This window comes from Cetorhinus maximus, chromosome 9, assembly GCF_964194155.1.
Source record: "Cetorhinus maximus chromosome 9, sCetMax3.hap1.1, whole genome shotgun sequence".
NCBI classification, from domain to species: Eukaryota; Metazoa; Chordata; class Chondrichthyes; order Lamniformes; family Cetorhinidae; genus Cetorhinus; species Cetorhinus maximus.
This window is the reverse complement of record NC_135887.1, coordinates 23,865,461-23,935,854: the sequence shown is the minus strand read 5'-3', so window position 1 is coordinate 23,935,854 and position 70,394 is coordinate 23,865,461. Positions and strand designations below refer to the sequence as shown.

General features: G+C 44.4%; 1 protein-coding gene across 2 annotated transcripts; it reads right to left on the bottom strand.

Moving 5' to 3' along the window:
- Window positions 1–9,655: 9,655 nt before the first annotated feature.
- LOC144684466 (solute carrier family 13 member 2-like) lies at window positions 9,656–49,210 on the bottom strand. Of its 2 annotated transcripts, XM_078548272.1 has the most exons (12): window positions 49,053–49,210; window positions 36,703–36,831; window positions 30,124–30,260; window positions 28,239–28,567; window positions 24,338–24,524; window positions 20,386–20,508; window positions 19,325–19,537; window positions 18,658–18,779; window positions 17,124–17,245; window positions 16,855–17,016; window positions 15,108–15,245; window positions 9,657–10,356 (listed from the first exon to the last, which is right to left on the bottom strand). In XM_078548272.1, exons 1-12 carry the CDS (start codon window positions 49,152–49,154, stop codon window positions 10,222–10,224), a joined length of 1,899 nt encoding a protein of 632 aa, XP_078404398.1. In that variant the 5' UTR covers window positions 49,155–49,210; the 3' UTR covers window positions 9,657–10,221. The 2 variants fall into 2 exon arrangements, with proteins under 2 accessions (XP_078404399.1, XP_078404398.1); XM_078548273.1 differs by lacking the exons at window positions 30,124–30,260; window positions 49,053–49,210 and having other exon boundaries at window positions 9,656–10,356; window positions 36,703–36,801.
- Window positions 49,211–70,394: the final 21,184 nt, after the last annotated feature.

Sequence of the window (70,394 nt, the reverse complement as noted above, 5' to 3'; positions counted from 1 at the left end):
CCTTACTGTTTAACATCTCAAAACTACTATACACCAAAGCATCCAGACTAGCTGGCTTTAATCCAATTAAGGCCCACACACTCACATCCACAGCTATAGACCCTACCACAAGTCCAATTTAAAATAATTTCCAATAACATTATACACATTAATATCTTCATGACAATATCCCTCTGTAGACTCTTTGTATCATCCTCACCACTTGCCTTCCCACCTATTTTTGTGTCATCTGCAAACTTGGCAATAGTACATTCATTTCCCTCATCCAAGCCATGAATGTATATTGTAAATAATTGTGGCCCCAGCACTAATCCCTGTGGCACCCCACTAGTTACAGGTTGCCACCCTGAAAATGCCCTCCTTATTCCAACTCTCTATCTCCTATTAGTTAGCCAATCCTCTATCCATGCTAATATACTACCCCGACACCATAGGCTCTTATCTTATTAAGTAGCCTTATGTGCGGTACCTTATCAAACACCTTTTGGAAATCCAGATATATTACATCTACTGGTTCCCCTTTATCTATCCTGCCTGTTACCTCCTCAAAGAATTCTAATAAATTTGTCAGGCATGATTTCCCCTTCATGAAGCCATGCTGACTCTGCTTAATTATACTATACATTTCTAAATGCTCTGCTGTTACATCCTTTATAATAGACTCTAACATTAGCTTCCCTAATGTTAGGGAATTAGGGAGTTCTCTATTTCCCTAAAAATAGAAATTTTTCTGTAGTGATAGTTATTGTATTTATTTCCTCCCACCCTTTTGCCCCTTGATTATTTAGTATTTTTAGAATGCTAGTCATGTCTTCTACCATGATGACTGATGCAAAGTATTTATTCAACTCCTCTGCCATTTCCTGGTTCCCCATTATTATTTCTCCAGCCTCATTCTCTAAGGGCCTATGTTCACTTTGGCCTCTTGCTTCCTTTTTATATATTTAAAGAAGCTCTTACTGTCCATTTTTATATTACTTGCTAGTTTACCCTCAAAATTTATTTTCTCCCTCTTTATTATTATTTTTGATATCTTCTAGTTTTTAAAGTTTTTAAAACTTTCCAAATCCTCTGGCTTATCACTAATTTTTGCCACATTGTATGTTTTTTCTTTCAGTTTGATAGTATCCTTAACTTCCTTGGTTAACCATGGTTGGTTTATCCTCTTCCTAGAATCCTTCTTCCTGACTGGGATATATCTTTGTTGTGAGTCATGAATTATTTTCTTAAATGTCGGCCATTGTTCATCAACCGTCTTTTCTGATAAACTCCATTCCCAGTCCACCCCAGCCAACTCTTCCCTCATTCCTTTGTAATTACCCTTATTGAAGTTTAGCTCAGTTGTTTCCGACCCAAGTTTCTCACACTCACACTGAATGCTAAATTCTACCATGTTATGACCACTGTTTCCTCGGGGACCATTTACTCTGAGATAATTTATTAAACCTGCCTCATTACACATCATCAGATCCAAAATAGCCTGACCCCTGGTTGGATCACATGCCTAGTCGGCCCAATCTCTCCTCATACGACAATCCTGCCACCCCAGGGATCAGTCTGGTGAACCTTCGCTGCACTCCCTCTATGGCAAGTATATCCTTTCCTGGGTAAGGAGACCAAAACTGCACACAATACTCCAGGTGTGGTCTCACCAAGGCCCTATACAGCTGCAGTAAGACACCCTTGTTCCTGTACTCAAGTCCTCTCGCAATGAAGGCCAACTTACCATTGCCTTCTTAACTGCTTGCTGCACCTGCATGCTTTCTCTCAGTGACTGGTGTACAAGGACACCCAGGTCCCTTTGTACATTAACATTTCCCAATCTATCACCATTTAAATAATGCTCTGCCATTCTGTTTTTCCTACCAAAGTGGATAACTTCACATTTATCCATGTTATACTGCATCTGCCATTTATTTGCCCACTCACTCAACCTGTCTAAATCACCTTGAAGCCTCATAACACCCTCCTCATCGCTCACATTCCCACCAAGTTTTGTGGCGTCAGCAAACTTGGAAATATTACATTTGGTTCCCTCATCCAAATCATTGATCTATATTGTGAATAGCTGGGGCCCAATCACTGATCCCTGCGGTACCCCACTAGTCACCAACTGCCACTCCGAAAAATACCCATTTATTCCTACTCTCTGTTTCCTGTTTGCTGACCAATTCTCAATCCATGCCAATATATTACCCCCAATCCCACGTGCTTTAATTTTACACTGTAACCTCTCACGTGGGACTTTATCAAAAGCTTTCTGAAAATCCAAATACACCACATCCTCTGGTTCTCGCTTATCTATCCTGGTAGTTACGTACTCAAAGAACTCCAGTAGGTTTGTCAAACATGATTTTCCTTTCATAAACCCATGTTGACTTTGTCTAATCCTATTGATATTTTCTAAGTGTTCTGTTATCACATCCTTTATAATAGACTTGAGCATTTTCCCTACTACTGAAGTTAGGCTAACCGGCCTGTAATTCACTGTTTTCTCCCTCCCTCCTTTTTTAAATAGCGGGGTTACATTTGCCACCCTCCAATCTGCCAGGACTGTTCCAGAATCTACAGAATTTTGGAAGATGACAACTAACACATCCACTATTTCCATGGCCACTTCTTTAGCACCCTGGGATGTAGATTATCAGGCCCTATGGATTTATCAGCTTTCAGTTCAATTAATTTCTCCAGCATTATTGTTTTAGTAATACTAATATCCCTCAATTCCTCCTTCTCACTCAACCTTCGGTTCTCTAGTATTTCTGGGAAGTTATTTGTGTCTTCCTCCATGAAGACAGAACTAAAGTAATTGTTTAATTGCTCGGCCATTTCCTTCTTCTCTCTTATAAATTCTCGCGTTTCAGACTGTGAGGGACCTACATTTGTCTTCACTAATCTTTTTATTTTTGCATACTTATAATAGAAGCTTTTACAGTCTGCTTTTATGCTGCTTGCAACTTTACTCTCATACTCTATCTTTCCCCTCTTAATCAATCTCTTGGTCCTCCTGTGCTGAATTCTAAACTGCTCCCAGTTCTTAGGCTTGCTATTTTTTCCAGCAACTTTATATGACTCCTCTTTGGATCTAATACTATCCTTAATTTCTTTTGTTAGCCATGGTTGGGCCACTTTTCCTGTTGTGTTTTTGCGCCAAAAAGGAACGTATAACTGTTGTAATGCATACAGCCGTTCCTTAAATATTAGGTATTGCCTTTAAATTAGCCATTCACCAACCTATCTTAGCCACTCATGGCTCATAGCTTCGTAGTTTCCTTTGTTAAGATTTAGGACCCTAGATTCAAATCGGACTACTTCACTTTCCATCCTAATGAAGAATTCTATCGTGTTATGGTCACTGTTTCCTAAAGGACCCTGTGCAACAAAATTATTTATTAACTCCTTCTCATTGCACAATACAAAATCTAGGATAGCCTGTACCCTAGTCGGTTCCTCAACATACTGGTCTAAAAAAAAATCTTATACACACACCAGGAATTCATTTGCCACAGTATTATTGCTAATTTGGTTTTCCCAGTCTATATGTAGTTTAAAGTCACCCATGATTACTGTAGCACCGTTGTTACACGCATCTCTAATTTCCTGTTTAATGCCATCCCCTACCTTATCATTACTGTTTGAAGACCTATAGACAACTCACATTAATGTTATCTGCCCTTTGTTGCTTCTTAGCTCCACCCAGATTGATTCTACATCTAGATTTCCTGAGCCAATATCCTCTCTCATTATCGCACTGATTTCATCCTTAACTAACAACGCCACGGCAACTCCTTTTCCTTTTCGTCTGTCCATCCTATATATATCGAGCACCCTTGGATATTCAGTTGCCAGCCTTGGTCACCCAGCAGCCATGTCTCCAGAAGCACAATCATACCGTACCCATTTACATCTATTTACACTGCTAACTCATCCACCTTGTTGCAAATGTTCCATGCATTCAGACACAGTGTCTTTAGACTTGTCTTTTTAACATTTTTACACATTTTTTTTGTACCATGGCCCTATTTTCTGCTAACCCTTGTTTCTTCTGCCTTACCACACAATGGTATTCGGGAAGTATAACTATCTATCTCTTCCTAAAGAATTCTCCCAGCACACACAAAGACAAACAAAAGATAAACAGATAGAGTCTCTCTGCAGAGATGGGCTTTGGAGGATGGGCATTATAAAATAAAGGATAAAGTCCGCAGTGTCTCGATGCATTCGATTTGGAGACCAGTGCCGGTGGATGCCGGGAAGTTCTCACCAACTCTCAGCTTGCAGGTCCAGATGCAGACTAGTTACACTCAGATGAGGATTCTCTGGCTACAGGTTGATATCCACACATAATTTTAGGCAAGGTAGAGAGAGGGAGCCAGTCAAGGTAGCCTTCTTTCCTCAGCTTATTAACAAGACAGCCTTCCAAACAAGCAGGTTCACAATTTAAGTTTTTATCCTCTGCCATGTGATTGCCTTTTTGCCTCCCAGTTTTTCATTAATGAAACTGCTTTGCAGTTCAACAAACAAACAACTCCTTCTCAAGTACCATAGAGGTCAGGTGATTTCTTGGAAGAGGCCTGCTTGTTGACAGTTCCAAGCTGAATTTATGACCTTTTTTTAAAAAATCCCAGGTTAACATCCAGATCATGCCATGCCCTTCCATTTTGTAAAAGAAATCTTCAATCTTGAGAGATATGAATCTAACACCTCCCTTATAGCACCAGTGGCTGCTTGGATATTTTACAGATTAGGAATCTATTAGGACTGTTGCCTGAAAATGGTGTTTATCTGTGAGTAGAAATCTATTGGGAAATGTTGTAAGACTAAATTTAACTGTGTAACTGTAATCTTGTGTGTTTAAGTTTTCTTTTCTTAGTAATGTTTTAATTTAATATTTATAATCTCCAAAAGTGGTAGTGGAATTTTTACTTCTGACTTCAGTGCACATAGCTTCTCTTAATAAAATGTGAGGTTATCCATTTTGGTAGCAAAAACAGGAAGGCAGATTATTATCAGAATAGCTATAAATTGAGAGAGGGGAATGTGCAATGAGACCTGGGTGTCCTTGTACACCAGTTGCTGAAGATAAGCAAACAGGTGCAGCAGGCAGTAAAGAAGGCAAATGGTGTGTTGGCCTTCATAGTGAGAAGATTCGAGTACAGGAACAGGGATGTCTTGCTGCAATTACACAGGGCCTTGGTGAGACCATACCTGGAAATTGTGTGCAGTTTTGGTCTCCTTATCTGAGGAAGGATGTTCTTGCTATAGAGGGAGTGCAGCGAAGGTTTACCAGACCGATTCCTGGGATGGTGGGACTGACATATGAGGAGAGATTGAGTCAGTTAGGATTGTATTCGCTGTAGTTCAGAAGAATGAGGGGGATCTCATAGAAACCTATAAAATTCTAACAGGACTAGACAGGGTAGATGCAGGAGGGATGTTCCCTATGGTGGGGGAGTCCAGAACCAGGGGTCACAGTCTGAGGATACGGGGTAGACCATTTAGGACTGAGATGAGGAGAAATTTCTTCACCCAGAGAGTGGTGAGCCTGTGGGAATCCCTACCACAGAAAGTAGTTGAGGCCAAAACATTGTATGTTTTCAAGAAGGAGTTAGATATAGCTCTTGGGGCTAAAGGGATCAAAGGATATGGGGAGAAAGCGGGAGCAGGCTATTGAGTTGGATGATCAGCCATGATCATAATGAATGGTGGAGCAGGCTCGAAGGGCCGAATGGCCTACTCATGCTCCTATTTTCTATTTCTAAATTGCAAATCATTGTGATAGCTTGACCAAGTTTCCCTTTATGATTTGGTCAGCCCGGCAATTACCACCTGCCATATCATAACAAGATCCAAACCACTTGTTACATAAAGAAGTTTTTCCTCATGTCACCTCTGGCACTATTGTGAATTACCTTAGAGTTCTCGATCTTCTGCTGATGGGAACAGTTCCTCCCATTTACTCTGTCCAGCCATCTCATGATTTTGAACACCTCTAACAAGTCTTCTTTCACCCTCCTCTTCTCCAGGAAGAACAGCCCCACCTTAGCCAATTTAGCCACATAATGGAAGTCTCTCATCCTCGGAACCAATCTCGTAAATCTTTTCTGCACCCTTTCTATAACTTTCACATTCTCCCTGTTGAGGCTGAACCAGTGTTTTATGAAGGTTCATAACTTACTTGCTTTTGTACTCTATGCCCCTATTTATAAAACCCAGGATTCAGTATAATTTATTAACTGCTTTCTCAACCTGCCCTGCCACCTTCAATGATTTATTCACATATACACCCAGGTCCCTCTGCTCCTGCGTTTTCTTTAGAATTGTACCCTTTATTTTGTGTCACCTCTGGCCAAAATGTAACACTTCGCACTTTTCTACGTCTAATTTACTCTGCCACGTGTCTGCCCAATCCACCAGCCAGTCTATACCCTCTTGAAGTCTATCACTATCCCCCTCATGGTTCATTACACTTCCAAGTCTTGCATCATCTTCAAATTTTGAAATTATGCCCTGTACATCCAGGACTAGGTTATAAATATAAATCAAGAAAAGCAGTGTCCCCTCTATATACTACCCCTCAGTCAGAAGTAAGTAAAGTTTTCTGTAATTCATGTTTTTAATAGGTTTGAATTAAATAATTAAACTGTTGCATAATGAAATTCTAGCTATGCTAAAGACAATTGATTCAAAATACACATGGTTCAAAATAAAATGCCTACCAGCACTAATATTTTTCACTTAAAAAGCATAGTTTTACTGATATTTGGGTTCTCAAATGATTAATACATAGGAAACAACACAATTGTAAATTTAGAAATGATATGGCCAGCACATTTTCTTGGAGCTACTGCACCTCAAAATTTGGCACTACACCACTAAACATGGATAAGATCCAGAGTAAAGCTCCCTTTACACTGCCCCTATCAAACACTCCCAGGACAGATACAGCACGGGGTTAGTTAGATACGGAGTAAAGCTGGCATTATGCTAACTATAATGAGTTCTGGATCTCTTTCAAGTTGCCTATTCTGTTTGTTAGATGAACACGCCCAGTTGATTCTTTTAAGAAAGGATTTGGATCAGTACCTATGGAGGAAGGAGGGCTCGAGGTTTGTTGATGTGTTCATGGTTGGGTTTGACTCACATGAGCAAAGTTCAGTGACTCTGGGAGTTTCAGGTGGTGCAGAGATTGGAGATGGAGTCAGCTGTCTTCCAACTTTGTGACCCTCCTCTGGTAAATTGTATGAAGGAACAATTACAAACATAGGAACAGGAAGAGGCCATTTAGCTCCTCAAGCCTGTTCTGTTGCCATTCAATGAGGTCATGGCTGCACTGTGTCCTGTGGTGTGGGACTAATTGGAAAGTTCTTTCAAAGAGCCAGCAGAGACATGAATGGCGGAGTGCTCTCTTGTGCTGTATCATTCTCGACCTTCTGGATCGAGCATTTCTTCCCCCTGACAGCCATGTGTTGGGGGCCTGGGTGTGGGGAGGGATAGGCCATTGAGGTTCTGATTCAGCAACAATAAACATAAAAAGTCTTGTAACTTTATTTTCACATTTCTACAAAAAGTGCAATCCTCTGCAAACAATAAATATTTTGCAGCAGTCTGATTTCTCCGGGTTCCTGACGTTGGGTGGTGAGGGTGGAAATATTCAATTAGACGGGAGTGATAGTCAGATGTTTGTACCTCACTCCTGGAGTCAGACTCCCCGACATTCTCTCTCACGCTGTCAGAAGCATTTTCTTTCTTATTTGTTTCTGTTTTGGTATGAATCTCTCCAAATATCTTCCCTAGTTGCTATGAGTTAAGCCCCAGTCCTGTCCGGTCTCTGCGTATCCCTAGGGTGAGACACCAGGAGTATAATGGGACTGAAAGGGTCAGATCAGAGAAAGTCCATATGGGATCTAATTGGATAGCTCTTTCAAAGATCCTGCACAGGCTGAATGGGCTGAATGGCCTCATTCTGTACTGTATGATATTCTGCTGTTGAAGTTTGAAGACTGCAATAGGAATGCCTGCGATAGGTGAGGAAATACCTCCTGAACTGTCAGCTGGTCCAGCGGCAGCTCTTCGGAAGCTGGGGGCCAGAACACTGGCTTAGATCTCTCTGGAGAAAAGGAAGCCACATCAGGCAACTGGAGGTAACCAAAAACCACATGGAGAGCAGGCAGATATATCTGCTGGAGGCAAAGGATGCACACACCCACACCCACTCCCACACTCACACACACACACACACACACACACCCCCAATCCCACACACAAACACACCCACCCACTCCCACACACAAACACATCCACCCACTCCTGCACACACCCACACCCACTCCCACCCGCTCCCACACCCACACCCACCCACACCAACCCACTTCCACACGCTACCACCACACCCACCACCCACTCCCACAGACATTCCCAATCCCACACACACCCACACGCTGACAAATACCCCACACTGTCCGACACCCATACCCCTACACCCCCCTGACACCCTCACTCCTACACCCCTAACACCCAGACCCCTACACCCCCTGACACCCACACCCTTACACCCCCCCAACACCCACACCCCTACACCCCCTGATACCTACACCCCTACATCCCCGATGCGCACACCCCTACACCCACCAAAACCGACACCCCTACACCCACCCAACACCCACACCTTTACACCCCCCCACACCCACATCCCTACACCCCCCCCCCGACACCCTCATTCCTACACACCCCGACCCCTACACCCCTCTGACACCCACACCCCTACACCCCATGACATCCACACCCTTACACGCCCCCAACACCCACACACCTACACCCCCTGACACCCACACCCCTACACCCCCTGACACCCACAGCCTTACACCCCTCTGACACCCACACCCCTACACCCCCTGACACCCAGACCCATACACCCCCTGACACCCAGACCCCTACACCCCCTGACACCCAGACCCCTACACCCCCTGACACCTACACCCCTACACCCCCAACACCTACACCCCTACACCACCGATGCGGACACCCCTACACCCACCAAAACCGACACCCCTACACCCACCCACCACCCACACCTTTACACCCCCTGACACCCACACCCATATGCCCCACTGACACCTACACCTCTCTGCCCCCCTGAAACCCACACCCCCTCTGCCCCCCGATACCCACACCCCTACACGCCCTGACACTCCCAGCCACATGCCTACGCACTCTCCTACACACCCTCTCCACAAAATCACACATACTGACACACACCAAACACATGTAGACTCACTCTGAAACACACATTCTCACCAAAACCCATGTTGACTCTCACATGCCAACACACAAAAACACAACCCAATACACACACCGACACACACTCCCACCGTGACCTCACACAGACACCTGAACACATCACCGACACACAAACACACCCTCACACACACTGACACACTGTTCATTCTCTTCAACATCATTCAGAAACTCAGGATGAACTCCAGAATGGGGACAATCATTCATTTGAACGGTACATGTAACAATGACACAGATTCACTTCCTAGTTCCCCTGTAATATGAAGAAACATGGCAATCACCCAGGCATACACACACACATACACACGTACAAAGATGTATACCAGACAGATGCACATGTGCATCTACACAGCCACACACATATACAGACACACACACACACACACACACACACAGAAACACCCACACACACCCCTGCCCCCAGACACACAGGTACAAATATATATACAGATACAGACAAGTACAGAGACATATACCAAACAGATGCACAGGTGCATCCACACAGCCACACACATATACAGACACACACAGACAGACACAAGCACAGACAACTACACACACACATACACACACACACAAAGACACACACACATACACAGACACACACACACACAGAGACACACACACTTTGCTGCAGTAGTTTCTGGGCAACTTGAGTTTGTAGAATTAACTTGAATATCACGGCCACAAACACCTGCACCATCATTCAGTCAGCAAGTGCTCTCACTGTCCGGTCACAGCACATAGTCCAGAATGTATACATTGACTCTCTTCATATTAAAATCTGTGAGCAAATGATGCAACTGGGTAGCACCATTTCAATAATTAAAATGCAATTAACAGTTTTATCGCAGATTCTGTGCAGTGGCGGTGGTTTGATTGATATTTCCATGTGCATGTGGTTTTCCATGTCCCTCGTTCAGTTCATGGTGAGAGTGTAGAATTAGAAGTTGCCCAGGTAGGAAAGGTTCCCAGGTCAAACATCACCATACCCCAAGTGTTCACAGCCAGTGTGATTACCATGATACCAATCAGATTGACGACAATTCCTGTTTTCGCCTATGAAATACCAGAAAAAAGTGTGAGAATAGTGATAAAAATCACAGCTGAGATCAAGAGTCTGAGAGGCTAGTGCAGTCATACCACGGGGTTAAAAGGACAGGTACGGGGTTAGACACAGACTAAAGCTCCCTCTACTCTTATCTTATTGAAACGTACAACATTCTGAGGGGGCTTGACAGGGTAGCTGTTGAGAAGATGTTTCCACCAGTGGGGACATAGTTACAGAATAAGGGGACACTCATTTAAAACTGAGTTGCAAAGGAGTTTCCTCTCTCAGAGGATAGTGAGTGTCTGCAATTCTCTACCCCAGAGAGTTGTGGAGTCTAGATCACTGAAAGTACTAAAGAGGAGGTAGATAGATTTTTGAAATATCGAGGAGTTGAGGGCTATGAGGAGCTGGCATGAAAGAGGAGTTGAGGTCTGGGGCAGATCAGCCATGATCTTATTGAATGGCGGGACAGGCTTGAGGGGCCAAATGGCCTACTCCTGCTCCCATTTCTTATGTTCCCATCAAACACTCCCAGTACAGGTACAACACGGGCTCAGGTATAGAGAAAAGCTCCCTCTACACTGTCCCAATCAAACACTCCCAGGGCAGGTACAGCATGGGGTTAGATACAGAGTAAAACTCCCTCTACACTGTCCCCATCAAACACTCCCAGTACAGTTACAGCACTGGGTTAGATACAGCGCAAATCTCCCTCTACACTGTCCCCATCAAACACTCCCAGGGCAAGTACAGTAAAATTTTGACTGTTGGATCTTTTATAGCCATCTGGAAGAGCAGACAGAGTCTTGCTTTAACTTCTCCTCCAAGTGACAGTACCTCTGACAAAGCAGCACTCTGTCGGGTACTGCACTGGGTAAGTCAGCCCAAATTATGGAGTGGCATTTGATCCCACTACCTTCTAACTCAGAGGTGAGAGTGCTTTCCACAGACCCTTTAAGAGTCATGCACTGTGCTGAACTCCCAGGGCAGCTGAGTGATGTTCATAAACTGCTGCTGGAATGTGACTTATTGCCCTCCTACTCTCTCTGCTCCCTGTAATTCGGTCACAGCAGAAACTGGGCCAGAAACCTTCGCCATTGCTAAGTCAAATCCTGGATCTCCCTCCCTAACAGCACTGTGGGTGTACCCACACCAGACAGACTGCAGTGGCTCAAAAATTTGACTAATCACTACCTTCCCAAGGAGTATTTAAGGAACAATAAATGTTGGCCTTGCCACCAATGCCCATAGTGCAAGGGTGAAGAATAATTCTCAAGAACACTAGAATTAGGAGCAGGAGTAGGTCATTCAGCCCCTTGAGCCTGCTCCACCATTCAATAAGATCATGGCTGATTTGATTGTGGTCTCAACTCCACTTTCCTGTCTGCACCCCCCATAACCCTTAACTCCCTTGTCTATCAAAAATCTATCTAACTTGCCCTTGCATAGATCCAATGACCCAACCTCCACTGCTTTCTGGGGAAGAGAATTCCACAGACTAACAACCTTCTGAGAGAAAAATTCTCCTCATCTCCATCCTAAATGGGAGACCCCTTATTTTTAAATTGTGTCCCCTAATTCTAGTCTCTCCCACAAGGGGAAACATCCTTTCAGCACCCACCCTGTCAAGTCCCCTCAGGATCTTTTATGATGCAATAAGATCGCCTCTCACTCTTCTAAACTCCAATAGTTACAGACACAATCTGCCCAAACTTGGGGAGATGGTGGGAAGTGGTAATATCACTGGGCTAGTAATCCAGAGGCCCAGATGAATGGTCATGGTGATACGGGTTCAAATCCCACCATGGCAGCTGGTGGAATTTAAATTCAATTAATAAATCTGGAATACAAAACTAATCTTAGTAATGGTGACCATGAATCTACCACTGATTGTAGTAAAAACCCATTTGGTTCACTAATGTCCTATAGAGAATCTGCCGTCCTTGCCTGGTCTGGCCTACATGTGACTCCAAATTCACAGCAATGTGGCTGACTCTTAACTGCCCTCTGAAATAGCCTAGCAAGACACTCAGTTCAAGGACAATTAGGCAACAAATGCTGGCCTTGCCAGTTGACGCCCACATCCCATTGAAAGAAAAAGAAACTTTTCCTCATAATATCACCCCTTTACCCAGGAATGAGTTGAGTGAACCTTCTCTGAACTGCTTCTAATGCAATTATATTCTTTCTTAAGTAAGGAAACCAAAACTGTGTTCAAGATGCAGTCTAACTGACACCGGGTACAGCTGTTGGACACTGTTCTACTTTTAAATTCCATTCCATCTACAATAAACACCAACATTCCATTTGCTTTCCTAATCACTTGCTATATCTGCATACTAACTTTTTGTGATTCATGTACCAGGACACCCAGATCCCTCTGCACTGCAGAGTTCTGCAATCTCTCACTATTTAAACAGTATGCTGCTTTTTATTCGTTCTGCCAAAGTGGACAAGTTCACATTTTTCCACATTATACTCCATCTGCAAAATTTTTGCCCACTCACTTAACCTGTCTAAGTCTCTTTGTAAACTCTTCATGTCCTCTTGACAACTTACTTTCCTACTTATCTTTGTGTCATCAGCAAATTTATTTACCATCCATTCGGTCCCTTCATCCAAACCATTGATGTAGACTGTCTACCGTTGAGATCCCAGCACTGATCCCTATGACACTCTACTAGTAACAGCTTGTCAACCCAAAAATAACCCATTTATTCCTACTCTCTGCTCCCTGTTAGCTAACCAATCCTCTATCTGTGCTAATATGTTACCCTTTACATCCATGATGTGATTGTGAGAAATGGATGTTTTTAAAAATATTTTTGGGGAATATTGTTATTCTATGGAAAAGTCTGTGTATGTGTGTGTGAGTATGTGTGTGTGTGTGTATGATTTAATTAAGCTGGGCAGAGATTAATAGGAGACAAGGTGTCTGGGGAGGTTGAAATATGAATAGGATAGAGGTGTTAGCTTTGAGGTACAAATAAATAGGTTAGATCCAACATTTGCATTTTCAGGTAAGTTGAGAGTTTGTTGGAATATCAAAGGGGAGTTAGAGGTGTCATCAAACATATTTGCATCTTGCAGGAGTCCCATAGGTAAATAGAAGGGGGGCATATTATATTGTATTGACCTGAAAGCAAAGACAAGATAGAGACACGAAAGATTTTATATTTGGAAGGATTTCAGTTTCTATATTTGGAAGGTTTTCAGTTTCAAAGAGGTGTGAGAACAATGGAGCTTGAGATGAAAGAGGAAAAAAGGTATTTTAGAGTTGCTGTTTGATCTGTTGAGGTAGCAGCTGGAGCTGGGTTAGGAGCTGTTAGCTCTGGGCTGGGAGGAGATGCAGTTTGAATCAAACATCCAGTCAAACTAGTAAAGTCTTGGGCTGCAAAAAGCAATTTTATTCAGAAATTTGGTTTTCCACAGCAGAGTGGAAGCGAGTTACACATCATGTGGCATGCCTTTATTGAAGCTGCTGCAATTTGCCTCGGGTAATGTTACTGAATTTTGTATAGTTAAATATCTATAAGGGAGTGTTGCCTAGAAGGTGTTTACTTGTGGGTCTGACCAAGTGGAGAGTTTTTTGGGGAAACATTTGTAAGGCTAACCTTAATTGTGTAACTGTAATCTTGTGTGCTTAAGTTTTCTTTTATTCTTGTTCATAAAACTTTTACTCTTAATTTTTTAAATCCCAAAAGTATTACTTGACCTCTTACTACTGAGGTCACTACGCCTTCTTCTTGTTCTCAGAATACACCTAAAATGGTATGGCCCAAAAGCCAAGTTTCCCTCTGTGATTTGGTTTGCGCAGCAATTAAGATTGGCTGTGTTCATAACAGTGCCACCTAATTGAATGCCTTTTGGAAATCTAAGTACACCACATCTACAGATTCCCTATTATCCACTGTGCTTGCTGCTTCCTCAAAGAACTCTAATAAATTGGTCAAACATTACTTCCCTTTCACAAAGCCATGTTGACCCTGCCTGGTTGTATTATGATTTTCTAAATGCCCTGCTATTACCTCTTTAATAATAGATTCTAGCTTACTGAGGATCATCTTCTTTATAAGACTATCACTTCAACTAAAGCATCAATTTTACCTAAGAAACTACAGTCCTGCCATGAAAGACTGAGATAACTATAAGTCGTAACCACAAGTTTTTACCTTCATCCTTATCTAATCTTTGGGTGTATGATAGTGTGAGTGAGATATCATGTTTTAAACATTTGGTATAAGTGAGTGATAATAAAGAACCTTCTTTATTTTTAAACTCACAAAATGCTTGCTGCTGGTATAATTTAATTAGGACAATCACTCTGAAGGTAAGAAAACACATGCCTCTTACACAAACATACTGATCATGAATCACCTACATAAATTGTGTCCATGGCACTATGACAGACATTAGGGTAACTGGTCTATGGTTTCCTGCTTTCTGTCTACCTCCTTCCTTGAATAAAGGTGTTACATTAGCAACTTTTCTCTGCTGTCGCTTCTCTACTGTCCTACCCTTTAATCTAATTTCCCAATTCACTTTAGCTAACAATGTCGTCATACCCTTGTAATTGCCTTTATTTATGTTTAAGACACTAGTCTTAGGCCCACAATTCTCACCCTCAAAATGAATGTGAATTCTGGGGAGCAAAAGTGAGACACGTGGCCCTAGGTGAGAGGGATTCCAATCCTTCAAAGTCACCAGAATGTTCTCTAACTCTGATGAGCAGTGATGTTTTGACCTTTTGAACACCTACCATATCAGACACCTTCAGGTACCCATAGGAAAAGACAATGGAGTTTGGAGGAGTTGCCACTGGCAGCATGAAAGCGAACGAAGCGCAGAGAGTGCAGGGAAGCATGACGTAGAGCGGGTGGAGGTGGATACGTTTTGCCTGCGAATGTAAAACAAAAACAGTCACTAAAAACTCAGCAAAACCACCCACACACGGTACTTTCACACCGAGCCCTGCATCTACTCACTGCAGAATTGTTGCATGTAAAGCCATGTCGGACATATTGCTAATAATCAATGATATTGATCATGTCCCTGTGTATTCACACAGTTCAATCTAAGTCTGAGCTCTATGTTTATCAAGTTCTCTCTCTCACTTATCCCATCTATCTTGCTTTCTCTCTCGACCTGTTCCTTTTTCTTTCTATCTTTGTGTCTATCACATTCTCCTTTTCTCTCTATCTATTGATTACTATCTCAATGGGGCCAAATTTCCTTGGGTTAATACCCCAGCTGTAACCTTGATGGAATGCCAGGCACACTCTGGATCACTGACCTTTCGCCAAAGTCACAACAGCAATGTGGAGATTCTCCCACTCAATTGTATTCTCGCTATCGGCATACTCGATGGGCTGAATGGCTTCCTTCTGTGCTGTAAATGACTCCCTAACCATCTGTTTTTAATCTATAGATCTGTCTGCCTGTTGACCTGTCCATACCTATTAATCCATCTTCACACATCTACCCATTATCTATCGATTTTAAAATTCTCATCCTTGTTTTCATATCCCTTCATTGCCTTGCCCCTCCCCTATCTCTAATCTCGTCTAGCCCCACCACCCTTTGAGATCTCTGTGCTCCTCCAATTCTGGCCTTTTGCACATCCCAGATTTTAATCGCTGCACCATTGGTGGCTGTGCCTTCAGCTGCCTACGTCCTAAGTTCTGGAATTCCCTCCCTAAACCTCTCCACCTCTCTCTCTCTCTCCTCCTTAAGGAGATCTTTAAAACCAACCTTTTTGACCGAGCTTCTGGTCACTTGTCCCTAAAATCTCCTTGTGTGGCTCGATGTCAAATGTTGTTTGATAATCGTTCCTGTGAAGCACTTTGGGATGTTTTACTGTGTTAAAGGTGTTTTATAAAGCAATTGTTGTTGCTAACAGAACTTGATCTCAGAAGATGGAATGAGTGTGGACAGTCCATGATGGTGGAGAGTGTGGATGGCCTGTGGCAGGAAATCGAATGGTTGGGTAGAGTCTATATGAGGGTAGGGCTTATCTTGTAGCGAACGAAATAAAGGGAACTGAACAGACAAGTGTTCAGCAGCACAGTGGATGTGTTACAAGGCCAGTAATCCAGAGGCCTGGACTAATGATCGGGAGACACAAGTGCATATCCCACCTTGGCAACTGGGAGAATTTAATTAAATTAATCGAAAAGCTAGCCTTAGTCATGGTGACCATGAAGCCACTGGATTGTGATAAAAACCCACCTGGTTCACTCAGGTTTTTGAAGAAAGGGAATCTGCCGTCCTTACCCGGTCTGGCCTACATGTGACCCCAAACCTACAGCAATGTGGTTAACTCTTAACAGGCAAGGCCACCCTTGCTCACCACCACCTTCTCAAGCAGAATGAGTGATGGGTAATAAAACAGGGCTTGCCAGAAGTGCTCACATCCCAAGAATGATTTCCTAAAGGTTCCACAGGCAGGAGAGGGTGAAAACATGATGATAGTTAACGTAAGGTTTCGAGGCAGTGACTGGACTCACCATCGCAGCCAGTATCGGAAGGAAGAGTGATGTTGTTGCAACATTGCTGGCACATTCCGTGAAGGTAGCAATCATCAGGCAGAGGATGATGACGATGGCCCATGGGGGAATGGCCTCAAGTGGGGTGAGTTGATTCCCAAGCCACTGGGAAAGACCAGATACCTAGAGGGAAAAATAACATACTCCTGTTCCTACTTGTTATATTCTTATGACCGCACCCATTCCCCAGTCTCTGAGAGTGTGTCTCCAATAGTAACAGACAGAATTACCTCACTGCCTTTAGCCAGTGCAAAACCTCCTCCCAATAGTATGACTACATTCCAGGCCAAGTTCTGTTGGACAACTTTCCAGTTCAGTAAGGCAGGAGCAGGACCATACTTGCGTTTGTGACCTGGAAGAACAAAACATCTGTCACTAGTTGCACCAGGGACTTTTTATCCAGGCCAAAAACAGTTGAATTGGTTGCATAACCTGGTGCCTCTCCTCTCGTCGGCCTCCCTCTCTGTGCAGTAACCCATGTCACAGTGCGCCAGTGCAACAAAGCCATAGCCAAAATGTATCCCTGTGGAGTCAGTAACTCCCCAGTGGAGAGCACAGGCGGCCATTGGTCCCATTGTGTCTGTGCTGGGGCTGTGAAAGAGTTATCCGATTAGTCCCAGATCTCCCACCCCACCCCACCCTCGCTAGCCCTATAAATTTCTCCCTTTCAAGTATTTATTTAATTATCTTTTGAAAGTTCCTATTGAATCTGCTTCCAGGCAGTGTGTTCCAGATCACAATAACTCACTGTGTAAAAACAATTCTCATCTTCCCCTCTGGTTCTTTTGCCAATTATTTTAAATCTGTGTTCCCCTGGTTATTGACCATCCTCCACGGAAGCACTGAGATAGTGGCCATTGGCACTGGTGGGGGGGTACAGGAGTCTTGTGGTTGTATTACTGGATGAAAAATCCAGAGAGCTCAAATCCCATCGTGGCAGCTTGAGAATCTGAATTCAGTTTGAGAAATGTGGGAATGAAAAGCTGGAATCATTAAAAATGACCATGCAGCTGCCAGGTTGTAGTTTAAAACCCTTCTGGTTCACTAATGTCCTTTAGGGGGAAGAAAATCTGTTGTCCTTACCTGGTCTGGCCTACATGTGACTCCAGACCCACAGCAATGTGGTTGACTCTTAACTGCCCTCTGAAATGGCCGAGCAAGCCCACTCAGTTTATGAAAATCACAATCAGTGGAACTTGAACACTTCACCTAGACTGACGCACCAAGTGCAGTACTGAGGGAGTGCTGCACTGCTGCAAATGCCACCTTTCCAATGAGACGTTAAACTGAGGCCCTTCTCAGGCAAGCCGAAAAGATTCCTGGCCACTGTTTTGAAGAAGATCAGGAGGGGGAATCCTCCCAATATCCTGGGGCCAATTTATCCCTGAAGTAACATCACCAAAAACAGAATATCTGGTCATCATCACATTGCTGTTTGTGGGATCTTGCTCTGCATAAAGTGGCGACCGAGTTTCCTGTATTAACACAGTGATCACATTTCAAATCAAAACGGACTGATTTCATTGGCTGTAAGGCGCTTTGAGACATCCTGAGGTCATGAAAGGTGCTATATAAATGCAAGTCTTTCTTTCATTCAAGACAGTGGCTGTTCTCCACCATTTCCTGAAGATAATTGGTGAGGGAGCAATAAATGTTGGCGACCAAATCCCGAGACTGAATGTAAACCAAAACCAGATGGTAATGAAGCCGATCCTCAGGCCGGGATCAGACTGGAAACACTCCCTGATCCCAAGTGGTCGGTACCTGCACCGCTGCTCTCCGAGTCCCCGCTGCCGCTGTTGAAACACGGGAGCCGCGGCTTGTCCGACGGGACTATAAACATTATCACCGCGATGAACATCACCACAGTAGCATCGGTGACAGCACTGAGGAGAGACAAAGGAACAGAGTTTTAGATGAGTCACCACACAGAAGGGGATGCACATCATAAGAGAGAGAGAGAGGGGGGGTGGAGAGAGAGGGAAGGAGAGAAAGACAGAGAGAGGAAGAGAAAATGGGGGAGAGGGAGAGAGAGAGAAGGGATGGAAATCATAACAAGAAAGAGATGGAGAGAGAAATGGGGGAGAGAGAGGAGGAAAGAGAGAAAACAGAGAGAGGGACAGAGAGGGGATGGAAATCATAACAAGAGAGACGGAGACACATGGAGAGTGACAGACAGACAGAGGGAGAGGGAGAGATCCAGAAGGAGATAACAGTCGGACCAGTACTCTTACTTCCCAGTTTTTACTGTTTTTTCCTTCTGGGGAGGTAAAGGGAGAGAGGGGGAGAATGAGAGGGGGAGAGTGAGGGAGAGACAGAGAGGGACAGCGAGAGAAGGGGAAAGAGGGAGGAAGAGATAGGGAAATAGAGAGAGGGTAAGAGAGATAGAGCAAGGGAAAGATAGAGAGAGAAAGAGCAAAGTTTCACTTACTTTCCATCTTTGTTAAAGAGGACGGTTGCCCAGCCGGGTATGAAGCCAGGGTCCCTGGTGAACCACAGTAAGACTAACAGGACAAAGAGGGTCAGAACCCCAATCTCTGCAAATGTCATTTTCCCCAAGTTCTTATACTCATCCTTCATCACCTCGTAAGCAGAAATATCCTTCTTTGATTTTGCAATCCCACAACCGAAATTCTCCTTCATGCTAAGAGGACATTGGGGAGAGGAAGGGAAGAATCAACACCAGCATTAATGTGAGAACATAAGAAATAGGAGAAGGCATTCAGCCCCTCAAGTCTGCTCTGATATTCAATAAGAACATGGCAGATCTTCTACCTCAACACCCACCTTCCCACATTATCCCCACATTCCTCAATTCCCTTAGTGTCTAAAAATGCATCGACCTCTGTCTTGAATATACTTAATGACTGAGAATCCTCAACTCTCTGGAATCGAGAATTCCAAAGATTCGCAACCCTCAGAAGAAATTTCTCCTCATCTTAGTCCTAAATGATTCTCCCCTTATCCTAATAATAAGGTGTCTGGAGTCAGTCTTTCCTTAACATAGTTTTATTCACAAAACCTGGAGAACAGACACAGACTCCCTTTTCCTCTCCACCAGCCAGTCACTACTCTTTGTCTCCTGCCACTCAGCCAATTTTGGATCCATGCTGCTACTATCCCTTTTATTCCATGAGCTCTAATTTTGATCAGAAGCCTGCTGTGTGGCACTTTATCAAATTAACCAATCAGACGATTCTTGATTGAGAGTCAAACAGCAATTTCTTCCCACAATCTCCAATAATTTTACAATCCTGAAAAAGGGCACCAAGAAAATCAATCAAAAAATACTCACAATTTTTAACACTCTTTATGATTTACCTCCTGTGTGTTGCTCACAGCAGATTAATCCCTAACTACTGGAAACACTAGAACAATTCTGGAGCGTTGATAACCCATTAAAAGTAAAAAATTGCCCTAACGCGTCCAGTTTGTCCCAGGACTCCCGTGGAATTGCAGATGTGTGAGGACAAGAGGAACAATGGCACTTACTTAAATCCCAGAAACAAAATCTGTAGCCAAATCCACGTCAGTATCAATGTGATGAACATACAAGGGAAGGAAAAACCGAACCAGGTTGCAAAATTTACAATGTCTCCATTGTCTGGGAAGATACTGAAACCAAAGAAACATCAGTGTAAAATATTTACTGATTTCTGTAGACTGAATTGACCAAAATAAACTAAAGTGATCCCAGTTAACCTGAAATAACTTACATACATAGGAACAAAGGACTCAGAAGCAGGAGTAGGCCATTCAGCCCCTCGAGCCTGCTCTGCCATTCAATAAGATCATGGCTGATCTAGTTGTGGTCTCAACTCCACTTTCCTGTCAGCCCCCCTTAGCCCTTGACTCGTTTGTCAATCAAAATTCTGTCTAACTCAGCCTTGAATAAATTCAATGACCCAGCCTCCACTGCTCTCTGGGAAAAGGAGTTCCACAGACTAACTACTCTCTGAGTGAAAACATTTATCCTCATCTCTGAATAAAAGGGAGATCTCTTATTCTTAAACTCCTTAGATCTCCCCTGGTTCTGGTCTCTCCCACAAGTGGAAACATCCTCCCGGTATCTACCCTATCAAATCCCCTCAGGATCTTATTGGCCATAACTTCTGAGCTCCCCAACGTCGGATTAGAGGCTACCCCAAAGATACGCTGGTGAATCCCCTTCAGAAGTTCCCAGGCAAGGGTTTGCATGGCAATTGCCTAGAAGATCAGACTTCCTCTGGGCAATTGCCCTGCACTGGGAACCGTCCGAAAATGCGATTTAAATCGCAAACTTCAGATGGTTCTGATTGGGTTATACCAATAGTTACCCAGAGAAAGTTAGAAGAATTAAAAACTCTTCTAACTTCTTGGTAACTATTGTACAGACTCACACCAACCCCTCATGGAACTACCCCCGCCCCCTGACTAACTAGCCCCCCACGGTATTCTCCACCTCTCACCACCCCCCCCCCCCCCCCCCCCCCCCCCCCCCCAACCGCCCCTGGAATTCCCCCCATCTGCACAAGGCACCTCCCCCACACCCATGAGGGCCCGACTCTCACCCCCACACCTGCCTGACCCTATACCGCTCCCCACCCCCCCAACACCCTGCAGGCCTGACCTAACCCTCACAAAGGCCAGACACAACCTGACCTGATACCCCCAATGACTCGACATGACCAACCCCCCACCCCTGCAGGTCTGACCCCCCTCAACCCCCAGTCCACCCCACAAGGTCCAACCTCCCCACACCCTCTGGTGTGAAGCGGACACACACATCCTGACCCTTTCACACTCTGGGCCATTTTTATTAATTTCCCTTTTGTTTAATGTAACAATTTATTGTTATGACATTGTTTCATTTTTGCTTAGCAATTCTTTCTTTTCTTTATACTTTTTTTGACATTCAGTTTGATGTTCTGCTAAATTTTATCTTTCTAAAATTTGTTCAGTGGCCCCGTGAGTGAAAAAAAAATGGAAATATGCTCCCCCCCCCACCATCGTGGGAAAAGCTTGGATAAAGCTGCTTTACCTCCTCTTGACAAGCTACTTTCCTACCTATCTTGGTGTTATTGGTAAATTTATCTACCATACATTCGGTGCCTTCATCCAAGTTATTGATATAGATTGTAAATAGTTGAGGCCCGAGAACTGATCCCTGTAACACCCCACTTGTTACAGCTTGCCAATCCAAAAAACATCGTTTTATCCCTACTCTCTGCTTCCTGTTATCTAACCAAACCTTTAACCATATTAATCTGTTACCCACTGCGCCATGTGCAGTCCCAGGGCAGGCATAGAACGGGCTTAGATACAGAGTATATCTCCCTCTACACTGTCCCCAAGAAACACTCCCAGGGCAGGTACAGCACAGGGTTAGATACAGAGTAAAGTTCCCTCAAACTGTCCCCATCAAACACTCCCAGGACAGGTACAGCACGGGGTTAGATACAGAGTAAAGCTCCCTCTACACTGTCCCCATCAAACACTCCCAGGACAGGGACAGCACGGGGTTAGATACAGAGTAAAGCTCCCTCTACACTGTCCCCATCAAACACTCCCAGGACAGGTACAGCACGGGGTTAGATACAGAGTAAAGCTCCCTCTACACTGTCCCCATCAAACACTCCCAGGACAGGGACAGCAGGGGTTAGATACAGATTAAATCTCCCTCTACAGGATGCTGATAGAAGTTCCAGGATTTTGACCCAGTGAAGGTGTAGGTACAGCGATTTGTTTTTCCAAGTCAGGATGGTGAGTGCCTTGGAGCGTGGTGGTGTCCCCCTGTATTTGCTGCCCTTGCCCTCCTAGATGGCAGTGGTCGTGAGTTTGGAAGGTGTTTTTGAAGGAGCCTTGGTGAGTTTCTGCAGTGCTTCTTGTAGATGGTACACACTGCTGCTACTGTGCATCAGTGGTGGAGGCAGTGATGTTTGTGGATGGGGTGCTAATCAAGCGGGCTGCTTTGTCCTGGATGGTGTCAAGCTTCTTGAGTGTTATTGGAGCTGCACTCATCCAGGCAGGTGGGGAGTATTCCATCACACTCCTGACTTGTGCCTTGTAGATGATGGACAGGCTTTGGGGAGTCAGGAGGTGAGTTACTTGCTGAATGATTCCTAGCCTTTGACCTGCTCTTGTAGCCACAGTATTTATATGGCTAGTCCAGTTCAGTTTCTGGTCAATGGTAACCCCCCAGGATGTTGATAGTGGGGGATTCAGTGATGGTAATGCCATTGAATGTCAAGGGCGATGGTTAGGTTCTCTCTTGTTGGAGATGGTCATTGCCACTTGTGTGGCGCGAATGTTACTTGCCACTTGACAGCCCAAGCCTGGATATTGTCCAGGTCTTGCTGCATTTGGACATGGACTGCTTCAGTATCTGTTGCAAATGGTGCTAAACATTGTGCAATCATCAGCGACCATCCCCACTTCTGACCTTATGATGGAAGGAAGGTCATTGATGAAGTAGCTGAAAAGCTGCTTATAGCTGTGATCTGGAACGCACTGCCTAAAAAAGAATTGTATAAATACTTGAAAAGCAAAAAATGATTGGGCAATGAAGGAGCAGGAAAATGGGACTAATTGAATAGCTCTGTCAAAGAGCCAGCACAGGCTCAGTGAGCCAAATGCCCTCCTTCTGTGCTGCATGATTCAATGATTCTAAGGTGTGTAGATACAGAACGTTCCTTCTTGAGGTTAAATTGTGGAGTAGAAGCCATGATAGGGTATCGTGTATATGGGCTGTGGAAGAAGTTTAGATGGGTGGGTAGATTCTATAATAGGTAGGTGTTAGGGTGGGAGGAGTTTTTGTATTTATCCTTAAGAGGACAAATATTCAAAGTTGGAATCTGTATCTTAAAAAACAGACCAAAAATTGGTTGAGGATTCCATATAGCTAGGGAACCAAGAGAACATCTCTGCTCTTCTTCAAATAACGCCTTGGTATCTTTTAATCTATCTGAACAGACAGACAAGGCCCCAGTTAAACAATTCATCTGAAAGACAGCACCCCTGACAGTGTAGCACTCCTGTGGTAATGCACTGAGGCATCAGCCTAGATTGTGAGTTCAGGTCTTTCATGGGACAGGTAACCACGATGGTCGAATTCAGAGGTGTGATTGCTACCAACAGTACCAACCTGACATGACATGTCGCCAGTTCCATTCAAAGAGCCCTTTCATATCACAAAACAGCCTGGAACTAGATCCCCGTCTCCAAGCAACAAGAACTGATGGGAGACAAGGCAGCAGGATGAACTCAATCTGCAGACAAGGACAAGGGTTTTGAATCTGATGCATTAGGGGATGGAACGCTGATTAAAGTTAGTAAGATCAGGGGTGAAGTGGTGGGGACTTGACCAAATGAAGGTGGTGGTTGGTTGATTGGTTGACTCCATGGCTTGGACAATGGAGTCACTGTTACAGCAACAGGTCACCTGGGATGCTGAGCACATACTCACTCAGTTAACTGCCCAGTCAGGATGAGATTTGGACTGGTACCAGTGAGAGTGGCAGTGCCCCCAATGCTTGCTGCGTAGCACACACTCAGACTCATTCCCTTGGATAGATTCAAATGTTTCTGTAATGGACTGTCTTTTTCCTTCTCTATCTCGGCCGTGTCCTCTGCTGGATGCAGCTGTCCATTACCTTGAAAAGACACAAAGTCAGAATTTCAACTTTGAAGGACAATAGTTATCATATTCATTCATGAACTGGTTCTGGAGAAAGAAAACCTCAAACACTCCCAGGACAGGTACAGCACGAGGTTAGATACGGAGTAAAGCTCCTCTACACTGTCCCCATCAAACACTCCCAGGGCAGGTACAGCACGGGGTTAGATACAGAGTAAAGCTCCCTCTACACTGTCCCCATCAAACACTCCCAGGGCAGGTACAGCACGGGGTTAGATACAGTGTAACGCTCCCTCTACAGAATGCTGATAGAAGTACTGCAGGATTCCTGAACTGTTCCCAGTCTCATTCCTGAACTCGAGAGTATGAGGAAAATTTTTCACCCTGGTTCTTTATCCTCTGCAGAAAGGGAAATGGATCATGGTTTTAGAGGTTCCATATGTCCTGCTGTTGAGCTCAGGCTCTCAAAACTAGGGCACATCATTTATAACTCAGGGTGTGTAAGAAAAATAGAAAATGTGATCACCATTTCCTTTATATGAGTTTGATTGAATTCTGGAGCAGATTATCAATGGGAATAGGGTGGAAGAGAAATCTATGGTAGAATTGAAAAAAGGATGGGATGGATTCTTGTCTTGAAATGAGGGCATTGGCTGCCACAATATGGACCAAACTCCTTCCCATCCATTCCCTTTGGACATGATCCCAATCCACCCAACCCCTTCCCATTCACTCCCTCTGGACACGATCCCAATTGACCCAACCCCTTCCCATTCACTCCCAATCCCAAAGGACGAAACCCCTTCCCATTCGCTCCAATTGGACACAATCCCAATGTATCAAACCCTTCCCCATTCACTCCCATTGGACACAATCCCAATCCACCGAACCCCTTCCCTTTCACTCCCATTGGACACAACCCCAATGGACCCAACCCCTTCCCATTGACTTCTATTGGACACAATCCCAATCCAACCAACCCCTTCCCTTTCACTTCTATTGGAAAAATTCCCAAAGGATGAAACCCCTTACCATACAATCCCATTGGACACAATCCCAATGGACCCAACCCCTTCCTATTCAGTCCCATTGAACACAATCCCAATGGATCAAATCTCTTCCTATTCACTCCCACTGGACACAATCCCAATGGACACAACCCCTTCCCATTGACTTCCATTGGACACAATCCCAATGGACCTAACCCCTTCCCATTCACTCTCATTGGACATAATCCCAATTGGTCAAACCCCTTCCTATTCACTCCCATTGGACACAATCTCAATGGGTCAAACCCCTTCCCATTCGCTCCCACTGGACACATTTGCAGTGATTTCTGAGTCATGAGGAGGTGAGTACTGATTGGAGTTTTCAAAAAGTCATTTAGGTAGGTCAATGGTCATCTTTGAAAAATACTAAGGTCTGGAGACCACAACTTTAGTTTGAAAAAAAAGGTGCCTCCCATGTCAGACAGAGATGAGAAGAAGTTTCTTATCTTAAAGGATTGTTTCAGTATTTTTTACCCAGAGTGCTTTTGAGGTTGGACCATTGAATATATTTAAGGCTAAGTTAGATTAATTTTTGATCTACATGGGAGTCAAGGGCAGGCAGGCAGGAAAGTGCAGTCAAGGCCACAATCAGATCAGCTATGATCTTTTTGAATGAGGGAGCAAGCTCGAGGGGTCGAATGGCCTACTCCTCCTATTTCTTATGTTCTTCTGTTCACATTGTAAATACTTGGTGAAATTTTGTATGTTTTGGCCAATGGGAGTGAATGGGCTGTGGTTGGATCCATTAGGATTGTGTACGGTTTTACAAACAGAGTTTATAAATTTGTCATGTTTTGGTACTGTCTGTTTAATTTAAGGTAAAATGATGTAGTGAAGCAGGTCACGTGACCTGCAGCAAATCCTGCTTGACAACAACCCTGGGGGTTTGGTTGCTATGGAAAAAGACAAAGCATAGGTTGTTTTGCTGGGAAGAAGGTGCAAGATGTTCACACCTATAGATGGTGGCAAGAGCATCTGTGCTGACACTGAGTAGACTGACAGTCTCCAGGTTTCACAGGGAAGTGTTAGGAAAGGCAGATTCTGTAAATGGTTGCACTTATAGCTTTCTATTTAGTTTCAAGGTGGAATTGAGCTGGGGGGTGGTCTAAAGGGTAGCTAATTAGCATTTCTACCTGGATAAAAGGCCCATGTGATTCATGTTGCCATAGAGATGGGCGTTGGGGAGGGAGAAGTCCATAGAAAGGCATTGTTGGATTGGGTTGCTGGTTTCCCTAAGAGACCTCTGAACCTCAAACATGGTCAGTCTGCAAGAATCTGAGGGATAGAGAGAGAGAGGCAGTCAGACTCAATTGTTCACTATGCAGAAAGCGGATGGGAGCTTACACTCAAATTGAAGAGATAAGTTCATGAGAACTTAAACAAGGCTGGGAGATTCGCTAACAGAGGGGAAACTCCAGGGTAACCCTCACCATGAAAGTCAGTTCAAAGATTAGATGTACTCCAACTGGAAAATGAAAAAGGAAGCATGGCATTGGGAGCTGAGAATAGCTTTGGACTGGTCGCTGGAGAATAAAGCATCCACTTAGGAGTTAGGGGACAGAGTAAAATATAAACATAGAGGGAGAGTTTTGGTCATTTTAAATGTTAAATGGGGAAATTTTTCTGTAGTTTTGTAGTTGTTTACAAAACAGTGTTTACTGAATATTGCTTTTATTTTGTTGTTACAGTAAAAGTCTTAAAACTTGAAATCTTGTCATGTGATCCTTCCAATCAGTCACTGGAAATTCAAAGATCTTTTTAGAAGTTATCGGTCTCTACGATGATCATTACAACAAAGGGAGTGAATGGGAAGCAGTTTTGTCCTCTTGGATTGTGCCCATTGGGAATGAATGGCAACTGGTTTGGGTCATTGGGATTTGACCAATGGGAGTGAATGGGAAGAGGATGGGTCCATTGGAATTATCTCCTGAAATCGATTAGGAGCTCCTCCAGTGTGAGTTGGATGTTGTTATTTTATTAATTAGATGTACAGAGCATATACAACACAGAAAGAGACCATTCAGCCCAACCATTCTGTGCTGGTGTTTATATTCTGCACAACCCTCGTCCCATTCCATCCAGCTCATCCTAGCCTTTCAGCATACCTTTCGATTGCCTTTGCTTTCCTGTACTCACCTGGTCTCCTTTTCAAAGTATTTAAACTATATTTCCCAGCCTGTCCCTGTCCTAGCGAGTTCCACCTTCTAACCACTCTCTGGGTAAAGACGTTTCTCTTCAACTTTCGATTGGATTTATGAGTGACTATCTTGTATTAATGGCCCCTTGTTTACAATTCCCCCACAAATGGAAACATTCTCATGGCATCCAGTTTGTCCAATCCATTCAGAATTTTCTAGAACTTTATCAGGTCACCTCTAAGACTTCTCTTTTTCAAAGATAAAAGCTCCAAACTGTTCAACCTTCCCCGATAATTGTTACCCCTCCATTCTGGCACCATCCATGTAAATCTTTTTTGTACTTTATCCTCTCTCTATTGTACAGAGAACAGAACTGCAACTGTCACTCTAAATCTGGCCTGAGCAAGTCCCTATACAAGTTTAACATAATGTTACAAATTTTAAATTTTATACCTCTAGAATAAATACCATTGTTTTGTTAGCATTTTTAATGTGGAAAGCAAAAGAAAATATTTTAAAGCTGGTTAAACTGATGACTCTTACATTTGTCGGCACTTGCATCCTTGTTCTGTTCTGAGCTATTTCCTTGCTTGAGATTCTCTGTGTCAATGCTGGTGCTGTAAATGTTCTCAGGCACCATTTCAATAGCATGGGAATTGATGATGACTTTATCTTCAGGCTCCACTGGGACCTTCTCTTGCAGTTCCAGTTCCTCATCTTTGCCGACGTGATCGTGCTCCTCACAGCCGCCTTCTGCTTTGTTCAGCTGGTCCAGCACGGCCTGTGCGATAGGGACCATCATGGCAGTGGTGGCTGTGTTACTGATCCACATCGAGAGAAAGGCCGTCACAGCCATGAACCCCGCCATTAACCTGGAAAGAAAGGGCCCATCAGAACACACATTGGCTCTCAGTCATGGCTACACCTCAATTTTAAAAATTCTCATTTTTGTTTTCAAATCCTGGCATGGTTTCGCCCCTCCCTATCTCTCTAACATTTTCCAACCCCTTGAGCACTCCAATATATGCTCTCCTCCAATTCCAGCTTCTTGAGCATCCCTGATTCCCTTTGCTCCACCATTGCTGATTGGCTGCCTGGATCCCAAGCTCTGGAATTCCCTCCCTAAACCTCTCTGCCTCTCCTCCTTTAAGATGTTTCTTAAACCCTATCTCTTTGACCAATCCTGTCCAAGCATCTCCTTGTATGGCTCAAAGTTAAATTTAATCTGATAATGTTCCAGTGAAATGTTTTGGGACTTTTTACAATGTCGAGAGTTCTATATTAACATTGTTGTTGAGTTTGATTGAATGTATGTCCAACATAGGAGCTCCTTGAAGAAGATTGAAAGTCTATTCTTTGGATCGGATCCAATATTTCTACCTTGGCTTTGGACCATCAAGTCCCAAATCAATTCTTCACTAACTCAAAACATGGGCCAGGATTTTACAGCTCCTCCCGCCCAGCGGGATATTACAGTCCCACCGAACCCCGAATGGGAATTTAAATGGCTCGCCTCATCCGTTATAAGGGGGAGACACGCCGTGGTGGGGCTGTAAAATTCTGGCTATGAGTTCATCAGGCAGATTTCTAGCTGTTAGATGTTACGAAAGGAGAAAGAAAGACTTGCATTTCTATAGCGAGTTTCATGGCCACCGAGTGTCCCAAAGCCCTTCCCAGTCAATGGGGAATTATTGAAATGTAATCACGGCTGTTATGTAGGAGACACATGGCAGTTAATTTGCACGCGGCCAGATCGCACAAACAGCAATGTGATAATGGCCAAATAATCTGTTTTGGTGATGTTGATTGAGGGGTAAATATTGGCCCTGGGACACTGGGGAGAACTCCCCCACTCCTCTTCAAAACGATGCCATGGGATCTTTTACATCTCTCAGAAACAGCAGACAGGGCCTTGGTTTAACATCTCATCCAAAAAACAGCACCATTGACAGTGCTGCATTCCCACAGCAGTGCACTGGAGTGTCAGCTTTGATTTTTGTGCTCAAGTTCTGGAGTGGGCCTTCAACCCACAACCTTCTGACTTCAGCAAGAGTACAACCAACTGAGACATGGCTGACAGACTTTGGGATGTGAGAAGGCATTAAATAAATGCAAGACTTTTCTTACTTTGCAAGATGAAAATACTGAACAGGTTGGGGCTCTTTTCTCTGGTAAAGGGAAGGATGAGGAGGTGACATGATAGACGCTTTTAAAAGTATGACGCGATTTGATTGGGTTGACATTAGGAAGGGCAGCAGGTGCATGGGAGCATCGCCAACTGCAAGTGGGTGTACCTACACCACATGGACTTCAAGAAGGCAGCTCACCACCACCTTCTCAAGGGCAATTAGGGATGGGCAATAAATGCTGGCCTAGCCAACAATGCCCACATCCCATGACAACAGATGAATTATTCGTGGAGCCTTACAGAGCTGGTTTGACTCCGACAATGAGCAGTACCCTCAGTGCAATGCGTTTGTGAAGATTCCAGTGTTCCACTGCTATTGCCACCATCAACCCCCCAACAAGCAGCATGTTGGTGTCCTTCAGGTACTGCATACACACCTGGAACAAAAAGCACACAGCAACACAACATCTCAGTGATGCAGTATAAAGTTGTGTTTGTTGTGTTGTGAGACTGAATGTGTGTGTTTATACAAGTGTGTGTGAGATCCACTCACTGAAACCAGCACCACTCCAGAAACTGGAAATATGACATTTATAAACAAATTGTTGGTTGTCTGATTTCTGACTCTGCTGTTTTGGAGTTGTAAATCCTCATGTGTTAAAACAGAGAGAGAGAGAAATCTTATGCAAATGGGTTAAACATTCACCCACTAATAAAGTTATATTTGGAAAGTGATAACAGAAGATCATGAGACAGTAACTAAATTGTTTTATTATCAGTTGATTGAAGTGGGAATATTTCCACAATGGAATTACTGCCAGGGAATGGTGCCTTATGGTTCAATCTGAGGAGTCAGCCATGGCCCAGATTCTCGTCTGTGTCAGCAGGTCGCAGGTTCAACCCCTACTTCAGAGACTTGAGCAGACAATCCAGGCGCGCACTCCAACTGCAGTACTGAGGGAATGCAGCACTGTCAGAGGGTCAGTACTGAGGGAGCGCTGCACTGTCAGAGGATCAGTACTGATGGAGTGCTACACTGTCGGAGGGTCAGTACTGATGGAGTGCTACACTGTCGGAGGGTCAGTACTGAGGGAGTGCTACACTGTCGGAGGGTCAGTACTGATGGAGTGCTACACTGTCGGAGGGTCAGTACTGAGGGAGTGCTGCACTGGTGGAGGGTCAGTACTGACAAAGTCTCGTGCTGTTACAGGGTCAGTACTAAGGGAATGCTTCACTGTCAGAGGGCCAGTACTGAGGGAGTGCTTCATTGTCGTTGGATCAGTACTGAAGGAGCGCTGCACTGTCAGAGGGTCAGTATTGAGGGAACGCTGCACTGTCAAAGGGTCAGTATTGAGGGAGCGCTGCACTGTCAGAGGGTCAGTATTGAAGGAGTTCTGTACTGTCAGAGGGTCAGTACTGAGGGAGTGCTGCACTGTCAGAGGGTCAGTACTGAGGGAGTGCCGCACTGTCGGAGGGTCAGTACTGGGGGAGTGCCGCACTGTCGGAGGGTCAGTACTGAGGGAGTGCCGCACTGTCGGAGGGTCAGTACTGAGGGAGTGCCGCACTGTCAGAGGGTCAGTACTGAGGGAGTGCCGCACTGTCGGAGGGTCAGTACTGAGGGAGTGCCGCACTGTTGTAGGGTCAGGACTGAGGAAGTGCTGCACTGTCGGAGGGCCAGTACTGAGGGAATGCTGCACTGCTAGAGGGTCAGTACTGAGGGAGTGCTGGTCTGTGGGAGGGGCTGAGTTTCGCATGAGACATTAACCCAAATCCTCATCTCTGGTTGATGTGAAAGATTCCGTGACGGAACTCGAAGAGCAGGGGGATTTTCTCTGTGTCTTGGTCAATGTTTATCCCTCGAGCTATATCACTATAACAGTTTATCTGGTCATCCGTCATATTGCTATTTGTGGGACTTTCTGTGTGGAAATTAGTTGACAAGTTTCTTACATGTCAGCAGTGACTGCACTTTAAATAAGCTTTCAAATTGCTGTGTGTTATAAAGGTTAGTTCATAGATCTCACTAAGAGATTCAGAGGGTGTAAGGTTGAACAGTAATGTTTATTGGTAACACATAACTACACGCACAAAGTAAAGCCTAGAATAAGAATACACTGGTCTCTGCATACTCACAGGCAGACCCAGGTCCCTTGTCATGTGACCTTTACATTACACTGTGTTGTACTGTTCTCCAGTCCCACATTAATCCTTGCTATGCCAAACATCCTTACATTACACCTCGTCCCAAGTCATTACCCAGCATACTTACAGTAATGTGCTACACCTTCTCGCCCCCTCAAGTCTCTGAATTTATAAATTCAGACTGTCTGGAGGCTCGACAATTCTTCCTGATCTCATTCTGGTCACATGGGAAGAGTGGCAGGCTCAGTTGCTTTGCACAAGCTTGGTTGATTTGCAGTTCGAATTATAGTATTCTGTGTTTCTGGCATTTGGTTGTCCTGTCCCAATAATTCGCTTTTTACACTCCTTGGAGTTGAACTTCTGTTTATCAACCACCCATCTGCTTTGTGCAGACACTTAGGCTTGTTCCGTTCCTTCCAGGCAGAGCGCTCATTCCATTCCTTCGTCGTATGAACATGGGTTTTCTGTTTCTGTGGGGTCCGCCATGATCTTTCTGGGAATTGACAGTGTATCCCACTCCGTTTGAATGTGCCTTGTCCATTAGCGCAACCTGCAGTTTGGTTTTTATCACCACACTATGTTCGTTTCTGTACCCTTGTACTTCACTGAGGTGTGCTCTGGTGAGTTTATGGGCTTTAAACTAAACAAGTGGGGGATGGTGATGAGTGATCAAGCTTGGGTACATGTAGCAAATCAAGGGGTAGAATCAAGGCAGGAGAGCAAAATAGTAACGTGGGAAATGAGGGTCAGAGAATGGCAGGAAGGGACAGAGAGAAAAAACCTAAGAACTCTCCAACAGTCTAGACTAGTGGAAGAATTTTCACCCCGTTGAGGCGGAAGTTCAGGAGCGGGTGCGTGCAGGCACGCCTCCAGTCAGCCCCCCGATCGAGGGCGCGCCGCCATTTTATATTGGCCTTTACATCTGGGCGGGGAGGGATTCCCTCAGCCGAGAGTGCGCTCTTTCGCGCACAGTGCTGCCTCAGGGAGATTGGCGCCAAATTCAAAAATGTGAAATATAGACAAATAAAATTTCCCTGACATGTCCATCCCTTTTAATTAAACTTTTATTAAATTTTTAAAAACCTCCATGAAACCTCATCCCGCCCATGGATGAGGTTTCACGCTTTTTCTGGAGCCCGCCAGCCTTAAGGTTGGACGGGCAGGCCCTTTAACTGCTTCAATTAGTTTTTAAATGGACATTGACAGGTCGGCGGGCGTACAGCTGATTTGGCAAGTGGGCCCTGCCCCCCGCTTGCCAAACTCAATATCCTGCCTTAGATGTTAGAAAGATAACGAAAAGACAAGACTAAATGCTCTGTATCTGAATACGTGTAGCATTCATAACAAAGTAATGGATTGTTAGTGCACATTGAAGTAAATAAGTATGACCTGCTAGCCATTACGGAGACATGGCTCAGGATGACAAGGATTGGGTCCTGAATATTGAGGGGTATATGACATTCAATAAGAACATGAAGCTAGGTAAAGGTAGATGGGTAGCAATGTTTATCAAAGATGGCATTGGCACAATAGTTAGAAATGATCTTGGTTCAGGAGATCAGAATGTAGAATCGGTTTGGGTGGAGATGAGGAATAATAGGGAAAAGAAGTCACTAGTGGGAATGGTCTACAGGCCCCCTAACAGTAACCACAAGGTAGGACAAAGTATACAAGAAGAAATATTGGTTACTTGTGATAAAGGGATGGCAATAATCATGGCTAATTTTAATCTACATGTAAACTGGAAAAATTAGATTGGCAGTAGCCTGGATGAGGAGTTTGAGGCTTTTGAGATAGTTTCTTACAGCAGCACATTCTGGAACCAACCAGAGAGCAGGTTATATTAGACTTGGTATTGTGTAGTGTGACAAGTTTAACTAATGACCTCAGAGCAAAGACACCCCTTGGTACCAGCGACCGCACTTAAGTGAGTGAAGTTTACATCCAGTTTGAAAGGGAGAAGGTTGGGTCTAAAACTAGTATTTTAAAATTAAATAAGAGCAACTATGTGGGCATGAAAGCTGAGCTAGCTGAAGTGAACTGAGATACTAGGCTAGGGGATAGATCAATAGAGAAGCAGTGGTAGACATTTAAGGGGTTATTTCGGAGTATTCAGAATAACTACATTCCTGTTATGAAGAAAAATTCTAAGGGGAGGACCCACCATCCGTGGTTAACTAAAGAAGTTAAGAAAAGCATCAAACTTAAGGAAAAAATATATAACTGCGCAAAGATGAGTGGCAGGCCAAATGATTGGTCAGAATATAAAGAATGGCAGAGAATGATTAAAAGGTTAATCAGGAGAACTAAATTAGAGCATGAGAGGAAGCTAACCAGAAATGTAAACAAGGATAGCAAGAGTTTCTACAGGTATTTAAAAAGGAAAAGAGTAATTAAAGTGAGTGCCGGTCCTCTAGATGTTGGCAATGGGGAGTTAATAGTAGATAATAAGGAAATGGCAGATGAAATAAACAAATATTTTGCTTCCGCCTTCACTATAGAGGATGCAAAAAACATTCCAGTAATAGCCATAAAACAGGAGGTGGAAGGGAGAGGGGAACTTGGTGAGATTACAATCACGAGGGAAGCGGTACTGAGTAAACTGATGGAGCTGTGGCTGACAAGTCTCCGGGTCCCAATGGACTTCATCTTAGGGTCTTAAAAGAGATGACTAATGAGGTAGTAGATGCATTGGTGTTAATTTTCCAAAATTTGCTAGATTTTGAAAAGGTTCCATCAGATTGGAAAGTAGCAAATGTAACCCCTCTATTTAAGAAGGGAGGGAGGCAGAAAACAGGAAACTATAGACCAGTTAGCTTGACGTCTGTCATGGGGAAGGTGTTAGAATTGATCATGAAAGAGGTTATAGCTGGGCACTTAGAGAAACTCAAGGTAATCAGGGAGAGTCGGCATGGTTTTATGAAAGGAAAATCGTGTTTAACCAATGTATTGGATTCTTTGAAGGAGTAATATGCACTGTGGATAAAGGAGAGCCTGTAGACATGCTGAACTTGGATTTCCAGATGGCATTTGATGAGGTGCCACATCAAAGCTTATTGCAGAAAATTAAAGCTCATGGTGTAGGGGGTAACATATTAGCATGGATATTGGCTGGCTGGCAGAAAATATAAGAGTATACATAAATGGTCCTTTTTCTGACTGGCAGAAAGTGACGACTGGAGTTCCACAGGGGTCTGTACTTTCCAAAGTGTCCCAGCCAGTCGTAGTTGAAACACTGCAGAGGTAGCTGGACATCACAGCACTAACAGCACTAACATGGTCACCCACCATCATGTGGTCTGTTTGAATATTGTCTTCCTTGGCCTGGAGTCTCCCTGGCTTTTTGTTGCATTATGAGCTGGGTAGTTGGGGTTGCTCCAAACTTGGCTTAACCTCAGCTTGTAAAGTAGACTGGTTTTGTTGGTGATTTTCAGACCGCCTGACTATTTGGATAGCCTTTTCTAGAGTCAGATCTTTTTTCTGTTTGCCAAAAGGGCATCATCAGCCACTCCGACTACTATTCAGTCTCGTATGAGCTCTGACTCAAGGTCGCCAAAGTCCTAGCCTTTAGCCAATCTGTATAATTTGTTTATGAAAGAATCAGTGGGATCTCCAGGCTGTTGGACTCGCTTGTTGAACTTTGCTCACTCTAAAATTTTGTTACTTCTTAAACTAAGGTAAGTATCAAAGGATTTCAGAACATCTTCAAACTAGCCTCTGACCTACTCTTGTAGCCACAGTATTTATATGGCTAGTCCAGTTCAGTTTCTGGTCAATGGTAACCCCCAGGATGTTGATAGTGGGGGATTCAGCGATGGTAATGCCATTGAATGTCAAAGGGAGATGGTTAGATTCTCTCTTCATGGTCATTGCCTGGCACTTGTGTGGTGCGAATGTTACTTCCCACTTGTTAGCCCAAGCCTGGATAATGTCCAGGCCTTGTTGCATTTGGACATGGACTACTTCAGTGTCTGAGGAGTCGTGAATGGTGCTGAACATTGTGCAATCATCAGCGAACACCCCCTTCTGACCTTATATTGGAAGGAAGATGAAGCAGCTGAAGATATTTGAGCCAAGGACACTACCCTGAGGAACCGCTGTGGCAATGTCCTGGAGCTGAGGTGATTGACCCCCAAAAACCACAACCATTATAATCACAGCTGAGAAGCAGGAGTGGGAAATTCTTAGCCCTACACACCATCACTACATATTGAGCACATGGAATTTTCAGCAAATTTGAAAACAAGGAACACAAACTCACCCCCTTCCCTCCCTCCCTCCACACCCCAGCACTGACCAGTTGCCCCCAGCACTGTCCATAGCCCCCTGTTCTGATCATTTACCCCCAGATCTGACTGTTTACCCCCAGAACTGTCCATTAGTCCCCAGTTCTGACCATTTACACCCAGCACTGTCCATTGGCCCCCAGTTTTGACTATTTACCCTCAGCTCTGACTGTTTACCCCCAGAACTGTCCATTAGTCCCCAGTTCTGAACATTTACCCCCAGCACAGACCATTTACCCCCAGCACTGTCATTGGCCCCCAGTTTTGACCATTTACCCTCAGCTCTGACTGTTTACCCCCAGAGCTGTCCATTAGTCCCCAGCTCTGACCATTTACCCCCGGCACTGACCATTTACCCCCAGCTCTGACCATTAGTCCCAGTCTGACCTGCGTGCTCTTTAAGTCACTTGTGTAAACAAGAAAAATTGCCACCCATATGCCGGCAACTTACCTGTGATGATTCCATGATTCCGAACATTGGGAAAAGTAGCACAGGAATCAGGGCCGTGACGGCCAGCGGGAGTGCTTCTGTGCACCAGTACGCGGCCATGAGTATGATTGTGAAGCCACAGTAAGCTTCCTAAAACAAGAAAAAGAGGAGCACTCAGCGACAACATCTGCCTTTCAACCCTTTCAGAATTATATCTGGAATCTTACAACACAGAAAGAAACCATTTGGCCCATTGTGTCTGTGCTGGCCCTTTGAGAGAGCTATCCATTTAGTCCCAATGCACCTCACTCTTTCCCCACCCCAGCAATTTTTTTCATTTATCCAATTCTTTTTTGATGGTTGTTATTGAATCTGTTTCCACCGCCCTTTCAGGCAGCGCGTTCCAGATCACAACAACTTGTTGCCTACAAATATCCTCATCTCCTCCTCTTGTTCTCTCGTCTCACCACAAAACTGAAACCTTTCATTCCTGGTATCACTCAGGTGTATCCCCTCTGCCCCCTGGGTCCTGCTGCCAATTATCTTCAATCTGTGTCCCTCTGCTTACTGATCCTTCAACCATTGGAAACACTTTCTCCTGTTTACTCTATCTATATTCTTCACGGTTTTGAACACCTCAATTAAACCTCCCCCTAACTCTCTGCTTTAAGGACAACAATCCCAGCTTCCCCTGTGTCTCCACATAACTGAAGTCCCTCAATCATGGAACCATTCCAATCAATCTCCTTTGCACTCTCCAAGGGCTTGACATCCTTCCTAAAGTACAGTGCCCAGAATTGAACACAGTACTCCTTTTGGGGCCTAACCACTGTTTCATAAAGGTTCAAAGGTCCCTGCTTTTGTACCCTAATCTTCTGAATAAAGCCAAGAATCCCATATGATTTTTTAAAACCTACCCAACCTGTCCTGCCACCTTCAAAGATTTGTGTATGTACAAACCATCAGCCTCCCGGATCCAACACTCCCTTTAAAATAAGTGAAATGATCTTATTATTAGCGGTTCCATAGTGAATAATGTGAAAAGGAGGGTCTTGTGGTGCTGTGGGCAGCGTCTCTGCCTCTGGGCCTGAAGCTTTGGGTTTGAGTCCCAGTCCAGGACTTAATGGCCAAGGAAGGTGCATTCACAACGTGGCCAAACAGGTTGAGTATCAACCCACAAATTCTTCCAACACATGCCAATGACAGGCGATAAGAGTGGAAGAGATCCCTGATCATCCATCATAGCTTCAGACCACAGAATGCATGTGAAAGTGCGTGTTGCCGCAGCAGCTCGGACTGCCTGAATGAACTGTGACACACCACCAGTGAATAATGTAAACACTGTATACTGTAACCTAGACAATATAACATAGTCTCTCTAATATACTCCAATATATTACAATATTATTCCATCAAGCCATTAAAAAGCAAACCAAGGACCCTCTGGTCATTTCCAGAAGGATAGGCTTGAAAAGCAGAACAGTTATGTTACACGACTCTCAAAGCTTGATTAGACCACGCTTGGAGCACTGTGCACAGTACAGATCTCGCTATTATAAAAAGGATGTAGAGGCACTGGAGAAGATGCAAAGATTAGGATGATACCAGAACTGAGAGGTTAGAACTATCAGGAAAGATTAAACAGTCTGGGGCTCTTTTCATAGAAAAGAGAAGGCTGAGTGCTGACCTATTCAAGGGTTATAAAAGGGTTCGTTAGGGTCAACGTAGGGATGTTTCTACTTGTGGGAGAGACCAGAACTGGTGGCCATCAATATAAAATAGTAACTACCAAATCCAATGGGGAATACAGGACAAACCTCTTCACCCGGAGAGTGGTGAGAATGTGGAACTCACGACCACAGGGAGTGGTTGAGGTGAACACTATAGATTCATTGAAGGGGAAGCTGGATGAACAATAATTTTGCTTTGCCCTTTACCAGGCCAATGACTTTTATCTTTTATCTTCAATTTGGCGGCAGCTTTGCTGGTCAGGCCTTGGACCTGCCTGAGGAACCGGCCTGTTCCCGACATGACTTTTGATGTCCGGCAACCCTATTCAAATAAGGCACCGTCTCACTGACCCGTCCCCCGCCCCAGACTCCCGCGGGGTCAGCCCCAAACAACACAATCCCAGCCCACAGGCAGAGTGGTTTATCCCCTGCCAAAATCCCACTAACATGGGTATAGGAGATTCACTTACTGTGATTATTACCTGTCAGATATCACCATGTGCGAATTATGTGAGAAACTCAAATAAAACGCAAAGGGATGAGGGTCAATGAACTACAGAGGAAACCTGCCAAGCGACAATGGCCAGCATTTTCTGTGCCCGCTGGCGTGTCTGGTGGTGTGAGCAGACAATATGGCACGATCGGTTTCACAATGGCATGAAACCAGTTTGCAATCATCTGCTCCGCACGCCAATGGCGGGCTGCATTTTCCACCATCGGACGTCAGGAACTTCATTGTAATACATCAGCGGATCATTATAAGGCCAGCCTGCCAGATTCATCCCGCACCCCACCCCACCCCCGCTGGATCGTCCACCCACGTCGGCAGGAACACACGCCTACCTTGCTTTGGACAGCACTCGTGGCCATCAGTGCCAGGCTTCACAGGCAGCACCACATCACTTTTAGTGGGGGATCATGGGCAGGTCTCTACCTACCAGATCAGCCGTGTGTTGGCTGTTCAACTGCTGCAGGGCTAGGGCTTGATGGGAAAAGGGCAGAGGAGGCCCCAGGCAAGGGAAGAGGCTGCAGGGCAAGGGCTGTACTGGGGAAGGGGGGGTATCCCAGGGTGGGTGTGGGGGTACGTATTGATCTGTGGAAGTGGCCTCAAGATGCTGAGGGCTGAGGAGGCAGTCTCCAGAGGAGATGAGGCCAGATGGAGATGTGAGGGTATGTGTGTTAGAGAATGGGTGGTGGTGTCCCTTGAGCTGGCAGAGAGTGAGATGCCAGTGAATGTGTGATGGGCTTGAGTATGTGAGTTTAGAGTGATGAGATGGTTACCGTACCCTGGCAGCATGGATCATTCGTCCTCTACCTGCAGTGGATGGACAACCAACCACCGCTGCCACCACCTGCCATGCCGGATTGGTGATGCTGCTGCCCATCCTGTGGCCAGAGCGGGGATAGAATGCATCATGGGAGGCCTCCACGGCGTCCAAATTGCATTCCAGTGATGCGTTATTAAACCTGGGGGCTACAGTCTTTTTGTGTTTCGTGGACATCTTCCCTGCAGTAGCTGTGAGCTGGAAGCACTGAGATGTATACACGTAACTGGAAATTAAGTATGGCGCTTGGCGTGATGAAGCGGCGGGTGATGGTATGGCGGGCGAATGAGAGCCCACCTGCCATGGAAATGACGTGTATCTCGGGAACGCATAAGTAATGCGGCCGGTTTGGGGCGATACAGCGTGAAAACCCACCATCGCGGCCGGAGAGTAAAACGTCCAGTATGTTCTCTGATTACCGTTTACAATCACCCATCAAAACGAGAAACTAGATCAACTTGACCTCGAATTAATCTAAGCCTTGATATCCAGAATACAGAACAATTGTCCTTTCATAATCTTAAAGGGGAACATTCTTGTATGTAAGCAGCTCAATCATTCCTGCTACGCTGCTTGTTATAACGTTCCTGTTTAAATATATCACTGTGTCACCAACTAGCAGCTCTACAGGAGATTCTCAATATTCTATAATTCACTACATTGTGTATATTTTATTATCAGTCCTTGGGTTGTGCTCATCGCTGGCTGGGCCAGCATTTATTGCCCATCCCCGTTTGCTGAGCTGCCTTCTTGAACTGCTGCAGTCCATGTGGTGTAGGTACGCCCACAGTGCTGTTAGGGAGGGAGTTCCAGGATTTTGACCCAGCGACAGTGAAGGAACGGCGATATATTTCCAAGTCAGGATGGTGAGTGGCTTGGAGAGGAACTTGCAGGTGGTGGTGTCCCCATGTATCTGTCGCCCTTGTCCTTCAAGGTGGTAGAGGTTGTGGGTTTGGAAGGTGCTGTCAAAGGGGCTTTGGTGAGCTGCTGCAGTGCATCTTGTACATACAACACACTGCTGACACTGTGTATTGGTGGTGGAGGGAGTGAATGTTTAAGATGGTGGATGGGATACCAATCAATTGTGCTGGTGCTTCTAGATGATGTCCAGGAATTATAATTAGTGAGAGCATTTTACAATGTTTATCATTAAAGAAATAAAAATTATGGAAGAAATAAGTAAATAAATTGTAACTAAACATTTGGTACAGTATGTGAGATGTGTTAGCAGGACATTGGAAAGGTTACTCTAATTAGGCCAAGCTTGTAACAAAGAGAATGTTATAATCATGGGGGACTTTAATCTTCATATGGACTGGACCAATCAAGTTAACAAAGGTGATCTGGAAGATGACTTTTGTGACAGTTTCCAGGAGCGATACATTTTGGAACAAACTAGGGGTGAAGCTATTTTAGATCTACTATTGTCCAATGAAGCAGGGTTAATCAGTAATCTCATAGTAAACGATCCACAAGGAAATAGTGATCAAAATACAATTGAATTTCAGAATAAGTTTGAAAGCGACATACTCCAATCTCAAACATGAATCTTAAACTTAAACAAAGCCAATTATATAGGTATGAGGGACAGCTGGATAAGATTGATTAAACAATGGGAAACATTTTTTAAGAATTCAAAAAGTTCCACAAAAATACAGTCCATTAAAAAACAAAAACTCAGCAAGATAGATCCAACCCTAGCTTAAAAGCAAAATACTGCAAATGCTGGAATTCAGAAAGTGCTGGTAAAACTCAGCAGGTCTGGCAGCATCTGTGGAGAGAGACCCTAGGTTAATTGGAAACTTAAGGATAATATTTGACTAAACAAAGAAGCTTATACTATTGCAAAGAATAGGAGTAAGTCTGAGGATTGGAAGTGTTTTAGAAATCGGCAAAGAGCTACTGAAAAGTTGATAAAAAGGGGAAAAATAAAATATGACAGTAAACTAGCCAGAAATATGAAAAACAATTGTTAGAGTTCTTATAAGTATATAAAAAGGAGAGTAACTAAAGCAGAAGCATGTATCACGGAGAATGAGGAAATGGCAGAGACATTGAAGAAATATTTTGTGTGTCTTCACAGTAGAAGACAAAACTTACATAGCGGAAATGGGCAGTAACTTAGGGGTTAATGAAAATGAGGAACATTTGAGGCTGGGATTTGCTATTGGTCTGGAGTCACGTGTAGGCCAGACCAGGTAAGGATGGCAGATTTCCTTCCCTAAAGGGCATCAGTGAACCTGATGGGTTTTTACAACAATCAACCCATGGTTCACTTTGAGTTCCAGATTTTTATTGAATTCAAATTTCACCATCAGCCATGGTGGGATTTGAACCTGGGTCTCCAGAAAATTACCCTGGGTCTCTGGAATATTAGTCTAGTGACACAATACCACTATGCCACCACCTCCCCATGATATCAGTAGAGAAAAAGAACTGGGGAAACCTAGGGTACTAAATTCCAACAAATCCCCAGGCCAAACGATGGCCGCATTCTAGGGCTCGAAGAGAGATAACTACAAAGATTGTGGATATGCTAGATATGACTTTCCAAAGTTACTTAGGTTCGGGAACAGTCATCAGATTGGAAGTTAACAACTTTAACACCAGTTTTCAACAAAGGAGGGAGAGACTAAAGAGGGATAAAATGGTTTTACAAAAGGGAAATCGTGTTTGACAAATTTATTAGCGTTTTTAAGGATCTAACTAGCAGATTAGAAAAAGGGAAACCAGTAGATGTGTTATACTTGGATTTCCAAAAGGCATTTGATAAGGTGCCACACAAAAAGTTAATACACAAGATAAGGGTTCATGGAGCTCGGGGTGATATATTAGCATGGATAGAGGATCGGTTAACAAGAGACAGAGAGTAGGGATAAATGGGGCATTTTCAAATTGGCAGGCTGTGACAGTGGAGTGCCACAATGATCATTACTAGGGCCTCAGCTATTTACAATCTATATTAACAACGTAGACGAAGAGACAGGGAGTAATACTGCATCCGCAGTATTTTGCTTTTGTTGTAATTTATCAAAAGGTGCTTACATTACGGAGCTAGATGGGCATGTCAGCTATGAGGAGGACACAAAGAGGCTACAAAGAAATATAAACAGGTTAAGTGAATGGCCAACAAGGTGGTAGATGGAGTATATTTGAGTATGTGTGAAGTTATTTACTTTTGTAGTAAGAATAGAAAAGCAAAATATTTTTTAAGAGTTGTGAAACTTGTAAATGTTGATGTTCACAGAGACTTGGGTGTACCTGTACAAAAAGCATACAGGTACAGAAAGCCATTAGGAAACGAATGGCATGTTGACCTTTATTCTCAGAATATTGGAGTACAAGAATAAGGAAGAATTGCTACCACAGTACAGGGTTATGGTGAAACCACACCTGGAGTACTGTATGCAGTTTTGGTCTCTGAAAGGATGTACTTGCATTGCAGGTAGTACAGTGAAGGTTTGCTGGATTGAGAGGGTACCTGGAATGATAGGGTTACCTATGAAGAGAGGCTGAGTAAATTGGGTCTATGCTCACCAGAGTTTAGAAGAATGAGGGACGATCACATTGAAATGTACAAAATTCTGAGGGGGTTTGATAAGGTGGATGCTGAGAGATTGTTTCCATTGGTCGGGGAACCTAAAACACGGGGGCACAGTCTCCGGATAAGGGGCTGATCAATTAGGACTGAGATGAGGAGAAATTTCTTCACTTAAAGGGTTGTGAATCTTTGGAATCCTCTACCCCAGGGTGTTGTGGATGCTGCATAGTTGAATACATTTGAGGCTGGGATAGACAAATTTTGTGTCTCAGGGAATTAAGGGATATGGCGGGAAAATGGAGTTGTAACCCAAGGTCAGTCATGATCGTATTGAATGGTGGAGCAGGTTCGAGGAGCTGTGTGGTCATCTCCTGCTCCTATTTCTGATGTTATTATGTTCAGAGTCAACACAGATTTAGGGAAAGGAAATCATGAATGACAAATCTATGAGAGATTTTTGAGGATACAATGATCAGGTCAAGCAAAGGGGAACCAGTAGATGTTGTATATTTAGATTTTCAAAAAAGGTGCCACCCAAAAGGTCATTACAAAAATAGGCCTCATGGGATTGGGGTAATATATTAGCAAGGGTTGAGGGTTGGTTAACAGACAGAAAACAGAAAGTGAGAATAAACAGGTCATTTTCATGTTGCCAGATTGTTACTAGTGGGGTACCACAAGGGTCAGTGCTGGGTCTCAGCTATTTACAATCTATATAAATAGATGAGGGGACCAAGAGTAATGTATCCAAGTTTACTAATGGCACAAAGCTAGATGGGAAAGTTAGCTGTGAGAAGGATGCAAAAAGATTACAAGGAGATATAGACAGGATAAGTGAATGGGTAAAAAGGGACAATTTGAATATAATGACCAGGATTTTACAGCCCTGTCGTGGCGTGTCTCCCCCGCGGCGGATGCTGTGAGCCATTTAAATCTCCATTCAGTTTGGCGGGACCGCTGAGCGGGAGGGGCCATAAAATCCTGGCCCATGTGTTATCCACTTTGGGAGGAAGAATAGAAAAGCAGAATATTTTTTAAATGGTGAGAGATTTGGAAATGTTGATATTCAGAGGGACCTGGGTGTCATTGCACAGTTCAGAAAGTTAACATGCAGGTACAACAAGCAATTAGGAAAGAAAATGTAATGATAGCCTTGATTGCAATGGGGTTGGAATATAAGAGTAAAGAACTCTTGCTGCAATTAAATAGGGTCTTGGTGAGACCTCACTGTGTACAGTTTTGGTCTCCTTACCTAAGGAAAGATACACTTGCCTTTGAGGAGATGCAACAAGGGTTCACTGGGATTCCTGGGTTGGGAGCGTTGCCCTGTGAGGAGGGATTGAGTAAACTGGGTCTATACTCCCTGGAGTTTATTGGTGGTGAACTCGTTGAAACAGAAAATCCTTAAGGAGCTTGAGAAGATCGATGCCACAATCTCAGGATAAGGGGTCAGCAATTTCGGATGGAGGTGAGGAAAAATTTCTTCTCTCAGAGAATTGTGAATCTTTTTGTGTACTAAGGGAATTAAGGATATAGGGTTAGTGCGGGAATCTGGAGATGAGGCAGAAGATCAGTCATGATCTTATTGAATGGCAAAGGAAGGTGCCGAATGGCCTCCTCCTGCTCCTATTCACTTATGTTTTGATGTGTCCTGACATTCAGTGTCTGCCTACCAGGTCTCAATGCAACAAATTACATTCATATAGCACGTTTAATGTAGTAAATGTCCCAAGGTGGGACATTTGTTACACAATGTTTATTGTCACACATGGTGGCAATAAAATTTGACACCTTGCCACATAAGGAGGTTTTGGCCTGGATTTTCATCCTTGAGGCAAGCAGGGGGAGTTGGGGAAATTCCCGGTTCGGACCGCCTCGAGTGAAAGTGCCCGCAAACGTGGAATCTTCACTTCATGGGTGCAGGCTGGAATCAGGTCAGTTGTCCCGGGAAGAAGTGTGGAGGTAGTCACGGCAGCTGCCAGGGACCTTGGGACTTTGTCTCAGCTAAAATAAAAACACAAAGACCCTCTGTCCCCTACCCCCCACACTCCCCTCACCCCACAAACACTCTCATCAATGTCACCTCATTCCCCCCAACCAACCCCCAAGGGCCCTCATGCCCCCATGCCCCTCTACCCACCCCCTATGTCACCTCATTCCCCCTATGCCAAACTCCTCCATCCCCATGGACCCACTGAACACTTTCTAGAACCAATGAACCCCCATAGTATAAACTGGGGATGTGTAAAAAAAAACTCTTGAAGAAAAGTCATTCGTTGAGAAGTTTCTCCTGTTGAAAAAAGTCTGAAGTGCAAACTAATAAAAGTGTTAATCATCCAGGCCCTTTGAAGTTTCAAAAACCACAAACCACAAACCACAGGAGACGAATGCATTTAACTTGCGTAAACAAGCATTGTGAACTTGTCAGCAGAGATCAGAAAGCCTGAGCTGTCAATCAAAGAAAGTTTCCTCTGGGGTGCATTAGAATACCTGTCTGGGTTCTCAGTCAGGCTTCAGTATGTATCAAATCAGCTGCTTTGTCCTTGAAAGAAGGAACCCTGCCGTCCTTACCCAGTCTGAGCCTGTACTACAAAACACTTACAATATTACAACATTACAAACTCTTCAAAAGTTCTTCACTGGCTGCAAAGCACGTTGGAATGTTCAGAGCTCCTGAACGGGGCTATAGAAATGCAAGTTCTTTCTTTCCAGTGTGACTCCAGTCCCAGAGCAGCATGGATTAACTCCTAACAGTAAGCCACTGAGCTGGATGCAAGCCGTTCCATAGGGATCCCAGACCACAGCCCACACCACCTTCTCAAAGGAGAATAGGGACATCCTGTGAATTCCAGAATTCCCAGCAACACCCAACACCCTGAACTGATCATTTAACATGTCCTGGGCTCTGGGAGAAAATTCATTTCAAAGCTTGATGAAAAGCTGAAATAACTATCTGCCCACTATGCAGACATTGAACAGATGAGCAGCTTGATTTCCCCACTATTTCATTCCCGAACACAACGGAACTCTAACAGAGGCATAGACAGATGATGACTGAGGTTTATGGAAGCTGGTGTCGCATTGCATTGGCGTTGAACCCCATCAAACACTCCCAGCACAGGTACAACACAGGGTTAGATACAGAGTAAAGCTCATTCTACACTGTCCCCATCAAACACTCCCAGCACAGGTACAACACAGGGTTAGATACAGAGTAAAGCTCATTCTACACTGTCCCCATCAAACACTACCAGGACAGTTACAGCACGGGGTTAGATACAGAGTAAAGCTTCCTCTACACTGTCCCCATCAAACACTCCCAGGACAGGTAGAGCACGGGGTTAGATACAGAGTAAAGTTCCCTTTGCACTGGCCCAACAAACACTCCCAGGACAGGTACAGCACGGGGTTAGATATAGAGTAGAGCACCCTCCTCACTGTCCCCATCAAACTCTCCCAGGACGGGTACAGCACAGGATTAGATACAGAGTACAGCTCTCTCTACACTGCCCACATCAAACACTCTCAGGACAGGGACAGCATGAGGTTAAGTACAGAATAAAGCTCCCTCTACACTGTCCCCATCAAACACTCCCAAGTCAGGTACAGCACGGTGTTAGATACAGAGTAAAGCTCCATCTACACTGACTCAATCAAACATTCCCAGGAGAGGTACAGCACACATTTAGATACAGAGTAAAGCTGCCTCTATACTACCCACATCAAACACTCCCAGGGCATGTACAGCACAGAGTGAAGCACAGAATAAAGCTCCCTCTACAGTGTCCCCATCAAACACTCCCACATCAGGTACAGCACAGGGTTAGATACAGAGTAAAGCTCCCTCTACACTGTCCCCATCAAACACTCCCAGGACAGGTACAGCATGGGGCTAGATACAGAGTAAAGCTCCCTCTACACTGTTCCCATCAAACACTTCCAGGACTGGTGCAGAACGGGTTAGATAAAGAGTAAAGCTCCATCTATACTGTCCACATCAAACACTCCCAGGATAGGTACAGCACGGGGTCAGGCACAGAGTAAATCTACCTCTACACTGTCCCCATCAAACCCTCCCAGGACATGTACAGTACAGGATTAGATACAGTTTTTAAGCTCCCTCCACACTGTCTCCATCAAACACACCCAGGACAGGTACAGCATGAAGTTAGACACAGAGTAAAGCTCCCTCTACACTGTCCGCATCAAACACTCCCACGAGCGGTACAGCACAGGTTTAGATGTAGAATAAATCTCCCTCTACACTGTCTGCATCAACCCCTCCCAAGGCAGGTGCAGCATGGAGTTAGACACAGAGTGAAGCTCCCTCTACACTGTCCACATCAAACACTCCCAGGGCAGGTACAGCACGGGATTAGACACAGAGTAAATCTCCCTCTACACTGTCCACATCAAACACTCCCAGGGCAGGTACAGCACGGGGTTAGATACAGAGTAAAGTACCCTCTACACCGTCCCCATCAAACCCTCCCAGGACGGGTACAGCACGGGGTTAAGTACAGAATAAAGCTCCCTCTACACTGTCCTCATCAAACACTCCCAGGATATGTACAGTACAGGATTAGATACAGTCTAAAGCTCTCTCTACACTTTCTCCATCAAACACACCCAGGACAGGTACAGCATGGAGTTAGACACAGAGTAAAGCTCCCTCTACACTGCCCACATCAAACACTCCCAGGTCAGGTACAGCACGGGGTTAGATACAGAGTAAAGCTCCCTCTACACTGCCCCCATCAAATACTCGCAGGACAGGTACAGCACAGGGTTAGATACAGAGTAAAGCTCCCTCTACACTGTCTGCATCAAAAACTCCCAGGACAGGTACAGCACAGGGTCAGGCACAGAGTAAAGTTCCCTCTACACTGTCTGCATCAAAAACTCCCAGGACAGGTACAGCACAGGGTTAGATACAGAGTAAAGCTCCCTCTACACTGGCTGCATCAAAAACTCCCAGGACAGGTACAGTACAGGGTTAGATACAGAGTAAAGCTCCCTCTACACTGTCCCATCAAACACTCCCAGGATAGGTACAGCATGGGGTTAGATACAGAGTAAATCTCCCTCTACACTGTCCCCATCAAACACTCCCAGGACAGGTACAGCACATGGTTAGATACAGAGTAAAGCTCCCTCTACACTGTCCCATCAAACACTCCCAGGGTAGTTGGCACCACTGGGCTAGATAGAGAGTAATGCTTCCTTTCTGTCTCTCTCTCTCTCTCTCTCTCTCGCAATATCCCTTTTCCTCACTGTTGTTATTGATTTCCAAGACACACAATCAAACTTTCCTCCCTAAATCTCTCCCACTCTCTACATGGCTTTCCTGCTTTAAGACTCTCCTTAAAACCTACCTCACTGTCCAAACTTTTGGTCATTTGCCCTAATATCGCATTCTGTGTTTCAGTGTCACACTTTCTGTAATGGTCCTATGAAGCGCTTGGGATGTTTCATTCCTCTAATGGTGTTATATAAATACAAGTTGCTCTTGTTGAAATATGGTTATTCCCGGTGCTTGAGTCAGGATGAAAGAATTTCAGAATACCTCCTTAAAAAGGTGCAGTCACCTGGGCATCACCCTCGCCTGTAAACAGGCCCCATGGGTGTGAAATCAGTACCACCCTCTCTGCCACTGCCGGATCCACACACGATGGTAATGCCTCTTCCTAAACACTCCCGCACTCCCTCCAATTAGTCTGCCTGCTGGAACCTGCACATGAGGCCGCTGGCAGCTTTTGAGCGCTCTCACCTTACCTTTGTCGCAATGACCAGAGGCAGGGGTAACAATAGAAGTGGAACCAGGAATATAACCAGCTGGCTTCTGAAAGCCCAGACAATTCTCCAACAGGAATCCATTGCTTCAGGCAGTGTCTGAACACACGCCTCTTCAACACCGTGTGAGCTGCATCAGAGCAGAGGGCAGGAGTGCTTTATCTATAACAGAGAAGCAATTAAACATTAACCTACCCATTTTTAACCTGCCAGCAGAATATTTTGACCTCAATGGGAGGGGCAGGCATTACAGAATTTATGAGTACCATAGCAGCTTCCTGAAGGAGCAAAGTGTCACAATGTTGGTTTCCAATGTGCGGGAGTTTGTGGGCTAGAGTTTGGATTGTATTAACAAAGTTTTCATCTCCCAGACTGGCCGACTGTTCACACCGGCCCCTCTACCTCCCTGGACTCATTCAAATGTCAGTCCTTCTTCATCGGGGATTTAGGTGAAAGGTTTGCTTGGGCCATTCCTACTCCTGTTTCCCGTGTTCCCAGGATTCAGACTGGGGGCTCTTTCCTCTAGAAAAAAAGACCGAGGGGTGACCTGATAGAGGTCTTTAAAATTATGGAATAATTTATGGAATAATATAGACGTAGACAACAGCAACTTATTTAGCGCCTTTAACACAATGAAACATCCCAAGGTACTTGACAGGAGTGTTAAAAAACAAAGTGTGACACTGAGCCACAGAAAGGAATATCAGGGCAGACGACCAAAGCTTGGTCAAAGAGGTAGATTTTTAAGAAGTGTCTTAAAGATGGAAAGCGCGTAGGCAACTGAAGACACAACCACCAATTGTGGAGTGATTAAAATCAGGGGTGTCCACGAGGCAGAATTAGAGGAGTGCAGAGATCTCAGAGGGTTGTGGGGCTGGAGGAGATTACAGAGATAGGGAGGGGTAAGGCCATGTAGAGGGATTTGAAAACAAGGGTGAGAATTTTCAAATCGAGACGTTACTTGACCAGGAGTGTACAGCACAATCTCATCTGACTCTGAAGGTTGACAGTTCAAGTGCCACTCAAGCACAGGGATCAAGGCTGGCACTCTAGTGCAGTACCGAGTGAATGCTGCACTGCCACAGAGGTTGTCTTTCAGATGAGACGTTTAGCTGAGGCCTTGTCTGCCCTCCAGATAAATGTAAGGGATCCCACAGCCGCCATTTTGAATGTGAGAAGGGGAGTTGTCCCCAGTGTCCTGACCAATATTGACCCCTCAAACAACACCACCAAAAGATTACCCGGTCATTACTGACTGGAGCAGCTGCTGTGCGCAAGGCTGCCATGTTCCTTACGTTACGACAGAGACGACAATAATGCTTCATAGTCTGGAAAGCATTTTGGGATTGCTGATTGTTGTGAAAGTGCCTATAGAAATGAAAATCTTTCTATCTTTCCTTTATCCAATCCTGGGACAGGGCAGAGAGAGAAGGATTGAGTTAACAAATTGGAATTGTAGGGAAAGGGTTAACCAGTCTGTCCCAGTCTGCTAATGTTATACTCTCCTTGGTACAATTATTACTGATTCCTCTTCATGTTGCGGTTATGTTCACCTTTGCCTATTCAAAAAGAAAATATAAATCAGTTTAGATGCAGTGACCAGCAAACTGTTGAACTAAGACAATTTTATCAGTTTAATCACTTTAGTAAGACCATCTATTTCCATATAAATATACAAATGACCACGTATAATAATCATATGCTGTTTATATCTGTCCAGACTGCTTTGATTGGTCCGTTCAAGAGGTGCATCTGTTGATTGATTTATTTGGTGGGTGGAGTAAAGCAACGCTCATTCCCCGAATGTTACAAATTTTTAAAGTGTTTAGTTAACCAATTATCATCCCACTGGTACAGAACAACAGAGTTTTTCATGACAGCCTCACCAAACATAAAAACACAGGACAAACAGTAAAACAGTTCTGAAGGAAACCCACCATGAAAACATTGTGCTTTTTAGCAGGAGATTGGTACTGTATCTGTCGGACTGATAATGAAAAGTTTCACTTGTTGATATAGGGGTTATAGTGAAGGATAAGGGGTGAATTAATTGAAGGTTTTGGGATTTTGACAGGAATTGATAGGATGGATAGAGAGAAACATTTCTTGCTGGTGAGGCTGAGTCTAGGACACGGGGACATAACTTCACAGTCAGAGCCAGGCCACTCAGGAGAGAGGTTAGGAAACATTTCTTCACATAAAGGGTGGTAGAAGTGTGGAAATCTGTCCCACCACAAGCTGTAGATCTGGAGCTCAATTAATCATTTTCTATCTGAGATCGATAATTTTTTATTAGCCAATGGTATCAAAGGTTATAGAACCAAGACATTGAATGGTGGAACAGGTTTGAGGGGCTGAATGGCCTCCTCCTGTTCCAAAAGAGGAGTTTCAGCAACGACTGAAGGACTGTTCGGGCTTGATTCTGGGTAAGGAAAGGCAGGCCCACTGCTGCTGCATGGATCCGGAGGCTGGTGAGGTCAGAGCGAGGTGCAAGTGGGTTTTGTGCAAGAAACAACTTTAGTGGAATGAGGGAGCTGTTTATCCAGGGCGCGCAGCGGTAGAGAAACCTCTCTATCTCTGGGACCAAATCAAGCAAGCGTTCAAATCCCGTGTTGCGTGTCCTTTGTTTTAGATAAAGATTCATGATGCTCTGGGGTCAATATTTAACCCCCAATCAACCGCACTGACAGAAAAGATGATCTGGCCATGACCATATTGCTGTTTGTCGGGTCTTGCTGTGCACAAATGATGCGTTTCCTACATTAGAACAGTAACTACACTTCAAATGATCTCACTGGTTGTAAAGCACTTTGAGACACCCTGCGGCTGTGCATGGTGCTATAGAAATGAAAGTTTTTCTTTTTTTTTCATTTCCTCAACAGGTTTTGAACCTCTCTTAAACTTCACTCAAATATAAAGTGCCTCAGTTTCTTGAATATTTCCTCATAACTAAGGACTCTCATCCCTGGTATCAACTCAATGAATCTTTATTGAATGACCATGTAAATACGGCGCTTAGTGGTGCAGAGTGCTCATGGAGTATCAGGAGTCAATAATCTGTAAAAAGTAATTAATCAACTCAAGGAGCTGTCATCCTGACCCCAAAATGACATTTTCCTTGAGTTTTCCTTGAGCTATAAGTATGTGTTCAGAGATGAGACTACCTTTGGGGCTGTGTCTCAATTAAGTCTAAAAGTGGTAAGTAGCAAAGCGTATGGGGGGGAAGATATTAAGGCAGCGTTTGACCGAGTGTGGCATCAAGGAGCTCGAGCAAAATTGAAGTGAATAGGAATTGGGGAAAACTCTCCACTGCTTGGAGTCATACCTAGCACAAAGGAAGTTGCTATATAAATGAACGCTCTTCTTTCCTTTCTTCCAGAGAGACTCGGGTTATAATTTTGAATGCCTGTGTTTCGTGTGCTTTGATTTGAACTGAGCGATAAGGTCATTGGGTAATGCTGATGGGAATTCAGTTAACATTCCAGTCACATGATCAGATGGACTGAATGTTAATGTACAGACACAGTCGGCGGTATTTAATTATTATACCTTTATCTTAATCCTTCCATCTGACACAATCTACACAATTCTATGCTATATCACTATATAAAAGTTTAAATTATCCTTATATGGGGCTTTATTTTTGACTTATCCCCTATCAATAACTTCAGTTTTAACACGTTCTCTTTCCTTAGACCAGTATAACTCCCCAATTTCGTTACCTCACTGATAGTTTCATGAGATACATATAGGAACAGGCCACTCAAATCTATTCCACTACTCAATGAAGTCATGGCTGGTCTGTATCCTAACTGCTTTACTTGCCTTGGATCCACATCCTCACATACCTTTGGCTAGAAAAAGCTTTCAATCTTGGATTTAAAATGATTAATTGAGCTCCAGAATCGACTGTTTTCTGGGGAGACAGTTCTACACTTCTACTACCCTTTGTGTGAAAAAATGTTTCCTAACCTCTCCCCTGAGTGGCCTGGCTCTGATTGTGAGGTTATTGTCCTAGACTCGCCCTCACCAGCAAGAAATGTTTCTCTCTATCCACCCTATCAATTCCTATCAAACTCCCAAAACCCTCAATTAATTCACCCCTTATCCTTTACTATAACCTCTATATCAACAAGTGAAACTTTTCATTATCAGTCCGACAGATACAGTACCAATCTCCTGCTAAAAAGCACGATGTTTTCGTGGTGCCTTCCATCTACATTAATTTGTTAACTCAATGCCTCTCCTTCTGCTCTGTTCCAGGATTGGATAAAGGAAAGAGAGAAATATTTTCATTTCTATAGGCACTTTCACAACAATCGGCAATCTCAAAACGCTTTCCAGATGATGAAGCACTATTGCCGTCTCTGTTGTAACGTAAGGAACATGGCAGCCTTGCGCACAGCAACCTCTCCAGTCAGTGATGACTGGGTAATCTGTTTTTGGTGGTGTTGTTTGAGGGGTAAATACTGGCCAGGACTCCCCTTGAAAATAGCAGCCATGGGATCCTTTATATCCACCTGAGAGGGAAGACATGGGTCTTGTTTTAATGTCTGATCTGAAAGACAGTATCTGTGGCAGTGCAGCATTTCCTTGGTACTGCATTTGATTCTTATGTACAAATTGCATACAAAGAGTGGGGTTTGAACTCACAACCTTCTGAGCCAGAAGTGAGACTGTTACCTGCTGAGCCACAGCTGACACAAGTGGACAACTCTCTCTCTGCTCCTTGCCAATATTACCTTTTGCCCTGTCTGAAGCTGGTTGAGCTGGAACCATGGCCCATTCTGTTTCTCTTTTCCCAGACACCTGGGGGAATGAGAACAGTTGTAGCCAACATTGCTATGTCTGCCTGATGTCAGGTAGCTCAGTACAGATCTGCTCTCTATGGGTCCTCCGATATCAGCTGGTACCTTTACCCAGTGAGTCCTTAGGTAGCAACCCAGATCCTAAAGGATTAAAAACTAACAACATCAATATATGGAAGCATTGCTTCCTGGATTGCAAATTACAGATCAGCACTGCACACCTTTCCAATTCCAACATTGAATTGCGTGGAATGTCCAGCAGGGAAAAAGGCCATCCGACCCAGCTGCTCTGTGCTGGTGTTTATGCCCCACATGAGGCTCCTCCCACCCTCTCTTCATCTCACCCCATCATCATATCCTACTATTCCTTTCTCCTCATGTGTTTATCAGGCTCTCCTTACATGCATCTCTGTTATTTGCTGCCCTTGCTAGTGACGCTCACATCCCATGAACAAATAAAAAAGAAAATGCCTCGATCCACCACCCCCTGTGAGATCCCACATTCTCACTGAGTAAAGAAGTTTCTACTGAATTCCCCATTAGATTTATTAGTGACTATCTTATATTGATGAGCCTTAGTGCTGGTCTCCCGCCCCACAAGTGGGAAACATCTCCTGCATCTCTTGAGCTCATCCAAAACTCTTAACTGACACCAAGTCCCATTCCCCTAACCCCCCTGTGCTTGCTGACCCACATTGGCTCTCGGTCAAGCAACAGCTTGATTTTAAAATTATCATTCTAGTTTTCAAATCTCTCCTTAGCCTCGCCCCTCCCTCTCTCTGTAATCTCCACCAGCCCCACAATCCTCCAATTCTCTGCACTCCTCCAATTTTGGCCTTTTAGAAATCCTCGATTTTAATTGCTGCCCTGTTGGTAATAGCGCCTTCAGTTGCCTAGACCCTAAGCTCTGGAATTTCTTCCCTAAACCTCTCCCCACCTTTACCTCGCCTCCGCCCTTAAGATGCTTCTGAAAATCTACCTCTTTGACCAAGCTTTGGTCATCTGCCCTGATATTTCTTTATTGGCTCAGTGTCACACTTTGTTTTATAACACTCCTGGCAAGTACCTTGGGACGTTTCATTGTGTTAAAGATGCTAAATAAGTTGCTGTTGTCCACGTCTATCGAAACCCTTCCATAATTTTAAAGACCTCTATCAGGTCACCTCTCAGTCTTTTTTTCTAGAGGAAAGAGCCCCCAGTCTAAATCCTGGGAACACGGGAAACAGGAGTAGGAATGGCCCAAGCAAACCTTTCCCCTAAATCCCCGATGAAGAAGGACTGACATTTGAATGAGTCTAGGGAGGTAGAGGGGCCGGTGTGAACAGTCGGCCAGTCTGGGAGATTAAAATTTTGTTAATACAATCCAAACTCTAGCCCACAAACTCCCGTACATTGGAAACTGACATTGTGACACTTTGCTTCCTCAGGAAGTTGCTATGTTATTTATAAATACTTTAATGCCTGCCCCTGTCATTGAGGTCAAAATATTCTGCTGCCAGATTAAAAATGGATAGGTTAATATTTAATGGTTTATCTGTTATAAATAAATCACTCCTGCCCTCTGCTCTGATACAGCTCACACGGTGTTGAAGAGGTGTGTGTTCAGACACTGCCTGAAGCAATGGACTCCTGTTGGAGAATTGTCTGGGCTTTCAGAGGCCAGCTGGTTAATGGATCCAGCAGTGGCAGAGAGGGTGGCACTGATTTCAGACCCATGGGGCCTGTTTACGGGCGAGAGTGCTGCCAGGTGATTGCACCTTTTTAAGGCGGTATTCTGAAATCCTTTCATCCTGACTCAAGCACCATGGTCACTAGGAATAGCTATATTTCCACAAGAGCAACATGTATTTATATAACACCTTCAGTGAAATGAAACATCCCAGGTGCTTCACAGGAGCATTACAGAAAGCGTGACACTGAGACACAGAATCTGATATTAGGGCAGATGACCAATGTTGGACTGCAGCAGTTCAAGAAGGCAACTCACCACCACCTTCTCAAGGGCAATTAGGGATGGGCAATAAGTGCTGGCCCAGCCAGCGAAGCCCATGTCCCATGAATGAATAAAAAACTGAACATCAGTGAAGCAGCTGGGTTTTTATGACAATCTAACAATTTCAAAAACTTATTTTAACATAGCAAGTGTAACAGAGCTAGACACCAGTCGCCACATTACTAGAAGGATATGGAGGTGTTGGAGAGGGTGCAGAGGAGGTTTACCAGGATGCTGCCTGGTCTGGAGGTTATTAGCTATGAGGAGAGGTTGGAGAAACTCGGATTGTTCTCACTAGAGCGACAGAGATTGAGGGGCGACTTGATAGAAGTTTACAAAATTATGAGTGGCATGGACGGAGTAGATAGTCAGAAGCTTTTTCCCAGGGTGGAAGAGTCAGTTACTAGGGGACATAGATTTAAGGTGAGAGGAGAAAACTATAGAGGAGATGTGCGGGGCAAGTTTTTTACGCAGAGGGTAGTGAGTGTATGGAATTCGCTGCCAGAGGAGGTGGTGGAAGCAGGTACGATAGTGGTGTTTAAGAGGCAGCTTGACAAATACATGAATAGGATGGGAATAGAGAGATACGGACCCCGGAAGTGCAAAATGTTTTAGTTTGACGGGCAACATGATCGGCGCAGGCTTGGAGGGCCGAAGGGCCCGTTCCTGTGCTGTACTTTTCTTTGTTCTTTGTTCTATCACTGAATGATACACAGATGGAGAGGTGAACGGAAGCTTGGTCAAAAAGGTCAGTTTTGAGGAGCTACTTAAAGGAAAAGAGCGAGATGGAGGCGTTTAGGGAGGGAAGTCTAAAACTTAAAGTCGAGGCTGCTGAAAGCATGGCCGCCATTGGCGGCCTAAACAAGATCTGTTAATTCTAAGGATTGAGCACCTTAGTTGAACTGAATGACCTTCCTTATTTACTCATGACTGTTTTGTGTGACCTGAACCTGTAGCAACCCCCCTCCCACCCCAGCGCCCCCTTCCCCCTGATATCCTTGCATTCTTACATTCTTGGACTCTCCTGTGCCCTCTGCTTCCATTGCTCCACCATTGGCAGCCCTGTTCTCAACTGCCTGGACTTTAAGTTTTGGAATTCCTTCCTCAAACCTCTCCGCCTCTCTATCCTCCCTTAAGACATTCTTAAAATACCTCTTGAGCCAAGCTTTTGGTCACCCTATGTGGCATGGTGTCAAATTTTATTTGATAATTGCTGCTATGAAGCACCTTGGGACATTTACTACATTAAAGGTGCTATATGAATGTAAGTTGTTGCATTGAGACCTGGTAGGCAGACACTGAGTGTCAGAAGGCATCAAACCATAAGTGAATTGGAGCAGGAGGAATCCATTCGGCACCTCAAGCCTGCTGTGCCATTCAATAAGATCATGACTGATCTTCTGCCTCATCTCCAGATTCCCGCATTAACCCCATATCCTTAATTCCCTTAGTACACAAAAAGATTCACAATTCTCTGAGTGAAGAAATTTTTCCTCACCTCCATCCGAAATTGCTGACCCCTTATCCTGAGACTGTGGCATCGATCTTCTCAAGCTCCTTAAGAATTTTCTGTTTCAACGAGTTCACCACCCATAAACTCCAGGGAGTATAGACCCAGTTTACTCAATCCCTCCTCACAGGGCAACGCTCCCATCCCAGGAATCCCAGTGAACCCTTGTTGCATCTCCTCAAAGGCAAGTGTATCCTTCCTTAGGTAAGGAGACCAAAACTGTACACAGTGAGGTCTCACCAAGACCCTATTTAGTTGCAGCAAGAGTTCTTTACTCTTATATTCCAACCCCATTGCAATCAACATTACATTTGCTTTCCTAATTGCTTGTTGTACCTGCATGTTAACTTTCTGAACCGTGCAATGACGCCCAGGTCCCTCTGAATATCAACATTTCCAAATCTCTCACCATTTAAGAAATATTCTGCTTTTCTATTCTTCCTCCCAAAGTGGATAACACATGGGCCAGGATTTTATGGCCCCTCCCGCTCAGCGGTCCCGCCAAACTGAATGGAGATTTAAATGGCTCACAGCATCCGCCGGATGACAGGGCTGTAAAATCCTGGTCATTATATTCAAATTGTCCCTTTTTACCCATTCACTTATCCTGTCTATATCTCCTTGTAACCTTTTTGCATCCTTCTCACAGCTAACTTTCCCATCTAGCTTTGTGCCATTAGTAAATTTGGATACATTACTCTTGGTCCCCTCATCTATTTATATAGATTGTAAATAGCTGAGACCCAGCACTGACCCTTGTGGTACCCCACTAGTAACAATCTGGCAACATGAAAGTGACCTGTTTATTCTCACTTTCTGTTTTCTGTCTGTTAACCAACCCTCAATCCTTGCTAATATATTACCCCAATCCCATGAGGCCTATTTTTGTAATGACCTTTTGGGTGGCACCTTTTTGAAAATCTAAATATACAACATCTACTGGTTCCCCTTTGCTTGACCTGCTCGTTGTATCCTCAAAAATCTCTCATAGATTTGTCATTCATGATTTCCTTTCCCTAAATTTGTGTTGACTCTGAACATAATAACATCAGAAATGGGAGCAGGAGTTGACCACACGGCTCCTCGAACCTGCTCCACCATTCAATACGATCATGGCTGACCTTGGGCTACAACTCCATTTTCCCGCCTACTCCCCATATCCCTTAATTCCCTGAGACACAAAATTTGTCTATCCCAGGCTTAAATGTATTCAGCAATGCAGCATCCACAACACTCTGGGATAGAGAATTCCAAAGATTCACAACCCTTTAAGTGAAGAAATTTCTTCTTATCTCAGTCCTAGTTGATCAGCCCCTTATCAAGAGACTGTGCCCCAGTGTTTGAGATTCCCCGACCAATGGAAACAATCTCTCAGAGTCCACCCTATCAAACCCCCTAAGAATTTTGTACATTTCAATGTGATCGTCCCTCATTCTTCTAAACTCTGGTGAGCATAGACCCAATTTACTCAGCCTCTCCTCATAGGTAACCCTCTCATTCCAGGTACCCTCTCAATCCAGCAAACCTTCACTGTACTACCTGCAATGCAAGTACATCCTTTCAGAGACCAAAACTGCGCACAGTACTCCAGGTGTGGTTTCACCATAACCCTGTACTGTGGTAGCAATTCTTCCTTATTCTTGTACTCCAATATTCTGAGAATAAAGGTCAACATGCCATTCGTTTCCTAATTGCTTGCTGTACCTGTATGCTTTTTGTGTCCCTTGTACAGGTACACCCAAGTCTCTGTGAACATCAACATTTACAAGTTTCACAACTCTTAAAAAATATTTTGCTTTTCTATTCTTACTACAAAAGTAAATAACTTCACACATACTCAAATATACTCCATCTACCACCTTGTTGGCCATTCACTTAACCTGTTTATATTTCTTTATAGCCTCTTTGTGTCCTCCTCATAGCTGACATGCCCATCTAGCTCTGTATTGTAAGCACCTTTCAATAAATTACCACAAAAGCAAAATACTGCGGATGCAGTATTACTCCCTGTCTCTTCATCTACGTTGTTAATATAGATTGTAAATAGCTGAGGCCCTAGTAATGATAATTGTGGCACTCCACTGTCACAGCCTGCCAATTTGAAAATGCCCCATTTATCCCTACTCTCTGTCTCTTGTTAACCGATCCTCTATCCATGCTAATATATCACCCCGAACTCCATGAACCCTTATCTTGTGTATTAACTTTTTGTGTGGCACCTTATCAAATGCCTTTTGGAAATCCAAGTATAACACATCTACTGATTTCCCTTTTTCTAATCTGCTAGTTACATCCTTAAAAACTCTAATAAATTTGTCAAACACGATTTCCCTTTTGTAAAACCATTTTATCCCTCTTTAGTCTCTCCCTCCTTTGTTGAAAACTGGTGTTAAAGTTGTTAACTTCCAACCTGATGACTGTTCCCGAACCTAAGTAACTTTTGAAAATCATATCTGGCATATCCACAATCTTTGTAGTTATCTCTCTTCGAGCCCTAGAATGCGGCCATCGTTTGGCCTGGGGATTTGTTGGATTTTAGTACCCTAGGTTTCCCCAGTGCTTTTTCTCTACTGATATCATGGGGAGGTGGTGGCATAGTGGTATTGTGTCACTAGACTAATATTCCAGAGACCCAGGGTAATTTTCTGGAGACCCAGGTTCAAATCCCACCATGGCTGATGGTGAAATTTGAATTCAATAAAAATCTGGAACTAGAAGTGAACCATGGGTTGATTGTTGTAAAAACCCATCAGGTTCACTGATGCCCTTTAGGGAAGGAAATCTGCCATCCTTACCTGGTCTGGCCTACATGTGACTCCAGACCAATAGCAAATCCCAGCCTCAAATGTTCCTCATTTTCATTAACCCCTAAGTTACTGCCCATTTCCGCTATGTAAGTTATGTCTTCCACTGTGAAGACACACAAAATATTTCTTCAATGTCTCTGCCATTTCCTCATTCTCCGTGATACGTGCTTCTGCTTTAGTTACTCTCCTTTTTATATACTTATAAGAACTCTAACAATTGTTTTTCATATTTCTGGCTAGTTTACTGTCATATTTTATTTTTCCCCTTTTTATCAACTTTTCAGTAGCTCTTTGCCGATTTCTAAAACACTTCCAATCCTCAGACTTACTCCTATTCTTTGCAATAGAATAAGGTTCTTTGTTTAGTCATACATTATCCTTTAGTTTCCAATTAACCTAGGGTCTCTCTCCACAGATGCTGCCAGACCTGCTGAGTTTTACCAGCTCTTTCTGCATTCCAGCGTTTGCAGTATTTTGCTTTTAAGCTAGGGTTGGATCTATCTTGCTGAGTTTTTGTTTTTTTAATGGACTGTATTTTTGTGGAACATTTTGAATTCTTAAAAATGTTTCCCATTGTTTATTTATGGACATATCTATCAGTCTATTTATCCAATCAATCTTATCCAGCTGTCCTCATACCTATATAATTGGCTTTGTTTAAGTTTAAGATTCATGTTTGAGATTGGAGTATGTCGCTTTCAAACTTATTCTGAAATTCAATTGTATTTTGATCACTATTTCCTTGTGGATCGTTTACTATGAGATTACTGATTAACCCTGCTTCATTGGACAATAGTAGATCTAAAATAGCTTCACCCCTAGTTTGTTCCAAAATGTATCGCTCCTGGAAACTGTCACAAAAGTCATCTTCCAGATCACCTTTGTTAACTCGATTGGTCCAGTCCATATGAAGATTAAAGTCCCCCATGATTATAACATTCTCTTTGTTACAAGCTTGGCCTAATTATAGTAACCTTTCCAATGTCCTGCTAACACATCTCACATACTGTACCAAATGTTTAGTTACAATTTATTTACTTATTTCTTCCAAAATTTTTATTTCTTTAATGATAAACATTGCAAAATGCTCTCACTAATTATAATTCCTGGACATCATCTAGAAGCACCAGCACAATTGATTGGTATCCCATCCATCATCTTAAACATTCACTTCCTCCACCACCAACACACAGTGTCAGCAGTGTGTTGTATATACAAGATGCACTGCAGCAGCTCACCAAAGCCCCTTCGACAGCACCTTCCAAACCCACAACCTCTACCACCTTGAAGGACAAGGGCGACAGATAGATGGGGACACCACCATCTGCAAGTTCCCCTCCAAGCCACTCACCATCCTGACTTGGAAATATATTGCTGTTCCTTCACTGTCGCTGGGTCAAAATCCTGGAACTCCCTCCCTAACAGCACTGTGGATGTACCTACACCACATGGACTGCAGCGGTTCAAGGCAGCAGCTCACCACCACCTTCTCAAGGGCAAACAGGGATGGGCAATAAATGATGGCTCATCCAGCGATGAGCACAACCCAAAGACTGATAATAAAATATACACAATGTAGTGAATTATAGAATATTGAGAATCTCCTGTAGAGCTGCTAGTTGTTGACACAGTGATATATTTAAACAGGAACGTTATAACAAGCAGTGTAGCAGGAATGATTGAGCTGCTTACATACAAGAATGTTCCCCTTTAAGATTATGAAAGGACAATTGTTCTGCATTCTGGATATCAAGGCTTAGATCAATTCGAGGTCAAGTTGATCTAGTTTCTCGTTTTGATGGGTGATTGTAAACGTTAATCAGAGAACGTATTGGACGTTTTACTCTCCGGCCGCGATGGTGGGTTTTCACGCTGTATCGCCCCAATCCGGCCGCATTACTTATGCGTTCCCGAGAAACACATCATTTCCATGGCAGGTGGGCTCTCATTCACCCGCCATACCATCACCCGCCACTTCATCACGCCAGGCGCCATATTTAAAGTCCAGTTACGTGTATACATCTCAGTGCTTCCAGCTCACAGCTACTGCAGGGAAGATGTCCACGAAACACGAAAAGATTGTAGCCCCCAGGTTTAATAACGCGTCACTGGAATGCCATTTGGACGCCGTGGAGGCCTCCCATGATGCATTCTATCCCCGCTCTGGCCACAGGATGGGCAGCAGCATCACCAATCCAGCATGGCAGGTGGTGGCAGCGGTGGTTGGTTGTCCATCCACTGCAGGTAGAGGATGAATGATCCATACAGCCAGGGTACGGTAACCATCTCATCACTCTAAACTCACATACTCAAGCCCATCACACATTCACTGGCATCTCACTCTCTGCCAGCTCAAGGGACACCACCACCCATTCTCTCACACACACCCTCACATGTCCATCTGGCCTCATCTCCTCTGGAGACTGCCTCCTCAGCCCTCAGCATCTTGAGGCCACTTCCACAGATCAACACGTGCCCCCACACCCACCCTGGGATACCCCCCCTTCCCCAGTACAGCCCTTGCCCTGCAGCCTCTTCCCTTCCCTGCGGCCTCCTCTCCCCCTTCCCCATCAAGCCCTAGCCCTGCAGCAGTTGAACAGCCAACACACGGCTGATCTGGTAGGTGGAGACCTGCCCATGATCCCCCACTAAAAGTGATGTGGTGCTGCCTGTGAAGCCTGGCACTGATGGCCACGAGTGCTGTCCGAAGCAAGGTAGGTGTGTGTTCCCGCCGACGTGGGTGGACGATCCAGCGGGGGTGGGGTGGGGTGCGGGATGAATCTGGCAGGCTGGCCTTATAATGATCCGCTGATGTATTACAATGAAGTTCCTGACGTCCAATGGTGGAAAATGCAGCCCGCCATTGGCGTGCGGAGCAGATGATTGCAAACTGGTTTCATGCCGTTGTGAAACCGATTGTGCCATATTGTCCGCTCACACCACCAGACACGCCTGACGCCAGCGGGCACAGAAAATCCCGGCCATTGTCACTGGGGAGGTTTCCTCTGTAGTTCATTGATCCTCATCCCTTTGCATTTTATTTGAGTTTCTCACATAATTCGCACATGGTGATATCTGACAGATAATAGTCACAGTAAATGCGTCTCCTATACCCATGTTAGTGGGATTTTGGCAGGGGATAAACCACTCTGCCTGTGGGCTGGGATTGTGTTGTTTGGGGCTGACCCCGTCGGAGTCCGGGGTGGGGGACGGGTCAGTGAGACGGTGCCTTATTTGAATAGGGTTGCCGGACATCAAAGGTCATGATGGGAACAGGCCGGTTCCTCAGGCAGGTCCAAGGCCTGACCAGCAAAGCTGCCGCCAAATTGAAGATAAAAGAAACCTGCATTTCTATAGCACCATTCACTATTTTAGGAATTAATTCCAGCCAATTAAGTACTTTTTGAACACCGTTCACCATTGTAATGTAGGAAACACGGCTTCCAATTTAAGCACAATAAGATTCCAAAAGCAACGTGACAAGGACCAGATAATCTCTTTTAGTGATTTTGGTTCAGGGATAAATATTGGTCCCAGGACACTAGGAGACCTCCTTTGCTCTCCAATAGCGAATACATCCCGGTGGGTATCTTTCACATGAAAGATAGCCTCTCCAACAGGGCAGCATTCCCTCAGTACTGACCCTGCGACTGTGCAGCACTCCCTCAGTACCGACCCTCCGACAGTGCAGCATTCCCTCAGTACTGACCCGCGACCGTGCAGCGCTCCCTCAGTACTGACCCGCGACCGTGCAGCGCTCCCTTAGTACTGACCCTGCGACAGTGCAGCACTCCCTCAGTACAGACTCTCCGACAGTGCAACACTCCCTCAGTACTGACCCTACGACAGTGCAGCACTCCCTCAGTACTGACCCTACGACAGTGCAGCACTCCCTCAGTACTGACCCTACGACAGTGCAGCGCTCCCTCAGTACTGACCCGCGACCGTGCAGCACTCCCTCAGTACTGACCCTGCGACAGTGCAGCACTCCCTCAGTACAGACTCTCCGACAGTGCAGCACTCCCTCAGTACTGACCCTACGACAGTACAGCACTCCCTCAGTACTGACCCTACGACAGTGCAGCACTCCCTCAGTACTGACCCTACGACAGTGCAGCACTCCCTCAGTACTGACCCTACGACAGTGCAGCATTCCCTCAGTACTGACCTGCGACCGTGCAGCATTCCCTCAGTACTGACCCTACAACAGTGCAGCGCTCGCTCAGTACTGCATTGTGAATGTTGGACTAGATATTGTGCCCAAGCTTCTGAAGTGGGGATTTGACCCAGGCGCTGAGTGCTCACCTCTGATACATGGCCCAGATGTGCCTGATCCTGAGAGGTGCTCACCTGTGCTCATTTTGAAGGTGTTCTGGCCTCCCGTGGTACAGAGGGTCAACTTGATGCCAGGGAGTCAGGAAACTTTCCCCTCACAACCCTCTGCAGGAACTCTCTGCTCTAATGGGGGTCATTGGTCTGGTAAAGGGCAGAGCAAAATTATTGTTCATCCAGCTTCCCCTTTAATGAATCTATAGTGTTCACCTCAACCACTCCGTGTGGTCGTGAGTTCCACATTCTCACCACTCTCCGGGTAAAGAGGTTTCTCCTGAATTCCCCATTGGATTTGGTAGACACTATTTTATATTGATGGCCACCAGTTCTGGTCTCTCCCACAAGTAGAAACATCCCTACGTTGACCCTAACGAACCCTTTTATAATCCTCGAACAGGTCACCACTCAGCCTTCTCTTTTCTATGAAAAGAGCCCCAGACTGTTTAATCTTTCCTGATAGTTCTAACCTCTCAGTTCTGGTATCATCCTAATCTTTGCATCTTCTCCAGTGCCTCTACATCCTTTTTATAATAGCGAGATCTGTACTGTGCACAGCGCTCCAAGCGTGGTCTAATCAAGCTTTGAGAGTCGTGTAACATAACTGTTCTGCTTTTCAAGCCTATCCTTCTGGAAATGACCAGAGGGTCCTTGGTTTGCTTTTTAATGGCCTGATTGAATAATATTGTAATATATTGGAGATATTGTAGTATATTAGAGAGATTATGCGAGATTGTCTAGGTTATAGTATACAGTGTTTACATTTACATTATTCACTACGGAACCACTAATTGTAAGATGATTCCCTGACGATCCATATTTTAAAGGTGGTGTTGGAACAGAGAGACTATTGGTTTGTACATATGCAAATCTTTGAAAGTGCTGGACAGGTTGTGAAGGCTTTAAAAAATCATTTGGGTTCTTGGCTTTATTCAGAGGCTTAGGGTACAAAAGCAAGGAAGTTATTCTGTTATCATCATTGTGGGGCTTAGATGGGTTGGAGGAAGGTGGTCTGGATTTACAGACACTGCTGGAGGCAAGGCTGTTGGTAAACTTTACCTTTCATTGAACATTCTTCTAACTATGTAGTTTTGTTGAAAGAAAATGATATTAACCTAGCACTGTTGAGCTACTATTCCCCACCACTTCAGAAAGGTCCAGCTCCACCAAGGCTAAGCACAAGGCTTCATTTAGAACTATCTCTCGGCATACTCTGTTGTCATGTGATCCTACATCACTGATGATGTATTCTGTCTATTTACATATTTAGCATTAGCCCTTCATTCTATATCTCCCCCCAAGTCTCTGACTCCATTAGGTACATTATTTACATTGTCCTACATCTCCCCCCTCCGAAGTCTCTATCTTCGTCTCTGGTTCAGAGAGATAACTGTTGTGGTGTTTCACCAATCTCCCCGATTTTGTTCTCTCAGAGGTTGTATAGGATTCAAGTTTTCAAGTTCTCCATGTTCTCTTTTGAACTCTGTACAGTCGTATACAAATCATCAGAGACTATTGGTTCTCTGTTTAAATTGTCTTCCTGATCGTCTGGGTAGTTAGTCCATTCCATTCTTGTAGATATGAGTGTGCTTCTGTTTCTTCTACTATTCCATTTTCAATCTCTACAAGGTAAAGTCGTGGATTTTGTGTTTTTTCCAGTATTTGGCCTTCTCAATTCTGGTCACGAATCCAGATGGATTCATCTGGCTGGAATTCTGGTAAATCGCACTCTCTTTGGTTTTGATTGTAGTTTCTGTTTTGATTTGCACAAACTCATCCATCACCTCCCTTACTCTCTCCATATCTGCTGCCTTGAGACATTGCATAAGTGTGTGTGGAAGAACAGGAAGATGAGTCTGATGGAGCCAGATCTTTCTGGGGAGGTGTGGAATGGTGGCTCGGCAGTGCTAGGTTGATATCACGTTCCTTCAACAAAGCTTTTATAGTTCTTATTCCTCTTTCAGCCTCTCCATTAGCTCATGGGTATCTGGTAAACTAGTCATATGGACAAACTGCGGGCCATTGTCTGAAATGACTAGGCCTAGAATGCCGTGTGTGGCAAAAATTCCTTTTAGTAATTTACTGAGTGATTGACTTAGTAATTTACTAATTTGCGGGGCAGGCTCGAGGGGCCGAGTGGCCTTCTGCTGCTCCTAATTCGTGTGACAGCTTCCGAGGTGGGCCCATGAAGATGTTTAACCTCAATCCATCTGGAGTAATAGTCAGCAACTAGGAGGAATGTCTTCTCTTTGAGCTCGAAAAGATCCATTCCAAAATGTTCCCGCAGTCTGGGTGGAAATGAGGATACCGTCAGCCGTTCCCATTGTTCCTGGCGATGCAGCTCGAAATCATTCACTCTAATGACTCTGAGATCCCCGGCCACCAGACTGAATTTCACGCTCTAGTGTGAACCTTTGTAAAGCCCAGGCATCCATGGTGTATTCTCTGAAGGATCTTGAGCCTGAGGACTCTGGGTATGACCAATCTCTCATCATAAATCAGCAGGTCGCCCGTGACACTGATTCGTCTTTAGTTGTTCAAAGCATTGTTTCTGGATGAGATTATTTGGAATATATTTTGGCCATCCATTTTTGCAGTATCCCAGAATGTTAGCACATTCTTCATCTACTTTTTGGGCCTTCCCAATTTCAGTTGGCCTCTGTTGGTGCTGGTAGAAATTCAGTTGTCAATGAGGTATAGGACTCTACATCCTCAACAAAATGTATGTCCCGCTGATCAGGCTTTTCAACAAGAATGTGTGACAATGTGTCCGCTGGTGTTTGTTGTTTTCCTTGCTCAGGCTCGTCCATTCGTTTCTTGCTTGATGCCAGCTGCCCTTACAGGTACTGAACTTGTGGTCCCTTCACTTGCTGTTCATGGGAAATCTTCTATCTGGTTTTCACATGGCTCTGGTGTTCCTGATTCAAAGTACTTGTTTTAGTCTTCTCGAGATCTCTGAATAGCCCTGGAAGTCCCGTCCTGAATCCTGTCGGTTTTCCTTGCTTTCTCAATTCTTCCACTTTATAGATGAGCTGTAGATCTGTACAAGCTTTTCAGCTTAACAGTAAACACCCTGGGTTGTGGATCATATACTAAGTTTCTGTGATTTCTCTTCCTTTGTACTGTAGTTTAGCAGTCAACTGTCCCTTGACCTTCAGTTGAATAACTCCTGGGCCATGGAGTTGTATGGCTGATGGCTGGAAGAAGTCTTGTTTGAGCAACTATTCTGTGACTGAAAGAATTGAAACCCCTGCTCCAGTGTCTATTTTGAAGTTTATTTTCTGTCCGTTGACCTAAATGTCTGCTTTTCAATAGTTCCCATTCGATTCTGTAATTTCTCCCAGTAATGGCACTTCATTGTATTTTTCGTCTTCAACTTCTTGAATGCTACATGATTTTAGTTCTTTCTTTTTTAATTTTTATGTTAGTAGCCTTTTGTTGTGATGTACAGATTTAAAATATCCTCCCCTCTAACAAGAATGGCATTCCACATTTTTGGCTGGACGTTCATCAGGCCAACCCAGCCTTTTCCCACCACTGCAAGATCACTCAGTAATAGCAGCTACCGCACCTGCTTCACTACTTCCCTCATTTGGATTAGATGTGCTGCTACAAAATGCACTGTATCAGCTGTTTTTCTCCACAAGATCTCTTTGTCACCTCAAATGCATATCTGATTTTGTTTTCTCGCTTCTGCCTGTCTTGTTAACTGCAAAGCCTTCGCTAGCATCAAACCTTCTTTCAACTACAAAAAAAATCTCCTCTAATACTCTTACAACAATGCAATTCCAAATTAATTTGTCTTTCAAGGCCCCATATTCACAATTCTCAACTAGTTGATTTAATTGTTAATGAAGGAATCTACGGCCTCTTCCAACCTTTAGGTATGTCTACTGAACTTTACCCTTTCCAGGCTGGTGTTCTGCCTGAGACTAAAATCGGTGTCAAAGGTTTTTATAACCTCTTCGTATGTAGTCACGTCTTCTTTTATGCCCTGCCTGATTGTTACATCATCTGCACTACTGTCGATGGCGTAGGGAAGGGTACTGACCTGTTCCTTGCTAGGCTTCTCTGCTAAGGTTCTGTACCTGGTAAACCTGCAACGCTAATTCTGTCACTTCTTGGCTTGGTCTGGGCCTTCCGCATGCTGAAAGCACTCTGGTAAAGGTAGGAATTTCTCTGTGGCTTTTCTGCACTCTAGCCTTTCTTTGAGTTCTGTTGGCGAATTTCCCATGCTGTCCTTGTCCCACAGTTGTTCCTCTTGTTGCTTTTTCCAGTTACTAGGCTCAATACTTGGTGCTTTTGCCTTTGTGTTTTCCACTGCCGCCATCTGTTATCATCGTTGTGGGTCTTAGATGAGTCCTTAGTCAGGATTTATAAAGACTGCTGGAGGCAAAGCTGATGGTAAACATTCAACCCTGCACAGTACAAGGCTTAGCTGTAGCTTTAATTGAAGTGTTCAAAATCGTGAAGAATATAGATCGAGTAAACAGGAGAAAGTGTTTCCAATGGTTGGAGGATCAGTAACCGGAGGGACACAGATTGAAGATAATTGGCAGCAGGACCCAGGGGGCAGAGGGGATACACCTGAGTGATACCAGGAATGAAATGTTTCAGTTTTGTGGTGAGACGAGAGAACAAGAGGAGGAGATGAGGATATTTGTAGGCAACAAGTTGTCGTGATCTGGAACGCGCTGCCTGAAAGGGCGGTGGAAACAGATTCAATAACAACCATCAACAAAGAATTGGATAAATGAAAAAATTGCAGGGGTGGGGAAAGAGTGAGGTGCATTGGGACTAAATGGATAGCTCTCTCAAAGGGCCAGCACAGACACAATGGGCCAAATGGTTTCTTTCTGTGTTAAAAGATTCCAGATATAATTCTAAAGGGTTGCAGAAACTCACCAAAGCTCCTTAGACAGCACCTTCCGAACTCGTGACCTCTACCATCTAGAAGGACAAGGGCAGCAGACACATGAGAATATCAGCATCTGCAAGTTCCCCCCCCAAGTCACTCACCATCCTGACTTGGAAATATATCGCTGTTCCTTCACTGTTGCTGGGTCAATATCCTGGAACTCCCTTCCTAACAGCACTGTGGGTGTACCTACACCACAGGGACTGCAGAAGTTCAAGAAGGCAGCTCACCACCACCTTCTCAAGGGCAATTAGGGATGGGCAATTGCCCACATACTGGGAATGAGTGAAAAAAACTTTGCTGCTATGAGGAGGATTCAGGGAGACTGACATTGGCAAGGATACAGACCTGAGGACATCCCTCGTGACTTTGCTGACGTCAATGAATTAGGAACAGGAGGAGGCCATTCAGCCCCTTCAACCTGTTGCACCAGTTAATCAGTGCATGGCAGATGTGCATCTTAGCTCCATCTGTCCACAGAGGGGAAGGAGCGATACTTTTACTTAGGAATGGCCATGAGACTGGGTTCACATCCACCTCATGGGGTCCAACGAGTTTCACTCTACTTGTTCCTGACCCAGCAGTGGCTGAGGTGGGGTGAAGAGATTGTGGCATCTCCCAGTGAAGTTCGGGGGTGGGGGTGGTGAAGGGACGGGTCAGGAGCTGGGCAGCAAGACTCTAGGGAACCCCACAGGCAAATATGGGATCAAAGAGCAAGCTCAGCTAATGATAATCTTAAATATAAAACTTCAAGTCATTATGAGACTGGATAACTTGAAAATAAAAGCCAACTTGGAGAACTTTGGGTTCTGCAGTCAGAGTGAGGGATTGCCAAGCTGTCCAATGTCCTTGCACAGATGCTGCATCTCCACTTCGGGCTTAATGGATTGAAAAATGAAATGCAACTATTGGCGAGGGAGAAGGGCCAAAAATTAATTCTCCGAGTAATCACAGGTAAG

Coding starts and splice junctions, on each gene's coding strand:
- LOC144684466 (XM_078548272.1), bottom strand. CDS start 49,154: ATGGATTCCTGTTGGAGAATTGTCTGGGCTTTCAGAAGCCAGCTGGTT. Junction 19,538..20,385: donor ATTTTGTTTCTGGGATTTAA/GTAAGTGCCATT, acceptor ATGTCCTCTTAG/CATGAAGGAGAATTTCGGTT. Junction 17,017..17,123: donor CACTGGCTAAAGGCAGTGAG/GTAATTCTGTCT, acceptor TTTTCCCTCTAG/GTATCTGGTCTTTCCCAGTG.